This window comes from Oculina patagonica, chromosome 3 (assembly GCF_052425735.1).
Source record: "Oculina patagonica isolate OP01 chromosome 3, crgOcupat, whole genome shotgun sequence".
Classification (NCBI taxonomy): domain Eukaryota; kingdom Metazoa; phylum Cnidaria; class Anthozoa; order Scleractinia; family Oculinidae; genus Oculina; species Oculina patagonica.
The window spans coordinates 14761277-14832724 of record NC_135760.1 but is presented as its reverse complement, the minus strand read 5'-3'; the positions used below and the strand labels follow the sequence as shown (position 1 = coordinate 14832724).

At 37.7% G+C, this 71448-nt stretch overlaps 5 protein-coding genes and 1 pseudogene across 7 annotated transcripts; 3 read left to right on the top strand and 3 right to left on the bottom strand.

The window, feature by feature from the left end:
• Positions 1-10771: 10771 nt before the first annotated feature.
• Positions 10772-28253, bottom strand: LOC144646843 (uncharacterized; annotated as a pseudogene). Its single transcript, XR_013569487.1, has 3 exons — positions 28127-28253; positions 27962-28009; positions 10772-14448 (listed from the first exon to the last, which is right to left on the bottom strand). The product of XR_013569487.1 is annotated as an uncharacterized LOC144646843 (transcript).
• A 1487-nt stretch (positions 28254-29740) lies between these two features.
• Positions 29741-31352, bottom strand: LOC144646842 (uncharacterized). Its single transcript, XM_078506537.1, has 3 exons — positions 31230-31352; positions 30235-30469; positions 29741-30049 (listed from the first exon to the last, which is right to left on the bottom strand). Exons 1-2 carry the CDS (start codon positions 31293-31295, stop codon positions 30275-30277), a joined length of 261 nt encoding a protein of 86 aa, XP_078362663.1. The 5' UTR covers positions 31296-31352; the 3' UTR covers positions 29741-30049; positions 30235-30274.
• LOC144646841 (RING-type E3 ubiquitin-protein ligase PPIL2-like) lies at positions 30477-50383 on the top strand. Of its 2 annotated transcripts, XM_078506536.1 has the most exons (26): positions 30477-30494; positions 31366-31510; positions 31705-31754; positions 37193-37241; positions 37932-37994; positions 38120-38171; positions 38298-38349; positions 38465-38556; positions 39670-39759; positions 40557-40632; positions 40752-40852; positions 40979-41026; positions 41502-41577; positions 42918-42965; positions 43120-43178; positions 43554-43614; positions 43729-43757; positions 44037-44070; positions 44528-44590; positions 44791-44845; positions 45236-45292; positions 46909-46978; positions 47587-47649; positions 47880-47924; positions 48176-48279; positions 48677-50383. In XM_078506536.1, exons 2-26 carry the CDS (start codon positions 31479-31481, stop codon positions 48762-48764), a joined length of 1557 nt encoding a protein of 518 aa, XP_078362662.1. In that variant the 5' UTR covers positions 30477-30494; positions 31366-31478; the 3' UTR covers positions 48765-50383. The 2 variants fall into 2 exon arrangements, with proteins under 2 accessions (XP_078362662.1, XP_078362661.1); XM_078506535.1 differs by lacking the exon at positions 30477-30494 and having other exon boundaries at positions 31251-31510.
• Positions 50384-52891: 2508 nt separating this feature from the next.
• On the top strand, positions 52892-54694 carry LOC144645665 (uncharacterized). The gene is made up of 2 exons (XM_078505219.1): positions 52892-52941; positions 53095-54694. The coding sequence occupies exons 1-2, from the start codon at positions 52939-52941 to the stop codon at positions 53917-53919; spliced, it is 828 nt and encodes a 275-aa protein (XP_078361345.1). The 5' UTR covers positions 52892-52938; the 3' UTR covers positions 53920-54694.
• Positions 54695-55220: 526 nt separating this feature from the next.
• On the top strand, positions 55221-57700 carry LOC144646839 (uncharacterized). Its single transcript, XM_078506533.1, has one exon. It carries the CDS (start codon positions 55404-55406, stop codon positions 56502-56504), a length of 1101 nt encoding a protein of 366 aa, XP_078362659.1. The 5' UTR covers positions 55221-55403; the 3' UTR covers positions 56505-57700.
• A 135-nt stretch (positions 57701-57835) lies between these two features.
• LOC144646840 (lysophospholipase D GDPD1-like) lies at positions 57836-66845 on the bottom strand. Its single transcript, XM_078506534.1, has 11 exons — positions 66646-66845; positions 65024-65066; positions 64834-64894; positions 64302-64376; positions 63989-64034; positions 63287-63411; positions 62631-62720; positions 60909-61042; positions 60379-60429; positions 60011-60062; positions 57836-59079 (listed from the first exon to the last, which is right to left on the bottom strand). Exons 1-11 carry the CDS (start codon positions 66779-66781, stop codon positions 58894-58896), a joined length of 999 nt encoding a protein of 332 aa, XP_078362660.1. The 5' UTR covers positions 66782-66845; the 3' UTR covers positions 57836-58893.
• Between the last annotated feature and the right edge of the window lie 4603 nt (positions 66846-71448).

The following is a 71448-nucleotide window of genomic DNA, read 5'->3' as shown; positions in this document are numbered from 1 at the left end:
TCAAGATATTTTTGCGTTTTCAAGATTTTTCGCGTTTTTCAAGGGTTTTTTTCGCGTTTTTCAAGATTTTTCGCTTTTTTCAAGATTTGACACTTTTTTCAAGATTTCTCGCGTTTTTCAAGATTTTTTTGCGTTTTTCAAGATTTTTCGCGTTTTTCAAGGGTTTTTTCGCGTTTTTCAAGATTTGACACTTTTTTTAAGATTTCTCGCGTTTTTCAAGATTTTTTTCGCGTTTTTCAAGATTTTGTGCGTTTTTCAAGATTTTTCGCGTTTTTCAAGGGGTTTTCGCGTTTTTCAAGATTTCTCGCGTTTTTCAAGATTTTTTTGCGTTTTTCAAGATTTTTCGCGTTTTTCAAGGGTTTTTTCGCGTTTTTCAAGATTTGACACTTTTTTTAAGATTTCTCGCGTTTTTCAAGATTTTTTTCGCGTTTTTCAAGATTTTGTGCGTTTTTCAAGATTTTTCGCGTTTTTCAAGGGGTTTTCGCGTTTTTCAAGATTTCTCGCGTTTTTCTTTCACTTTTTTCAAGATTTCTCACGTTTTTCAAGATTTTCCGTGTTTTTAAATTTTTTTACAAATCTACAAATTTTCTTTTGACCGGACTGACTATAAAAGGCAGTGCTTAAGAGATCTTTGTCAAAGCCCGTCAAAGCCCGTAAGGTCAACATGAACAATACGTCTGATTCACAAGAGCAATCGATCCGCTTACAGATCCAACCTGTCGAACCAGATACAACTGGTTCTTTCTTTCGAAGAATTCTCCGGCCAAAAAATATTTTGAAGGGAGCTTGCTTCTGTCTCGGCAGCTACATCGTAGTAAAAACCTTTCAGTATGCTACTAATTCAAAAATACCACTAGACGACAGAGAGCGAACAGTTAAAATGGTCAGTCGAATGGTGTGTCGGCTCATTGTAGCGGTAATTAAAGAGTAAACGCGTATAACACATGTAATTATAACGCACGTCCTTCGTCCCAAAAAACCGTAATCAAAGTAGAAAGTATTTCATCACGGTAGAAAATTGATATCAAAGTAGAAAATATTTCATTACAGCAGTAAACTGACTCAAAGTAGAAAATAATTTCATCACGGCAGTGGAGAGACTGATATCAAAGTAGTACAGGAAGTCATAAACGTCATTCCTATTTTTAATATTTTGACCTGTCAAAAAACGGCACGTGACCGAGCTAAAATCGGTTTGGCCTGTCAACATCACCGGCAACTATCCAAAAATTATTTATGTAAATATTTGCTTTTTAAATTTTAAATTTTTTTAACTTATTAATATCAATCAAATCAAAGTAGAAAATATTTTATCACTGCAGTAAACTGATATCAAAGTAGAAAATCAAAAACCTTTCTGTTATTTTGAAACGTAATCTATTTCCAAATTGGCTCACTGACAAGTCAGTTAAAGGTTATCTAAGAAAGGTTAAAATCACAGAACAGGATGTGGATACTCCCACATCTGACATATCCAACTGTCATTTTTACAAACTACCATATATTGGTCATTTTATTCTTCCTACACAGGAAAGAAAATTTCATCTCTTGTTAATAAGTATTGCAAAGATTTAAATGTAAAAGTAATATTCTCTCCATTCAAACTTAGTAGTATGTTTAGTCCTAAGGATTTTATTCCCGAGTCTCTAAAATCACGTGTTGTGTACCAATTTACGTGTACGAGCTGTGGAGCTCGTTCTATCACAGGCAGACCACCCTATGTGTTCGTGGTTAATAATTGTTGACATAAGGTTACGTTGAAATCAATGGCGCATATAGAAGATATACAGAGAAACATTACGTCGCTTCGATTTACTACAAAATATAAAATTTACTCTAAATGATTTAATAAAAGTTAAGATGAAATGTTGAATGAGTCTTGTGTCATGTTTTTTTGCCGTCCCGAGCCCTTTAAGCCGTTTATTTTGCGAGATCTTCTACCGGTCGCTATTATAAAATGATCACACTCCGAATACATCGATTCGCGAAAAAACCGGAAGTTGCATGGAAGCGAGGCTAAGTGGCCCTCGCCAGTTAAAAAAATAAAGTTTACATGAGCGCGTGGGGAATTTCAAGTCGGAAAAGGCATTTCATTCACAAATTCGCCACAAATCTTGATCCTTATAAGTTCAAAAGTAAAAGAGAAGTAATTTATGGTCTAGCAAGCGACAGGTGAAATTTTAACAACTTGGCGAATGGATTTTGCTGCCGACTTCTGAGCGCTAGCTCGAATGAATATTCCTCCGCCAACGAAGGATGAATTTCAGCCGTTCGCTTGAGGTGGATAACAGTCAATTTAAGATTTTGTTGATCGATAAAATGACAACCTTATAATTCACAAGAACTTTTAAAAACAGAGTTTGCTCTGGGAGGTCCTTTGGTTTTCGATATGAACAAAAACTTTCCAGTATTGACAGAGAAACTTGTGTAAACATGTCAGTGGCAAACATGTCAAGTTTCCATAATTCTGTGAGTGATAAAATACAGCATATATTTTTGAGAATATGTGATAGGCATGAACTTTTTCAAGTTAAAATCAAATTTAATTTAACATGCATTTGTGTTGCAAGAGAAAATTACTTCAGGTTAATATCGAGAAAATAAATCCGCCTTTCGTATCCAAAAAATATTTATAAGGAACCGAAGCAGAGTTGTTTTGTTTTATATAGAACTGTTATAGACAGAGAAGCTCGCATTAACATGTCTCACAATTTTACCGTTTCTACATTCTGTTACTGTTAAAATATAAGTGGAGGTATCTAGCTGTCGCTCCAATTTGTGTGACCGAAATGCGGTAAGACATTACAATTAATCTACGGTAAATGTATACATAGATTGTTAGACGCAAATGTTGAGTTGTTGCCTGCCTGCCTTTCATCGCTCCCGCTACTACGCACAGACCATACCTTCGCTTTCTGTTAAAATTCGACTGATCCAGTTCACAAATGAAGCAATTCACGTCTGTGCAAAATGTGATTAATAAAAAACCGGCTGAATGTTTCGATTGTTGAGGGATTTTCCTGACTGAAACATGTCACAACAAACCGCATGACATGCGAGTTTCTCTGTCAAAACAAACCGCTCTATTTGTAAATATTTCTTTCGATTTGAAAGGCAGCTTTATTTAATTGATATTAAACTGACTTTCCTTGCTACTCAAAAACATATACAACTCAATTTACACCTGAAACAGTTCATTTCCATCAGAAATTCTACTAAAACACTGCTAAAAAAGCTGCCGCGCATATTTAAAAGTGACAGAATTAGAATCTTCAAAATATTTGCGAGACATCGCCTACACAAGTGCTACTTGCTCTTAGATTATCTGTTTATACCGGAATTTCAGTCGGACTGAAAACCGAAGAGCCTCCCAAAACAAAATCTGTTTTTTAAAGTTCTTGTGAATCACAAGGTGTTTTATTGATCAACAAAATCAAACATTGAGCAAAGAAGGACTAAAACTGAGGTTTTGAGAATTAAATTATTCGGTTACAGAGAAGTCAACAACAACGTCTTACCGCTAAACTGTATGTAAAAGTAAAATTTCACCTCTCGTTTGTTAGACCTTAACTGAATTTCGTCTTTTATACTTTTGAGCATATAAGGATAAAGATTTGTGGCGAATTTGTGAATGAAATGCTTTTTCCTTCTTGAAATGCCCCACGCGCTCATGTAAACTTGATATTTTTTAGCTGGCGAGGGCCACTTAGCCTCGCTTCCATGAAACTTCCGGTTTTTTCGCGAATCGGTGTATTCAGCCAAATCTTCCCCGAATTCTAAATCTTCACTCCGAATTCCAAATCTTCTCCGAATTCTAATCTTCTCCGAACTTTAAATCTTCACTCCTTATTCTAATCTCACTTTACAATGAATTCCAAATCTTCTCCGAATTCTAATCTTCTCCGAACTTTAAATCTTCACTCCGTATTCTAATCTCACTTTACAATGAATTCCAAATCTTCTCCGAATTCTAAATCTTCACTCCGAATTCAAAAAAATCTTCTCCGAATTCTAAATCTACCAAATCTTTTCCGAATTCTATAAATCTTTACTCCGAATTCAACCAAATCTTCTCCGAATTCTAAATCTACCGAATCTTTTCCAAATTCTAATCTTTAGTTTGAATCTACAAATTTTCTCCGAATTCAACGAAATCTTCTCCGAATTCTAAATCTACCAAATCTTTTCCAAATTCTAACTTTAGTTTGAATCTACAAATTTTCTTTTGGCCCGGACTGACTATAAAAGGCAGTGGCTTAAGAGATCTTTGTCAAAGCCCGTCAAAGCGCATAAGGCCAACATGAACAATACGTCTGATTCACAAGAGCAATCGATCCGCTTACAGATCCAACCTGTCGAACCAAATACAACTGGTTCTTTCTTTCGAAGAATTCTCCGGCCAAAAAATATTTTGAAGGGAGCTTGCTTCTGTCTCGGCAGCTACATCGTACTAAAAAACCTTTCAGTATGCTACTAATTCAAAAATACCACTAGACGACAGAGAGCGAACAGTTAAAATGGTCAGTCGAATGGTGTGTCGGCTCATTGTAACGGTAATTAAAGAGTAAACGCGTATAACACATGTTATAACGCACGTCCTTCGTCCCAAAAAACCGTAATCAAAGTAGAAAGTATTTCATCACGGTAGTAAATTAATATCAAAGTAGAAAATATTTCATTACAGCAGTAAACTGACTCAAAGTAGAAAATAATTTCATCACGGCAGTAGAGAGACTGATATCAAAGTAGTACAGGAAGTCATAAACGTCATTCCTATTTTTAATATTTTGACCTGTCAAAAAACGGCACGTGACCGAGCGAAAATCGGTTTGGCCGGTCAACATCACCGGCAACTATCCAAAAATTATTTATGTAAATATTTGCTTTTTAAATTTTAAATTTTTTTAACTTTTTAATATCAATCAAATCAAAGTAGAAAATATTTCATCACTGCAGTAAACTGATATCAAAGTAGAAAATCAAAAACCTTTCTGTTATTTTGAAACGTAATCAAAAAAAATATCCGAATGCAACTAAATCTTCTCCGAATTCTAAATCTACCAAATCTTTTCCGAATTCTAACCTTTAGTTTGAATCTACAAATTTTCTTTTGACCGCCGACTGACTATAAAAGGCAGTGCTTAAGAGATCTTTGTCAAAGCCCGTCAAAGCGCGTAAGGCCAACATGAACAATACGTCTGATTCACAAGAGCAATCGATCCGCTTACAGATCCAACCTGTCGATCCAAATACAACTGGTTCTTTCTTTCGAAGAATTCTCCGGCCAAAAAATATTTTGAAGGGAGCTTGCTTCTGTCTCGGCAGCTACATCGTACTAAAAACCTTTCAGTACGCTACTAATTCAAAAATACCACTAGACGACAGAGAGCGAACAGTTGAAATGGTGAGTCAAATGGCGTGTCGGCTCATTAAAACGGTAATGTAGAATGTACCATTGTAGTTATTACAAAAGGGGGACTACTTTGTAAATGCCCGTGAGGGTTTCTTTAGTCCTCCTCCCAAGTTATTATTGTAATATACTTTCTAAAATCTATTTGTATTAAAGAGTAAACGCGTATATACGCACGTCCTCCGGTCCCAAAAAACCGATATCAAGGTACAAAATTGATACTGACATAGATCTTTCTTTGTTAATCGACTACGTAGCTTAGCTGAACATCATTTGCAATGATTTGTTAATTTTTTATATAATTCCAATCTCTGATACCATCTGACTAAAATTTGATAGCGTACTTTTATAAGGGAGACTACTTTGTAAAAGCCCGCGAGGGTTTCCTTAGTCTTCCTCCCTAATGTAGATTGTAACAGACAAATATACATGCTGTATTATTCTACTATGGGAAATAAAGTCAATTACATGGAATTCAATTCAATTACTGATATCAAAGTAGAAAATCAGTAAATTACTTGTCATTACGACAGTAAACTCGGGATTTACACTTTTACGAATTTTGCAAAAAAGTGAAAACTATATAAATATACTATATAAAAAATTTTGTGCGAAAATGTCTCATCTGTAATAAAATAATTTTATACACAAAATAATTTTATATACATATAAAAAATTAAGGGCGAAGAACTACATGCCCACATCATTTATCTGAAAAATTAAGGGCGAAGAACTACATGCCCATACCATTTATCTGTAATGAAATTATTTGATACATAAAAAAATTAGGGCGAAGAACTACATGCCCATACCATTTATCTGTAATGAAATTATTTGATACACAAAAAAATTAGGGCGAAGAACTACATGCCCATACCATTTATCTGTAATGAATTTATTTTATATACATATAAAAAATTTAGGGCGAAGAACAACATGCCCATACCATTTATCTGTAATGAATTTATTTTATATACATATAAAAAATTTAGGGCGAAGAAGTACATGCCCATACCATTTATCTGCAATGAAATTAAAGAACTACATGCCCATACCATTTATCTGTAATGAAATTATTTTATATACATATAAAAAATTTAGGGCGAAGAACTACATGCCCATACCATTTATCTGTAATGAAATTATTTGATACAAAAAAAAAGGGCGAAGAACTACATCCATACCATCAAAACAGGGCGAAGAACAACATGCCCATACCATTTATCTGTAATGAATTTATTTTATATACATATAAAAAATTTAGGGCGAAGAAGTACATGCCCATACCATTTATCTGTAATGAAATTAAAGAACTACATGCCCATACCATTTATCTGTAATGAAATTATTTTATATACATATAAAAAAATTTAGGGCGAAGAACTACATGCCCATACCATTTATCTGTAATGAAATTATTTTATATACATATAAAAAATTTAGGGCGAAGAACTACATGCCCATACCATTTATCTGTAATGAAATTATTTTATATACATATAAAAAAATTAGGGCGAAGAACTACATGCCCATACCATTTATCTGTAATGAAATTATTTTATATACATATAAAAAATTTAGGGCGAAGAACTACATGCCCATACCATTTATCTGTAATGAAATTATTTTATATACATATAAAAAAATTAGGGCGAAGCCCAACATTTCTGTATGATTTTATTACATATAAAAATAGGGCATAATGCCCATATCATTATCTGTGAATTTTAAACATAAAAAATAGGGCGAGAACTACGCCCGTACATTACTGAAGGGAAACATACATTTTTTTATAATTTTAAAATAAAAAAATTAGGGCGAAGAACTACATGCCCATACCATTTATCTGTAATGAAATTATTTTATATACATATAAAAAAATTAGGGCGAAGAACTACATGCCCATACCATTTGTCTGTAATGAAATTATTTTATATACATATAAAAAATTTAGGGCAAAAAAAACTACATGCCCATATCATTTATCTGTAATGAAATTATTTTATATACATATAAAAAATTTAAGGCGAAGAACTACATGCCCATACCATTTATCTGTAATGAAATTATTTTATATACATATAAAAAATTTAAGGCGAAGAACTACATGCCCATACCATTAATCTGTAATGAAATTATTTTTATACATATAAAAAACTTAAGGCGAAGAACTACATGCCCATACCATTTATCTTTTCATCATGACAGTATTGATAACAAAGTAGAAAATATTTTATCATGGCAGTAAATTGATATCAAACAGGGGCTCCTGTATCAAAGTAATTCAGAGTAAAGATCAGAATTCAGAGTAAAGATCAGAATTCATAGTAAAGATTAGAATTCAGAGTGAAGATTAGAATTCGGAGTAAATTTGGAATTCGGAGTGAGGATTTAGCATTAGAAAAAATAAAATAAATAAAGAACTTTATTTAAGTGCCAATGTATTTTAATAGCACGACTGTGCTAATTGGGGACACTGTAAATAAATAAACAAGTATTATAAATCAAACATATAAACTTGTTCAAAATCCCAGCTAGCAGGAGGCTGACCAGTTGGCTAGTATTTACAAAGCATGGAGGAGTTGAATTTGAGACGACCAAACACAAATCCATCTAGTGGCAGGGAGGTGGATTTGAACCCGGGGCCTCCGGATTACAAGCCCAGCGCCCTAATCACTAGCCACTTCCTGAGCATCTGATGAGAATCTGTCAAAACTGCAGCTCAAATGAAGTTGAAAACGAAGAACATTTTGTACTTAAATGTAGTAGATATGATACAATTAGAAAATCTCTAATAGACGATATTGTTAGAAACTATTCTGATTTTTAATTCTTTAGATGCCAATCACAAAATTATAGTTCTTTTTAACATAGATGCCTTTCTCTGTAAAAAAAATTAGGCTTCTTTATTCAGAGACAAGAAAAGCAAGGCTGACACTACGTAGTGCCAACGGCACGACATGTGAGTCCACTGAAGTCATGCACGAGCTGTCCGTGGGTCTCTTAGCGGGTCCCGGCGCGCCGTGTCTGGCTCGTGGTTACTCCGATGGGCTCTCCCTCCCCATTGATCACGCCGCATGACTTCTCATGGTCAGTCGTTCATGTCGTTGTCTCGGGAGTGAGGGCCCACCCCACTCCAGACCCATGTACACAGTGAGTCGCGTTCGGTCCAGGACAGCGCCGCGGGGCTGCGGTCGGGGCGGCGGCTCCGGCGCGGGCCCGGGACAGACAGAGGTCAACGAGTCAGCCTCGGCTGCGGCCTCTGCGGGACGTCGCAGCTGTCGGGCATGCAGGTCTCTCGTGTCCGTGGTCTCGGGTCCCTCCCTCGTTTTTTGGCTGGCTGTCGCCTCCTCCCCTCTCCGCGTCCCTCCACTTCTTTATTCACCCTATTCATGGAACGTTTACCTTAAATGGATCGACAGCCGCAACAATTGTCAATTAGTTGATTTTTTACTTACCTCCATATATCGTTAGATGTATTTCCTATTATTATTATTGTTATTTTTTAATCTTTCCTATACTTTATCAATACCATTACCATTTGTAACTGGGAATGCAAATAAAGCTTTGTTGTTGTTGTTGTATTCGGAGTGGAGATTTGGAATTCGGAGTATCATTTGGAATTAGCACTTGTGGACGTGGTGGGCCACCGTATGTACCCAATCTCTCTTTGAATGACCATGCAATACACGGCTATAAAGTAAAGTAAAGTAAAGTAAAGTAAAGTCTGTCCGAGCCTAAGTGGCTCATAGAGCCGAAGCTTATCCCGGTTTCCGTAGCATTAAGCGACTAGGAGTATTGCTACTCCCCCCTGGATGGGATGCTAGTCCATCGCAGGGTTACCCCCCAGCAGTAAGTTCGCCGGTACCCATTTATACACCTGGGTGGAGAGAGGCACTGTGAGAGTAAAGTGTCTTGCCCGAAAACACAACGCAGCGCCCCGTCCAGGCCTCGAACCCGGGCCGTTTGACTCGGGGTCGAGCACGCTAACCATTAGGCGACCGCGTCTCCACAATACACGGCTATGAGACTGACCAATTCCCAGTATTTGCCTCTACTTCGCGCAATCTATCAGATACAACTCCCTCTCTCCCTCGGACATTAGAAAATATTGCGTCCCTAAGTGCATGCACATTTTTTCCGAGAGCAATATACAAAGTTTGTTTCCGAGAACCAAAAATAAAGGATTCTGATTTTAATCAGATATAGTTTTCTTCCGAACTAGCCCGGGACGTTTCCTGTGGCTGCACACAGGCCATTCCTCACTTGCGCGCCGAGGGAACAAATCTGGGAAACATATACCTTATTATAAACCACGCTCGAGGGCCGTACTGGGCGAATATTGGCGCGAGGTCTTGACAGTACGGATCGAGCGCAGCGAGGTCCGTACAAAAACGACCGAGGGCCAATAATCGCCCAGTACGGTCCCGAGCAAGCTTGGTTAATAAGAGATTTATTGCACAACTGGAAACTTTGTGTACAGTTTGAAATTCAGCCGTCCTTTCGACCCAACCCCCAACGGAGGGGCGCCCCTCCGTTGGGGGGTTGGGTCGAGAGTACGGCTGAATTTCAGACTACTTTGTGTAGTGAAAAATTTGCTACCCGGAAGTTGTCGTGGAAAACAATGTGCGGCAAAACTTTTACTCGCGCTAAAGGAGTTATAATTATTTCTGTGTTTAAGGTCACTTTATTTTCAAAGAAATAAAAACTCTGATAAAATCTTGCAAAAATCTTGCGCTAAATCGGGCGGGAATTAGCGCGGGATCATTCGGGACAAAACCCGGTCCGATACTTAAAAAATATCGGCCCTCGCGGGACCGGAAATAAAGTAATCTGATTGGCTGATTTAGTTATTGGTCCTCGGACCGCCTTAGTCGTGTAATAAAATATGTCACTTCCGCAACAACGTTTCCGATTTTACCAGATCTTTGAACAGCCAAAATTTACATTTGTTTCGCAGGAAACCTAAAAATAATACTCCATTTTATTAAAAATTGCTATATTAGAGCACTGACACTTTTAACGAGGTCTTTCGCTGCGGATGGCTCGGATGAAAATGGATTGCAACTTGAAAAATAACGCTTTACTTTTCAATGTTTCCGCGCGTCCTCAAAAAAATCCACATTTATAGCCGAAGTTTGATTTCTATCCAAAATTAAGGTTCTATCTTCCTTAAGATGTTCAAAGATAAGATAATGTTTGGGTTAAGTTGCCTACCACTAATTTAAAAACAGTTTTGACCGAAAATCTGCAAATCCCCGTGACTTCTGCGGATGCGTTCCTAAGATCATCCAGTACGGTCTACCTGTATACCACACTTTCAAAATTACAGCTCCGTACAATGATTAATGTCACAAAGCCTTTTTGTATTGATTACATAATTTTTAATAGCAAATTTTCATTATAAACTTATGCTATCATTTACATATAAACCTAGTTATCTTCAAACACCAACACGAAGACAAGTAACCAAGTTTTTCTTAAAAGCGACTGGATTATCCAACTGTCTCTGTTACACTTTTGAAACTGTCATTGAGCGCAAAATGTACTGTACATCTAACAGAAAACATTCCAAAATGATCAGTTATTCTCGCCTCGCTACATTATAGAACACTTGCCGCCTCGCCCACAACCCATGCATTTCACGGTCTTTTCGTCGAGTGTGTCAACGCTCCGTGAAATTTCACGCCGTTCATTCTTCATTCCTTGCTCCGACCTCAAATCGATGTCCTCAAACTCCGCTTCCTCTAGACTCACGGCTTCTTCAGCTGAAATTGTTCCTGTTTGTTTTAATGTAAAGGGTTTTTCAACAATTTTATTTTCAAACACAAGTGCGGACAGTTCAGGTTTGAATGAGGATTTAATGACGTCATCGTGAACGCTGTCACGTGACTCCATGCTCTCGTTGGATTTGCGAGTGGCGTAGAAATCTTTGCCCAGCGATGATTCAATCACAAACTTCGGTTTGTCGCTCTTCGACTTCGATTTCGCCGATTTCGAAGCTTCTTTAGGTTTCTTTTCGCTTTCAAAGGGAGCTGTTCCGTATTTGTCTTTTTTGATGTCCTTTTTGTGTTGCTCTTTGGAGGCAATGTTCTCTGATTCTTTAGGCGCTTGTTTCTCGTGCTCTTTTTCTGGTTCCGCGACAAATTCCTTCTCCGGTTCTTCTGAATCAGGACTCACAATCTTTCGCTGTCGACTGCGTGAGCGCCTGGCCTGTTGAGCATATTCACCCAGAGTATCAATTGCAGGTCCCTCGCTCTTTGTAGCCTCGCCTTTTTCTTCCGGCTCGCTTTCAACAACCTTTTTGGTCGGAATAACAATTTTTAAGTCTGGTGCATTATTCTTGCTGGGCTTTCCTTCCTCGACTTTAGCTATTTCCTTACTCTCTTCCACGCCATTTTCTTTCACTTCTTTAGAATCAACTTTTAAATCGCTGACGGCTTGTTCGGCTTTGTCCACCTTCACATCTAATTTTGAAGGCAGCTCATTATCGTTCTTGGCTGGTTTTAGCACGATGTCATCAATATTCACATTTTCTTTAATATTTCTGTTGTCATCCTTCATAAGTTTCCTTCAAAATGTGAAGATTAACGCTGTCGTCCAGCTCTGGTTGGTTTTCTTTGTTGATGTCAGGAGCGTAACTTTTCAAAACTTCGCAAATCAAATCCTCGGCTTCTTTCGAGTCCAACATGCGTAGTTCCTTCTCGTGCTCTTTCTCTTCTTGCTCAAGAATTTCTTTTTCTTGGCGCAGAAATTCCTCGTCGTCCTCGAATTCTTTAGCCGGTACTGTAACCTCAATCGGCTCATCCCGCAGAATCTGTTCCATTTTCTTCGCTTCGGAGAAAATGTACTTATCCAAGGGCGAGTCGGAAGCGAAATTGTCGCGTATAGGGGTGCTGGGCGGCGTGGCAGGTTCCTCCGGGGTATGGTTCTCTTGATCAGTGGAAGGTCGCTTCCCGCCTAGCGTTGGTATACCCGTTCTAGGCTTGGAAGCAGCTTGCTCGCCTCCGTTGGGCTTGGGAATCGCTGTTGGTCTGGGAAGCGAAGGAATTTTGCTCTTCGTTTCTACAGGCGATGAAGCCACTGGTATTCCAGTTGCTAACAGTCTCTTTCTCTGTACTTGAAATTTTCCGTGTCGAAATTTCGCCAGCATACCCGGGAATCCTGCTGGCTTGAGGTATCCCACTTGGCTTTGAAGCGACTGGTAGCGAGCTTGGCGGAGACTTGGCTGCAGTTTTAGGCTCTGGAATCCTGGACCCTCCATGAACAGGGACCTTAGATTCGGGGGCCTTATTCGGGGGCGTGGAAGGAAACGTTGGAATGCGTGACACGTTCGCGGGTGGTCCGTCTGGTTCTGAAGGTTTGGACCCTCCAGGGGTGTGTAGCTTTGACTCAGGTGTTTTTGTAGCGGCGGGCGTTGATGGAGACTTTGTGAATGACGGGATCCGGCTGACACCCATTGGGATACCAGTTCCCTGCGGGGTTGAAGACGCACTTGGGATCTTACTCTTGGTAGTATCACTTTGTTTACGAACTGCTGGAGAATGTGCTTCTCCTTCTCCATTCTGTGTCGGCTGTTCTTCGTTTATGCTGTCTTTTCGTGTCACGGACGGGATTTTAGACTTGGGAATGCCAGATTTGGAGAAGGACGGAATCTTGCTAACCGGCTTAACCGGTTCGTGTCCATTAGGCACACTTGCAGCGGTAGGATCTTTGTTTTCCTTTGCGGAGTCAGGTCTGTTTTGTGTTTGCGCTGTAGATGACGGGATCCTGCTAATCGCCTTGTCCTTCTGCGACGTGCTATCTTTACGCCCTACTGTAGGTATCTGGGATTTCTTGGCGACATCTTGACCCTTGTCGACTTTAGCTGAGACGGAATCTTACTCCTAGGAGGAGTACGTTCTTCGGTAGTGCTATTTTTCTTCGTGAGAGAAGGAATACGAGAAATGTGCGAATCTGTTTTTTCAGCGCTTGCTGGCGATCGAACAAGCGACGGAATCTTCGACATCTCGCTGCTGCTTCCTGATCGGGAACGACTGCCTTCGATTGAACTTTTTGACGGAGATTTACTCAACGGACTTAAAGTTAAGGTTCTATTGCTTGACGACCTACTTATGTCGCCTTCTACATCTTCATTACTTACAGTTGGCGAGTTAGTTCTTACTTGGCCTCTCGGCCGAACAATGTCACTTTTTTCCCGCCTTACACTTGGTGAAGCGCGGCGTTTGGTGACGTCACTGTGTTCACGTCGAAGACCAGCTGGCGATTGTGAACGCGGGCTCAATACACTATTGTCCTGCTTAAGACTAGATGAAGATATTGACCGCGCAGGACTCGGGATAGCAGAACTATTAGCCGGTGATTGCGTACGACGAGGTCTAACGATATCGCTTTTCTCACGGCGGAGGTTGCCGTTTCTCAAAGAGTCCTGGGCCGGCTGGCTTGTCTGAGAAGGCCTTGAGGAAGTAACTGTTTTTCTAGGCGCTGAAAAGCTGGCGCTTCTCCTCGGCCGAACTGTCTGTTTGTCTTGAGTGGTGTCTTGTTTAGTAGAGCCTTGATTTGACGCCCTACCAACGGGTTTTACGATGCGCGCTTTATTCGCGGCTTGCGAACTGTTTTTGACTTGAATAAACAGCGGATACCGGTTGGAAAAATCGTTTGGATCTTGCGACTGCTCAGCCAATGAACAGACGCTTTCTGGAACTGTGTCAGTAAAATCACCTCCTTCAGATCCGGGAGACAGTACCGAGGCGGAAACAGTTTTTCCGTTACAAGTTACACCGTTCAAATGTTTTTCACTCTCGCTCTCGCTGCGTTTTCTAACTTGGCTAAAATCTCCTGACTTCCGTCTTAGATTGGATCTTTTCCTGAGTGCTACATCACTGTTGCTCCTTTTGACCTTCCTGGGTTCACTAACTTTTCTGGGCGGGGCTGGTCTGAACTGCGGCTTAGTCTCTGCTGGGTATAGACCAAAGCTTGGGCTTGCACCAAAGATGGCCGAAGCGTTGCGTCCTTTGCACGATGACGGATCAGGAAGACTGCGAATGAAAAAATTAATAATTAGTTTTTGTCTGGTAAGAAACTGCTGAATTCAGTCAAGGGAACCAAGTACCAGTCGAGGGGGAAATCATCTAGTCTACGAGAATTAGCCGAGTCTGCGGATTTAATGAAACGAGTCTAAATTGACCTAGCCGCACATCCACAACTAAATTACTAACATATTGCTAACCGATGTGGCCTCCCCTTTAAGCCTGGTGGTTTCTTGGAGGTCTCCTCGCCCTACCTACCACTAGGTTTTGCTATAAACTGTCAGTTCTAAAGTGTCTAATAAATGATGATGATGACGATGATGATTATTTAAACACCGAAGTTTCAACTTGTGAGTGATATTTTCTGATTGGATAATAAGACTTGGAAATTCTCAGTACTTCAACGAAGGTTGGCAAAAAATCGGTACTTGTTTTCTCGACTGACTCAGGGAAAAAAAGTTAACGAAATAAGTAGGAACCTGAGAGGTAATCACTTTAACTTTAAACCCATTCTGACCCCAAGAAAAGCGCGGGAAAGACGCTGGAGCCAAGTCCAATTAGTGCGGGCTTTGTATCTGATTGGTTGAGAAAACAACATATTCTTATCTCTGATTGGTCAAGAGCATGTTCCACGAGTCTTTGAAGCCAGTAAAAGAGCCCCGACATCGTAAAACCAAAAACAAACGCACAGTGTTATTGATTTTTAAACTGAGACACGTCCTTCCGAATATTATCAAATTCATCAAGTTTTATGTGAAAACATGCCTATCTGAGTTCTGAAAGGGTGCTCTGTTATCATATCTATGTAATATCTGACGTGAAAGTAAAACAAATGTTCCCTGGAAGGTTTGTAGTTTTGTTTTTCGTATCAGTGGTTTTACGGTTCAAACAAATGCTGCAATGTTATGGTATGCGTTTGTACTTATAAATTATGCAATGTAACAAGAGAACTCGCAAAATCGATCAACAATAGAAAACACTCAAGCTGTCGTGATTGTTTTAAAAAACATGCCAATCCATTCTAATCCGTTCTCAAAATATTTCTAATAAATAACTTGAACATTAACAGACAATGGTAGTGTTTAATCAACTGAGGAAGTTAAATTCACTTAAGAAAATTGCTTCTTCACTAACTTTCATGGAACTTTCAGAAAGAAGACAAAGTTTTCAAAGAACTTCGCTAAAAAAAAAAAAAATAAAAAAAAAAAAAGAACTTCGCTAATTGGAGCGCCCCCAGGGATAGATTTTAATTGATTTGTGGTTGAACTGAATTGAACGCACGTGGAAAAAATACCTCAATTAAGTTAACAATGGAACCATGTTGAGTGGAGGCAAAACACGAGAACAATAGCAAACTGCGTAAACAAAGAACACGGCCGTAAAATTGGAAGGCGGAAACAATGACCCACAGAACACTCTACAATGAAAGTGTCGATCAAAGGTTCCAAAGTAACCCAACAAAAGTCCTAATCCGTGAAATCTTCGAATGAGCACGCATTTGTACATTTGCATACGCCTGTAATTTCAATTGGCTTGGAAACAAAAGCTTCGGCGGTTAAAATTGTTCCCGCCTTCAAACAAGCGCGTGTCAGGAAATTATGTACAAAAAAGAAGCCAGAACTTCGTCGTGTTTGTAAATAACCAGTGCATACAAAATTCTAAAACAATCTCTGAGCGACTTTATACCTACTGTAAAAGGCGTCAAATTTTTATGATAATTTCGACAGAAATTGTGACATCTCAATATGTCGTTTTTTTGAAGTCAAGCAAGCCGTAACTTTGACAAACAAAGTTAGTTTAACAATTGAAATCTGACAAAAGGTTTTTAGATTGAAAATCAAATTACCCTGTCTACTGTCGACGATCGACTGAAATTATATTCGCTGTGAATATATTAAATTTATCTATAATCAAAATAACTTTTTAACACGAAATACACTATACTTCTAGAATCTTCGATGATGTGTCCCATATTGATAATTTCTGGTCAAAACTTGACGAACAAAGACTTGATACAAATTTTTTTAATTTTTTTCTGCGCAACAAAGCTTAATGTGAGAGAACTGTTGTCTCTCGCACACAATAAAACATTCTAAATAGCATATTCTATGAGCGCAAAGTCGCAAAATGTAAATAGCAAATAGTAAACTCTTAAACCGCAAATTAAAGCAATGTGTTCGTGTCTCCGTAATAAAGCTTAACAATATGATTTTAAGGACTTGGGTAATTTCTTATATTGTTTAAGGAGGGGATACTGAATTTTGTCAACGCTTCCAAAATTGTTTAATAGATTTATGGGATTTATGCTTCTGTGTTTAGAAGTCTGCTGCATATGAAAATTATGTCAAGACGAACCGCTTCCATTCGCTGCGTGATATACAGTATTTTTATACATTTCATTCTCGATATTTTAAGGGATTTAAAGCTAAAAGTATCCCTTGTTTTGAAAACAAACAGATCTTGCAGAGCGACCGAGGAATACACGTGATGATTTCAAGATACCTAAATATTATGACAATTTTCAATTGTACAATGACAGATGTCGAGAAAATTGCTTTTGAGATTGAACAAGAATTGAAAACGTCAACTCGTTTCCCAGAATTCTTCAACTTCCCACTTGTCAAGGCGACGTTTTCGATTGTATATTCATCTTTGGTGTTGACTTCTTCAAATCAACAAAACTATCATAAAATAAGGTAAAAAGATAACTATGTACTGAATATGGTACATTTCGCTTTACTGGCCGGATGTCTGGCTCAAGCAGTCTTCAAACTTGACCAGCTAATGCCGTATTTTTAGCGACATGCACTGGTAAACAGCGAAGTACTTCTGAATTTTGGGATGGGAACTGTCGATATTGATTGACTTTGCTATCATCGCGCAAATGGAAAGCGTTGAAAAATATTTTCTTTACTTACGGTTGCGCCAATTTTTCCCAGAAGGAAGACATCCTCCATACAACGGTGGCGAGATCGCTCGGACAACAGTGACGGCGAAATGGTAGTGCTTTCGATCATCAAACTATCTTTTCCTCGTTCGAAGCGGTCCGTATAAGCTTTACAGGAATAGTTCCTAGACTCGTGCTAACAAAAACAATCTTTGTAGTGGCGAATTTCCCTCGCTCCGTCTCGTACCGCCGTTGCCCGCAACCAATACCCGGAAACCTCAATCCACATCAATCGGTCATAAATAAACTGTCGTCAAAGAGGCACACAAAATTTTCTAAAACCGCGCAACAAAAACTCATTTGAATTTCCTTCAATTCCACCCTTGAGGTTGACTGGCGGATTTTTCTAAAAATACGGATGACTGAAGAACGCAAATTCAAAGTGAAGCCTTATTTACATTCAGCAAGCGAACTCACTGTATGAACGCCTGACAGCATGTCCGGACCTATCACAACACATCGTGCAACAATACCAATATTTTTTGACCATTTGGGTGCGACCAACCATAGCGTTACATTATTAATGAGCGCGAAAAACTCAGGAAGCAGTCTCGATAACAACTGAGACATTTTTATAACTAATCCTTTGTTGGGGGCAATGAAAATTGTCCTTCGCTTTCACTCTTCATGTTAAAATAAATCATCGAAGGTTGTTTGCCAGTAAAATTGTTTCGTGTACAAATTATTTGAGGCTCTTAACTTAGACATCTGTCAGAAAATAATTTTGACAGGTATAAGCCTTGGTATACGCATAATCGAGAGCATCAGCTTAAGTAACGTTTTTAACCTGTTGTCTTAAAAACCTGTTTCCCCAATTTGAACTACCAATCTAGCGCAAAATTTCGCTTTCGTTGCGCTGAATTAGCTTAAAGCCTGATCTTCACAAACAGGGCATCTGCACCTAAATAATTGCCAGCCGCCCCGATTTGCATGAAGTGACATGAAAACATTCGTTACATGAGCGAAATTTGTATTTAGCTAGCTATTGAAAAGGTGAATTCGAGGAGCGACCTTTCTCTGCCTAGAGGCAGAATGCGGAAACCGTTTCGATGCAATTTTTAGTGGGTTTTCGCAGATTCACCGTGCTGCTATGTACATTGTTAATTACAGCTCGCTATTTTCACTTTAGACCCCTCTAAAGAGGCCTTTGTGCCCGCTTTAAACATTGTTTATAAGCCTATCTGGCAACCGCGGCGGATTTTGCGTCGACCATATTGAGGTTTTGTAACACACGTTTGGCGGAAATTATTTCATCTTTCGATTGCATTCTGCGAACATCAAACGATGTAAAATCGCTGAAAATCCTAAACAAAAGAAATCGTGCTAAGTACGTCAGAGAAAACACCTGATCGAAACAAACCTACAGTACTATCCTATCTTATTCGATAAATACACCAACTATTTCTCTAACTATTGTCGCATTTCCGTTACAATACAGTTGCGAAAGTGAAATTTGGACGCGTTCGAAACCTTTCAACTTAGCAGCATTTTAAATACGACTTTATATGGATGTCATCTGCCTACACACGAACATGAAGTTTAAATCGATTCTAGGTTTATTTAATGCAAAGAAAACTTAAGTTTGAATGAAGTTGAGAAGTTTATACTCGATCAAACTTTCGGTGTCAAATGAAGCGTGTTACTTACCGAACTCTTTCTACGGAATTTGCGAACAAGTTTCCAGATTTTACAGCACAAATTCGCAGTCGATCTTCTTCGCTTAGGTCAAGTCGTGAAAGACAGCGGGTTAATTGAAAACTCTCGCTGGATGCATGCTGACAAAGGAGAGATATGCAAATGAGAGGCTTGTGCGACAAATTTTACTTCTACTTGATGTGCTTCGGAAAGGACGTCATCTAACGCTCTCAACGAACCAATCAGCGACCAGCTTTCTGAAGCTTACATGACTAAAGACGTTTTTGTTTGTTTGCGTTTCGAGTGCAGGAAGTTTGCTATTGAAAGCGTTTCGCAATTTAGCACGTTTTATTCACGGTACAATATAACCCCTGATGGATTTTGGTTCTGGTTGAAAAATATCATGTTTTGGCGGGCTTTTCTGCGAAATTAGCGGCAAAAAACTTGTTTATAACACGTTTTAATTGCGTGAATTTTCTCACGGTTTCTGCAAGGTTGTTTTTCATTGCGAAAATACAACACTCATCCAAAATATTTCACTTTCTCTAGACGCCACTTGAGAATTCAAACTAAGAATAACGATCTGATAATGTTCAAATGGTTGATATTCTAAATACGACTTTGATCTGCTTGTCAATCTAACAAAAGATGTCATACAATGAAAACAATGACACACGTTTAGTTTTATTTTGCTGGCGATCAAATCTTCGATTGTGAAAATATTGGTGCTTTTTCTCAACGACTAACGAGCAAATATGAAGTAAATTTGTTCATCAAATGGAAAGATTTTCAATTGACAAAAAACAACAGGGCTATCGTCTACTAGTAATATTTCTATTTATTGTCACAATATCGTTAAATTTTTGGTTGTTTCTATATTGCATGTGCAAACAAAATGGGGTGCGCTCCACTTAATGACAAAATCCTAGTGAATCAAGGCAGAATTATCGAAACGTCAGCCAAACTGCCTAGACAACAGTGCCAGAGAAAGATAACAGGAAACATTTATGACAGGTTATTGGAGGTCTCAGGTGATTCAATTTGAAAACGCTAAAAGAGGGAAAAAATCACTTTAAAAAGCCGATTTAATATCGCTGGCGCGTGACGCCACAAGAACGCGTAATTAGCCATGAATGAATGAAATACTTTATTAAAGTGTCTAAGGTATTTAGCTTAAAAAAAAAACTAAAAAAAACTAATAGCCATGTCATTATATCGTTCTTACAATATACTACCGTTTGAGGCTACACAAAAGGCCTGGGTGAGGAGTTTCTCTAAATTTTCTCTCAGTTTGGTGCCTCAAGAAGGTGGTTAAGTGAAGTCGTTTTTGTAAGGAATAAACATTTTCGATCTTCAAAGTTTGTTGCATAACTTCTGATACTTTCATTTTCTGCTACGTGTTTTCACGCACCATATTTATTTTATTCTTTGAGGAATATTGTAATATTTTCACCTTGAAAACCGATATAAGCATCACCCTAATGAAATCTGTCTGTTGAACTTGACACTTCAAGGAGCTTACATGACAACCACATAATATTGCTGACCTGGCACCCCCAGCGGAGACTTATCGGCCAGACAATGGTCTTTAACTGTAATGATAAAATTCTGAAGAATCCCTCCTCATATTATTGGAAATAAGATCCAAAGGTCAGGACTCCCCATCCCCCCCCCCCCCCCCCCCCAATTCTACGAATTGGGAATTTATAAAAATAATAAAAATACAAAAACAAAACAAAAAACAGTAAATTTGCACGTTTGCTTCAATCTGACCAAAGATATTTTGAGCAAAAAGAAAAACAATCAGTCCCATAAGCCCCCCCTCTCCCTCCCCAAACCCCCCCCACAAAAAACACAAAAAAAAAACGGGGGAACATATAAAACCAACCTAAGAACGCGATAATAATGTTTTGGTGAGTTTCCTATCGTTTGCTTTTTTTTTTTGCTTTCAAAATTAAAGATGTCAGCAAAGTACACGAACCAAAACAAAAAAAAATAAGTCATTACAAAGTCATTTAAAAGTCCAAACATACTTATATCAGGTGACTGATGCGATCAAATCATCCATCAAATTAAGTCAAAAGTATGTCATTCTCGAACAAGTAGATTTTGTACATAAGGTAAAATTTATTCGGATTGGGAAATCTCGTGCATAGTGTTTTGCAAATCTGCAGGCTGTGATGTAATGCCTATATTTGGCCTTCAAATATTAAACCAAATGGTTTGAAACTGTATTGAACCAAACAAAAAGAGAGTGAAATGGATCAGTTACATGAAAGCTAAAATCTATTGTAAATTGTGAAAGTGTAGCAGGTTGTTTTGGTTTTGTAAATTTATATCCTACATCTTATTACACTTTCGATTTATTTACAGTAACTACAAATCTGATCCCACTTAATGTTCAATTGAAAAATAAAGAAAACCGAAGCATTGAATTAAAGAACACTCAAAACTAAGGGAAGTCTATTTATGCGAAGAAAAATAACAGAGAAACCGAAGCACGCTTAAAACATTCTGAGCGACGAAAACGCGAGTCGACACCGATAAGATCTGAATGAAATACAAATTTTGAATAATTTATATTCGCAGTTCACGAAATCAAACAAACAGTTCTTGAACATGACAATGATGATATAGAAGTATAAGCAAGCTTCTCTATAAACGAAAAGTTATAAAGAAAAGAAATCAAATCAACACTAACCTCGGTTCTCTCTCGCCGAAAAACGCCAGCATTTCAGCGCAGATGGTTCGACAAAATATAAAACTGCTGACCAAGATTTTAGCGGCAGCGCGGTCAAAATCAGGCTTTTTCCCGCTACAGAAAATCGACGCAATTCGTAAGCATAAAGCAAGCTCACCACAGATCAAGCATGAATAGGAAATAACGCATAAAGGTCGATCTTACGTAGCTATAAAAAGATTTGATCGTCTGAAAATCGATATACGCCTCTATATGTCACTCGTCACGATTATCAGCTGATGAACACATTACTACCCACGTGCTCGTCTGGTAATCGTTAAAAATTTCCAGACGATTTCTCCGTCTGCCTAGAATATTGAAATTGGCTATAAAACAATGGCGGTAAAGACTTTTTTTGCGTTTAGATATTTGAATCTTGCGTCTAAAACAGGTCGTGATCGTGACTGAGCTAAGTTGACCGCAAAGAAGGAAATCCGGTTGGAATATGATTAGGAAGGAGTTCACCGTGCCTGCAAAAACGACTTCTTTTTAATTAATTTTTGATGGAGTAATCCTTGTCGTTTGACCCTAGCCCTCGCCTTTTTGAAGGAAACACGAAAAGGGGTACCCTCGTAGGCCTCTTGGTGTATTGAGAGATGAGAAATACTTACAAGAAAAGGCACTAAAAAATCAGTGAATTCAATAGACATTAGAACTGTATTAGAGTTGCTGCGACGCATAACGAACTCTAGTGTCTTTAGTTTACTCTGCTGAATATTGTTTGATTTCGTGAAAGACTTGAAGGTGGAGTGAGAAATGCACCGTAGATCGGATTAGTCAATCACTTATTTAAGTATTCAAGACTTTGGGTGAACTGCTGAACCTTTGATAAACACTGGTCTCGATTCAGAGCGGAGGGTCTCCCAGGGGGTCCTTGTTCTCTTGTTCCCTTCCAATTTGCCTTTGTTCCCATGTTCCCACACATTTCCGAATTTTAGTCTGTTTTTCGGTTCCCGCCCTGCGCTCCCGTCCCCTTTGCCTGTTCCCTTGTTCCCCCCCCTGGTAGCCCCTTAGAGCGAAGCCTCCCGTCTCACCCTCCTTTGTTCGAAAGTTGAACAACCTGACTGAACAACAGAGGTACAGTTTGAAAACAAAAACTAAAAATTACAGCCACGTGCGCAATTTGGATTATTTTAAGCTCTTTATAGAGATCTGCACCCATAACTATCTTATGAGAAGTATTTGAGAGGGATTTGCGCGGGGGTTGATCGGCTTTAGAAAAATCCTATTTACAATTACAAACAACAAGGTTAAACCAAAAACTTCGGTAACGTCCGCTGTATTTTTTACGCTTAAGGGACCCTTTTTTTTTTTTGTGGGGGGGGGGGATTTATTTTTTTTTTTTTTTTTTTTTTTTTTTTTTTTTTTTTTCTTTTTTTTTTTTTTTTTTTTTTTTTTTTTTTTTTTTTTTTTATATTTTTTTTATACAAACATTATTTTTTTTTTTTTTTCCCCCCCCCAAAAAATTTTTTTATTTTTTTTTCCCCCCCCCCCCCCCCCAAAAAAAAAAAAACCCCTTATAAATTTTTTTAAGATTTATTAACTGTATAACCAATGGCGATGTACGAATAGCTCGGACAGCTCAGAAAAAAGGCGCTGAATCAAGGCTACAGTGTAGCCTTTACAAATCAAATAAAGGCTTCCGAGGTCTTATTCTGCGTGCCCTGGTTATTACCAAGAGAATATGAAGAAACGTCGGACAAATCAGCAAATTAAAAACAAGATACCGAGGCTTGATTTCTTTGATAAATCTTTTGATAAGAAGCAACTCCCTTTTTAAGTGCTACTACGATCAAATACGACACTTTGGGCTTGTTTTTCGTGCTTCCTGATTGTTTTCTTTCCCCGTGAGGTTTTTGCCTTGATGACGTCATTTTCTCCCTATTCGCCCAGCCTTGGAGGGTTGTCTGGCGGCCGTTTCTCTGGATTGTTTTCACGACTTCTGATGTTCGTTGGATTGTTGGCGGTGAGTGAGTCTAATTGTTTCGACAATGTAAAAATATGAAGATCAAAATTGATCATAGTAGCACTTTAAAGCCAGTTCAGGTGTTGCTTACATCAGCCGTGATCTCTTCAGATAGTTCTCTGAATGTCGGAATAACACCTTTGCCTCTAAAACAGACCCACTTAAATCTTGATGTTTGCCAGAGATTCAATAAAATCCTCGCCAGGGCAGACAAAAACCCGCCACCTAACAACTAGAAGTCGCGGAGTCTTGTGGTATCCATATTTTTATTAAAATTCACTTGATCCCATCTCCTTGCTGATGCTAAACGAAATAAGGGACTGGAAACTAGGCTGTCACCGCAGTGCAACCTACACTTAACCTACACACGGCATGATATCTACTTTTTTAAGTTTTTTTTAAAGGAAAACAACTATAGTCAAAAAGGAAGCTGGAGTATTTTTCCAGATATATTTTGCGTTTATTTTTTGACCAGGCAACACTGCTAAATGCCGCAGTGTTTCCCCGTCGTTTGGCTACGTATTTATTGACAAACAAAACCAGAAGTTTATAATCTTGAATTATGAACTTCTGACAAAACCAGAGCCTATGCTCCTGACAAAACTTATCAGTTTAAGGTTCCTCGCAGTTTTCTGTAACTGACAAAACCAGGAGCCATAATAATTTTCTGTAACTGAGGTCCGAAGATACAAAAAGTAAGTCTACATGACAGTCTTCTAAGTTGGTACATGGTTTCGCTGATAATAATTAATACTGTATTATTAATAATCTGTCTGGCAGTTTCGTCATTGACCAGCATTGGTTTAATATACCACTGAGAGCGGCTTAGATCAGAACTACGCTCATTTTCATTGGCCTACCGACAATACCTCTATGTTTTAATAGTTTTACAAACTACTAGAGAACACATGCTACGGAATGTAGCGAAAATAGTAAGTCTTTTTTTCTCGACACAAGTGCCGACCAGTTTGGCATTTTGGCATTCAGCTGCCATTATCCGCAGATCGGTAAAACCACTTATAGATACAGTAAGTAGTGGTAGCAGCTTGTCTTTATAATGCAAAACATTTGTCAGTCTCCAAGCATGAAAACACTTTGTTCCCATGGAAGCTGATGAAACTGATAAATCAATTTCAGTGTGAGTTTACTGTCTTCAGTCTCCATTTGCCTGCATTATCGATCCTTTATCCTTTCTAGTGTAATTTTTCGAGTGGTATCACTACTAAACTTTTAACAAGTCTCTAGGGGTTTCTTAAGATCCAAAAAGAAATTTGTAAATTGCTTATTGCTACTGAAATGAGTTGCCCATTGTCCGGTTATAGACCTTTCAATATGCCGGTCACAAAACATGTAACAATGTCGCTTTTTTCATTTGCGGTAACTCAAATTTTCAGTATCCCCAAAATCGACGCTAGTTCCGACGCCATCCACGAGACGTCAAACGTACTCCTTATATTAACGCGAAGTTGAAAGAGACATCATTGTTAGCCGTAGGAAATGAAATAAATTGAACCTTTGTATTCGCCGATAGCTATTACAATAAAATAAAAAATTTCACCTGCCATGAAATAATTAAAAGGCAAGATCGGGTTGCACTGTCGGAGTGTCAGTCTCGGCTGAATCCCTTGCATAGCTTATTTGTCACTGAAGTATTTTCTTAAACGCATTTCATTAGGGAATTGAAACTCAGTATGTAAAGCGGATGTACCTGTTTTAAGAGTTTTTGATGAAGTCACTAAGGAAACGTAATAAAAAGCATGAAATGGAAATTAAAAAGCATTAGCGATTGAACTGTCTCGATCGAGACTTCTGTTAAAGTTTTCGCCTTAAAAAGGTATTCTGTTTAAAAAACGTAGGGGGTATTACTTTGCCGAAGAATAAAAAATTCATTTTTTTTTTCATGTAAGTTCACTGATTTTCAGAGAGCAATCGATGACTTGAGCGTTAATTGAAACTTTTCTACTAATTCATTCATTATTCATGTTCAAATGTAACGATCCCGAAATTTCTTTTGGTGCTTAGCAACAAAACATTTGATTTCAGTTGCTGCACGAATTTCACTCGATCGAGCTCAAAATTACGCGAAAGAGTCAAAACATTTTGTTCACATAATGCAAGCAACTTGTTCTTTCGAAGCAAACCATCGGAAAACGAACAAAGGCTTCAATTTAAAAATAAAGGCATAGATGTTCCGGCTGATTCTAAGATTCTAATTTCACGTAATTTCTTCCGGACGTGACTAATAGGAAAACATAAGACAAAGGAAAGCGTTAAAGAACTCTTAACGTATATAATACTGTTTCGTTTGATCGCACGAAATCTCTACGAAGAGTTTTCTGGACCCCTTGTGGTAATAAACTTCATCATTTCATAGAAAAAGTTTAGGACCATCTCATGCAGACCGCAATGCAAAACTTTTACCAAAAGGTCTAGCAGTGTTGAAATTGTTATAAATATAAACAAAAACTCCAACTTTGATTGTTTTTCGGTTCAGACCAGTCCGAGTCAACTGGAACCTGGTTTTCTGTACGCCAGTAGTTTAACTATAAGACAACTTTTGAGTTAAAAAGTTTTGTTGGGTGAATATGTTTTAGCTAGTCACATAGTTTCATCTCAATTCAAACGCCCGGCTTTCGAAATCTGTTATTCTGCAATTTTCCACTGAATTGTTGATAGCTCAATTTAAAATCGTATTGTATTTGAAATGTACCCCTTTTAGCGCTGACTAAAAAACGAAGCATACACAATTTCAGTGCCAAGACATGAACTCTATAAGGCCTTTTCTTTATTGTAATTTCCTCGTTGAGTAACCTTGTCGTATAAGTACTCAGAAATGTAAGTATTCTGCGAAGGTTGTTAAAAATAATAAAAATGTCATGATTTGTTCCTAGCTGGGAGGGGCTGTTACCAATTATCTTGTACTCATAGATTTCCCAACCGGTTAATTTTGCTGCTTAGCACTTCTTACTAAAGGTTCTAATATTATTTAGATAATTTTCATAAGTTTTAAAGATTACCTTTTTTAGCTAGCATAGGGCTGCAGTGCTGCTAAAAGATCTATGGTCGGCGACACATTCATTGATGAATTGCTCAGATTGATCGATCATACGCCTTAGGTTTGTTTGTACAGATGCCTAGAATATTGGAATTTGAAACAAACTTCAGAAAGTCTCAGTTACAAAATGACAATTTCGTCACAGAAATCAGAGTTTACTGGCTCCGATCAAGTAAATATATGTAAAGGAATAAGTTGTAGTTTAAAAACATCAGTGAAAAACAAATACATTCAAAGGAAACTAACAAAACAGGTTTCTCGACGAGTTCACCTTTGAAAAAGCATCACGTAATCTTTATTGAGGTGGGAATTCTATAAAACTCATGCAGAGCGAATTTAAGGATCTTACATCGCAAACTTACAATGTTTTTTTCCGGTACAATCATATATTGTGAAAATACAGTACAAAAATATTTTTTTCCCTATCAACATTTTTTTCAAAATAACTGAGAAAAAAATCGCCAATAAATTTACAGTAAACGAGCTTCAAAATCGCTAAGCAACATATAACATACGTAACTACTTGAAATATATTGAGAAATGGACTACTACATCATGTTGCAGTGTTTTGGCAACCGAAGAGATATAAGTTCCATAATTATCAGAAAAATCTTCCCCGAAATATAAAGACCACAGAATGATGGAACGATAAAAACAAATAACATACGATTACTACAATAGACGCTGGGGCGAAAAAAATACTACAAAAAAGTTTGATAAGCGATTTTTCAGCACAATATGGTCCTCAAGCATAGAGGATTTAGCTTAAAAGCGGCTTGTATGATGTTCATTGTACTAAGAACAGATAAAAGCTCGTCGAATAATGCACTAAAAATATGGTTTCAATGATTGTCTATATGTTGGTCGTTGAAAGCTTTTCAAATCGAGGGCGCAAATATACGCCAAGCACTCTTCATCGAGTAAAGACATTTTGTATTGTTTTAAAAACCATTCTGGAATGGTAAATTTTTCATAAATACCGTTGCAAAGAGCGAAGGACGTGATTCTTAAAATTTAAATGCTTCACATGCAACACCTGCCATTTCGAATTCGTCATTCCCGCGAAAAAAAAATATTCCAAATACACGCCCAGCTTAAACTAAGGCTAAGTTTTGAATAAGTTTGTTGTTATTGCTAGATATTATGGAAAAAATTGTGTAAATCTTCAATTGTACTTACAAAGACGGGTCTTTGTGGCCAGTCGAGTCTCGAGGCAAATCCAAAATCCTGCGAACGTGAGATAATATGAAATGAGAACAGCGCGACTTGAATCAAACAATGTGACACTCCCATCAACCAATGATGATTTTGCATTCGAATCAAGCCAATAAACCTCGTGTTTACCTCTGGCGTTCTCTAAGCCGTAAGCTTTCCATACTGTTCTGGTAACTTCGAGAGAGATCACCGATCTTAGCCCGTTTTTTGTGAACACGTTCGTTTTTTACGAAGCGAAAATTCTGATGTTTCTCCGGTCATGTTTGACAGCGGCGAAAAAAAAATCAATAATATACTTAGATGATTTTCGGCAGACAAACCCGATGATCGAAACAGGTGAACACCGACAAAATTTATGCCAAATGACTCTTAGCGTCCGCTCAATTTACAACATCTCTCTGATATGATTGGGCAGATAGTGGAAACATTAGTGCTTTATTATATTTAAATCACAAATCTAATGAAGAAATATGCGTCAGTTCGCGTCTGTTTTCAAATCGCGGCTTCATTTTAAGAGTACGCGAGTACATGTTGTCATTAATCATGTTAATTGTAGAAAAATTGTGATATATTTTCTTTCTTCAGGCAAAAGTTTTCAAAGGCTATCCCTTTTTAAGATTTATTGTTCAAAATTGTGGCCTTCGATTAAAAGCCAGTCACAAGTTTAAAATATCAATTCTAATTCCCAATCGAAATATATTTCTCCTAATGGTCGATTGTACGGAGAATTTCCTTGTACACCAGACAATATCTCCTAGTCGATTATTCTCTTTATTCTTATCAACTGTCTTCTTGACAATGTATTGATTTGTTGAGAGCAAAAAGAGGTTGATCACTCCGGGGAATCAAAGGTTAAAGATCAATGTTAATCCGATCCGCATTGCCCGATTTTCATCCGGTCAGCACTAAGGACGCAGACTCTGGCGTTCGTTGTCATGACAATCATTTTTTCGCAGATTAGATGATCATGAAGTAAAGATGTCATTGTATTCAGTTTTGAAAATATATACAAATAACATCTGCTTGCAAATTAAGTCGGTTTTCGATTAAAGAAAGGAAAGGAAATACTTTTAAATTTGGCGTAAACCAAATGTCGACTTGTGGTCTCGTGGACCAACAAACCGCCTGAATATTCTCACTCTTGTGACGTCATACTGCTGGCGCATGTAGTGGGAGGAACCTTGTGATCGGGAGTCATTTTTCTGTGCTCCTATTCAGCGCGCCCGTGTGACCACTTTTATTTCCATCTCTCTATCCAATCAGGTCCTGCAGCTTCCACGCTTTTGAGGATTAATCTCGAGAATGTGAGTGGTCACCCTTTGGGCCGCTGTAACTCTATCTTTGACTTACATCTGTACGTCACGAGTGTAGAAAAATAGATTTAGCGCAGATTATAAGGGGCCTAGCCTCCTTCGTAGACGTTCTTTGGGCACTTCACGTGTTTTAAGCCCAAAAGAGCGTCTGCAAAGGAGGCTATAAGGGGCCCAACAGGGAAGCGGCTTGTGAACAAACTCGGTGGCACATGAAGAAGGGTGGGTGGGAATAGAGAAAGGCTGAACACAGAAAAACAAAAGACAGTGAAAAGACGTTTGCTTGTGCATGTTCAATGCGACACATGCTGCTTTAGGTATCTGAAAGCCATTAACTGTATATCTACCTCTGTTTTTGGCACTGGAGTGAAAAAATTACATTGGTGGGCTTCAATAAAATATAATGACATTATATCTCAAATGATTACCCACAAACTGTAATTTCTATTTGCTTTATTATTCCTACATTTTTCGTGATTTCTGATTTTACAGTCAATGCCAAAATAATTTTTTATAACAAATCTTCTAAAAAATCACTACATCAACTATACTTGTTCACTAAATGCCATTCTTCAAAAAATTTCTAAGTTGAATAACACAATAAGTTACACGATGTATTTTACAACACACAGTTGTTAAATAGTTTGAATTCGCAATGTTCCATTTCTACCATAACTGACCATACCATGACAATACAACATACTTCAGCACTTTGTCTTAGTTTCACAACACAACACCATCCACAGGTAGCCCAAGCTCCGTTTGGAGCGGTCGGTGTTAATTGGTGTTGCCCTCTGTCTGTGTCTCCCCTCCCTCCGGTCGGGGTGCTCTCCCCTCCTTCCGCGGAGCGACTCCCTCGCACCACTCTAGTCTGTTTCGTTGCATTCGCTCCTCCCCATTTCTCATGTCAGGCCCTCCTCACCATCCCCTTCCAGTTGCATAAATCCAAACTACTTCTTGATAGTCTTCATGTTGCCTTCTGTTTCTCCCACTGTGCGGGTTTCATTGTTTTCATAGTTAATGCATGAATAGTCTTGAGTTCTTCAACCAAACAGTCATTCACCATTCTGTGCTGGGCTAACAGTGGTTTTCCTTCAAATCTGTCAGAAACAATAACTACTGAGAACTTTCCTCCACAGCCATCTGACAGGTCAACCACCTCCTATTTTGATTAGAAAAAAGTTGTGGTGAGTCAAAAGTTAATTAAATTTGATAAATAAATTACGGATGCAAAGTTGTGGTCCCGAAGGTTTCCGTTATATATAGTGGGGACTCGACTGTACATAATATGTTGGTCATCTGACCCGGGGGGGGGGGGACTCCCATATGAGAGTGACGGGGATGCTCGTCGTCTCGCTTAGGGGTATACATTTCGAACTTTGGGTCTCGCTTAGGGTGTTCTGGGGAAAATGCAAGAAAATAACAATATTTTTAGCCATCAGGGTCTCATTTAGGGTTGCACACGATGAAATATACAAATATAAGTTCTTTTTCTCAGAATTTTGGTATCTTTTAGGGGTCTAAAATAGCTTGAGCCACGCCCAGATTGGTCTCTTTTAGGGGTTCTTTTCAAAGTTTCCGACGAGCATCCCCGTCCCTTTAATATGGGAGTCCCCCCCCCTGAGGTCATCTGAATGTCATCTGATGTGACCTACTAGTCATTTGAATGTGAAATTTTGGAATATTCTTACAAACGTATTTATCAAGACCTACAGATCTGAGTAGAAAACTGTGAAACATACAGATATGAATCTTGACTGTCTTCTACTTCGAGCATGTCAATGTGAATGATGCCAGCATGTTCACAGGATAACAACATGCACGCATGCCATATTTTTCAATATCTTAAAAATCCAGATCGGCAAATGACATTTATGTGTGTATATTGTACAAACTTAGGATAACATATATGCTGCTCTTACCAAATGAATGGGGTTGAACTCCTTTTGAAGTTTTTCTTGGAGAAATTCACTGGTAATTCCACTCATGGCGATGGCTTCCTTTTCGATAACCGAAGAGAAGAACCTGGGCTCTAATCAAGTGTGATTTTCATTTTAGCATAAGTGACGTGATTTCTGCTACATGCCTGTCCGCTGGTAACTTGTACTGGGGTCAACTAAATGTTCTGGAACTGGTAATTTTATGAAACTCGCCAGGGAAAGATCGTAGAAATGGGAAAGAAACAGCACCAGAAAGACAAATTGTAAGCTTAATGCCTTGAATAGGTATTTTTACTCTTGTTAGTTTAAAATGTTAAGTAATTTGTGTATCGACCGTCCGTCGTTTCAACAATGAAGTTGAGAGAATATAAAGCTGTCAGAATACAAATATTTACAAATTTGGAAGTAAAAGGTTCTTGTATTATTTCTTTTCACTTTTTCGTGGTTTGCCTTAAAGATATTTGACGAACAAGGAGTGGAGAGATGAATGGGGTGGAAAGAAAGCTGGTAAGTGTACTGTTTATATTTGGCCACAGGTAGCCAAAAGAAGAAATCAGAAAGTATGAACACTGATGAGTATAACTATATCAAATGTGTAGCATGATATCGTCCAAACAAACAGCTACTCTAATATTCTGGGGCCTGGGGTAAAGGCGGTAAGTGGTGAAGGGTATCTCCTCCTACTTTACGACTTCCCTGGTTACACAGCAGACAGAACAAAGTTATGCTTTAAACAGCATCAAGTATTTGACAGGGTCGGCCAGGGTTTTTAGGTATAGGTATTTAGGTATACAGTGGGATTTTAAATACAGCAGGGCTTGAGACTAACGGTAGCCAACTAGCCAAAGGCTACTAAAATTTAGGTTTTGGCTACCAGGTTTAGCATTCCTACTAGCCATTTGGTTAGTGAAAAACTCGGAAAAGTCAACTGTTCTTTATAGAAATCAATATACCTGGCTAGTGAAAAATTACTTTTGGCTAGTAGAATCTGACATGTCACTAGCCAGTAAACCAGTGAGTTAAAAAGTTAGTCTCAAGCCCTGACTCAGGGTCTAAAAATAACTGAGGAGAATGTGCTGCCTTTGTAATTACATCTGCAAATGGTTAAACATTCTACTCTTCTCGGATAAGGACGATAAACCGTAGGCCCCGTCTCTTGCATCTTCAGTGTTATAATCAGCAGGGGACGTTAAAGAACCCACACACTCATCGCAAAGAGTAGGGCATGAAGTTCCTGGTGATGTGGTCTATTCTATTCCATGGGTTGGGTGGTGGGGTGAGATCATATACATGGGCCATAGGCGCCTTATATGCTGATGTCCGGTTTCATCCCATAGATTCGAATTGTGAAGCGCATTGATCACGAGCTTTGTAAATGCGCTATATAAGCACCCATATCATATCATCATCATCATCATCATCATCATTTATTATTCAAGATGTAATGAAAGGTAGCATCCCCCAACATTTTGGTGTTTTCAGATCCACCATGAACCAACAATTCAATGTGGTTATAATACCTGCAATGGTTACATGCCCAAAGTCAGTAGGCCAAGAACGGAATAAGGAAAAAGAAAAACATATTTTAAAGCCATTAATGACTGGACCACACTACCAAGTGCTTTAAAGAAACTGATACCAAAAACTATTTTTAAATACAAACTGAAACAGTTTTTATTAAATCATTTTTAACCTTAGTTAGTAGTATTTTAATTCTTGTTCTAGTTTTTGTGTTTTGCTGCAGCCGCAATGGCTGCAAGCAAAACACATTGAGAGCTGAAGTTTGTGCCGTAAGTGCCGTAAGGTGTAAGTGCCGTAACAGAGGAGAAATCTGAACTACCGATGTCAATCAAATCCATGAACAAACAAAATCGAAACCAATGAACCGTAGCGCTGATCGCATTCGAAGTTACGGGCCAAAGTATTCGAACGCAAACCACGTTGGACACGTTGGAAAACAGAAAACCGATTTAAAAGTATATCGCATTGGGAAAGAAAACAAACTGTGGCGCGACCACTCCAGTTTTATGAGAAAATTATTCTGCAGTTTTCATCATTTACGAAAAGAGCGAAGACTTGGAACCTCGCCGAAGGTCATAAATATTTTCTCCAAAGGACCGGTTAGTGCACAGTTTGTAAACTTTCGCTTTGAAAATAAACTTACCCTCACCTTGTCTACACTGTCTACAGCATACTAGTACTGTATTAACTCTGAACTTCATATTTTAAAATAAAATGTATGAACGTGTAACTTGTCACGCAAAGACAGCTGGAAAGGAATATACCATGCTGGTAGGCTGCACCGCTAATTGTAGCTGTATTCGAGCTATATAAAAGACAGCTAGAAACGAATTAATACTAGTAACATCACAATGGGAAAGAAACTTATTCAGTGGTGCACACCGTCGAAAACAAAGAAATATTAAAGGAAGTTCTCATTCACCAGATTCACTGCATCAGATGCAACATTCGTCAGTTCGTGTTTAAATGCGTGGCGACCAGTTTGTTTACTAGTTATTAAAAAATAATACGGTCTTCATTTAATAAACAGTTCATCCTTAAATTTCAGCTTTTCTACGACTGACAGGTAGGTACTATAGTATAAGCCCCGCTAAAATAGCTGGAAAGGGAAAGTTTTTTGAAAAATGAATTTTTGACTGCCAGACGCGCTGGCGCCACATGTTTATTTTGTGAAGATTAATTAAACGCCGTGAAAAATAGAATTTGATGTCCAGCGAGCCACTGCATCTTCGGCTACGCAGTCCTCAGTGAATCCTCCAACTTCACAAATTTCTAAAACTTTAAGAAAACGAACTTTCGCAGAATCAAAAATTGGTCCTTATCGATCTTCCGATCTTGTTGTGAAGACACTGAAATTCGACGAGTGTTCATGCGTGAAGGGATGACTGACGAATGATAATAATTATTTGTAAACTTTCGCTTTCAAAATGAACTTTGCGTTGGGACTCTGTAAAGTGCGGATACGGACGGCGGATGCGGACGGCGGACGGCGGACGACGGACGGCGGATGGCAAAAAAAAAATTCAAAAAATAAAATAAAAAAATAAAAAATAATTAAAATTCTTTTTTCTCAAAGGGTTCTTCTGATTGGTTCACAGCACGGGCAAGGTTCTCCTATCTCTTCCCACAGGCCACGGTAACGCTTTCGTGAGTTTCATTTCGCGGCGAGACGAACGAACCCATGACAGTTTTGCTCTCCAAAATCGATGTAGTTGCTCACAAACCGATTTTTGAAAGGGAAAATAAGCAGTGGAATTGAAGGCCTTGAAGTTCTCCAAAAGGCGAGTATTCATTCTCCATATTGACAAAGTGAAGTTATACCGTTTTATGACCATGGTTTGTCAATCGTTGTTTGTGTATTCGCACTGATTTCACGCCATTGCGGTTAACTGCAAGTCGGCGCTTTACAGACTCGATTTATCCTTTCAAACGCCTTGCTTCTCTGCTACTTTTCTCCAAACTCGAATACTACTTATCGCCATTCAAGAAAATGAGATGCTTTATTTAAAAACAGTCAAATTAATTCTCGGAATATTGTGCCTTGTGCAGGCGACTGAAGTACATAAGCTTATTTCAGCTTCATTCAAGTTTCCCTTTGCAAACTATTTATCAAAACAAAATACTGTGGAAATCAACATTGACGTTTTTGACTCGTTAAATACAAATCCCAGCCTGCAAATAAATATATATACTACCATTTTCATTTTTGGAGCGACCGTGAAAGGCAAACTTTTTTTTGCGTTTTCTCACGTGTAAAACATTCAAGTGACCCACACGCTAATATAAACTTTATATTTTTTTCTGTGAATTTTTCCGGCAGTGAATCAGTCAATTAAAAAATTGACCCCAACCTCGGCCGTTTTACCGACACCCACGTTGAATGGTTTACTTGTAAAACGCGACAGTTTGTCTAGACAAACTTGAATGTTTTACACGTGAGAAAAGGCAATGGCGTGAAATCAGTGCGAATACACAAACAACGATTGACAAACCACGGTCATAAAACTATAACTTCACTTTGTCAATATGGAGAATGAATACTCGCCTTTTGGAGAACTTCAAGGCCTTCAATTCCACTGCTTATTTTCCCTTTCAAAAATCGGTTTGTGAGCAACTACATCGATTTTGGAGAGCAAAACTGTCATGGGTTCGTTCGTCTCGCCGCGAAATGAAACTCACGAAAGCGTTACCGTGGCCTGTGGGAAGAGATAGGAGAACCTTGCCCGTGCTGTGAACCAATCAGAAGAACCCTTTGAGAAAAAAGAATTTTAATTATTTTTTATTTTTTTATTTTTTTGAATTTTATTTTATTTATTGAATTTTTTTTTTGCCATCCGCCATCCGCCGTCCGCCGTCCGCATCCGCCGTCCGTATCCGCACTTTACAGAGTCCCCTTTGCGTTACGTTCAACGCCGTCTTTCTGTTGTTGTACGCCGGTGCGCGTGCGATTATTTATAATTTCTGAATTTTGCATATTTAACTCAGGGTGACACAACAAGTTTGTTAAGAGTTAGTTGTTCCAGTGTTTAATTTGGGTGAAAGTGGTTAAAGAACCACTGTCTTGTCACTAATAAATATATCACATTGAGTTCTTATAAGGTCAATAGATTCTGTCTTTTTCGTTGTTGTTAAAACGCTACCATTGTGACAATGATTCCAAATACAACTAACCGTAACCAGTGAGATAACGCCACTAAAAGAATCACATTGAGTTCATTGAGATTTTTTTATAATGTTAAGAGTTACTGTTTTTTATCAAAGAGACAATCATGTCAGACATTACGTTAACTTACTAGTAATTAAATTATGTTTGCTGTCTTTGATTTCAACATAACATTGATCAGTAAAATTATCAGGATTGAATTAACACAAAGTGACTACAATATAGTGCAATTATTAACCTGCACACAAGTGACAGACAATAAAAGACGTTGGATTTCAATCTCGACTCACTTGTCTTTCATCAACATGTTCCCTAAGACTTTGCTCTAGCAGCAAAACACATGGACCCATTGGGGCCCTATTTTTAATCTTAGTTAGTGTACTGCATAGGTTTTGTCCTTTTATTGTATTTTAGATTTTAATGTATTTTAAGGTTTAACATTTTACTTTCTCAGAGGACACTCCTGAAAACCACCCCTAGGTGATTGGAGACCTCCTCTTAAAATATTATGTATTATTATTATTATTATTAAACTATTATTGTTAGAGTGATTTCAGTAAACCCGTGAAATAGTTATTAAACTTTTAGATACTATTACACACAAATTCTATTGTTTTCTTTTGTTTCCTTTTGACTATTACGCACAAACTGGTAGATATTGTTTCACGGGTTAAATGAAATCACTCTTACTATTATTATTATTGTTATTATTGTTGTTATAAATATTTCAGTAAATAAATGTAAACAGTTGAAGCTCTCCTTGCAATCACTCTCACGAGCAACCAGCTCTAGCTACTAATTTAAAGCTCTCATAAGCAACTGCAACCACCTTTAGAAATAAACAAATGTTTTTTTCATTGTATTTAATCTTTCATAAGTGACTTTGATTCTGATTTGAATTAGTGAGCACTTAAAAAAAGTATACAATACTTGACCACATTTGCCATAATATACCTAACATTGCGTAATAATGTCCACTGATAAACATTTCGGATTAAAAGTTCAAGATGATTTACGGCTGGAGAAAGAGTGTTACCCCATACTGAGGTAGAAAGCTTTCTTTTGTTTTATAGTGTGGTCACTTATGGGAGATCATTCTTGAAAACGACAAGCTCTACATGTAGTTACGACCACCTTTTTTAAATTTTCTGACGTGGTTACTTACAAGAGCTTTGACTGTAGTATGTAATCTATGTAACCTAAGGCTAGATTACATGTAAGGTCTCAACCTAATATTATTTTTCACTGTTTTAACTTTAAGATGTTCCTGCGAAAGCAAGCTTCAGAAGATTACCATTTTATTGTTGCAGGTTTGTTTTCAAACTTCCAAACTTTTAATTGACATACAACTTTGTTCTTGGAAATGATATACATTGTGAGGTATTTGGACCGTGGTTTTCAAATGTCAAAACCTGATACGCTCAAATTTGCGAAAGTTGTTCCCCCACGTTACTATCATTTTCTGTTTCTTTTCCAGAATAAAAAATTAACTAATTTTGCTTTGATGAAAAGCTTTTAGATTCTGTTCTGGGCAACCCGAGTAGGCTGACTTCACCGTTCTTTCCAAAAACGCGAGAATTTCGTTTAGTATTACATGTACAGCAACTTGAAGTGCTGTTGTGTTCCTGTAGCTGCTGTTCAAGGAAACGAATACATCACACTCACAGGCTTGACATATTAACTCAAGGGTAAATCACTTTAATAATGATATTAGAGGTGAGAAAACACAGAAAAAAAAGTGATGTCGTCTTTGCTTATGGATAGAATCTCAAACAGTAAGTTAACGTTGTGTTTAAAATACAATTTTAAGCCAGATGGCAACGACTTTCCTGTAAATCAAGCTAGGCGGCCCGCCAGACCTTAAATACCTAGGGAGAACACTGTGTAATTCATATTGCATTTCTCTGCCTAAAAAGGAAGTGGCAAGTTTTCAAGTTTTGTAATTTGTCTAATGATTCTTTTTCCAATCCTTAATTTTATTTTTTTGTTTTGTTTTACAGCCTTTCTATGCAGCCATTTGAACATCCACTCTGCACCAAAGATGGTGTCATATTTGATTTGCTGTAAGTTACTCCATCTCTTTGACTTTTTTTCCATGCTGATGAGAAAGAACTGGCAGTGTAAATGACTATTTTTTTACTGTTTTTTTATTAGCAGTTGAGTGTTTATACTTTTCTCCCATTTACAGAAACATTGTTCCTTATCTCAAGAAGTATGGCAAAAATCCAGTCACAGGAGAGGTATGTAAATAAATGAATGAGCAAACAAACAAAAAAACAAAGAATGAAATATATACATAAATACACATAGCAGGAAAATAGTAAATAACACAAAAATGTAATAAATAGTTGTACTCTTTTTGATAGCCTCTGCAGGCCAAAGAGCTTGTAAAGCTGAATTTTCACAAGAATGCTGAGGGTAAGTCAACTAATTGATGTACAGTATGTTAATATAAAATTTTGGGTATACTGATTAAAGAAAGTACTAAAGATTACAGGTCGGCATTATTGTTGCCAATTTATCTCTTTTACAGACCAATTCCACTGCCCTGTAACCTTCAAAGTCTTCAATAATAACTCACACATTGTGGCTGTTAAAACAACTGGAAATGTCTTCGCTTATGATGTAAGTCATGAATTTGTTTAGTTCCTGAGCCGGGTTGTTTGAAAGGCGATTAACGCTAACCCAGGATTAAAAGATGATCGAGGTTTTAATTTCTCTTGTCAAGAAGGGTTTTCCATAGCTAATGTTTTGTGAAGTTTGAGATTGGTCCACGTCAAAACTGGGGGAGAGATAATATAAACAGAAAGCCTCAAAGAAATGTTAAAAAATTGGAACCAAATTTCACGCTAATCCTGGATTAGCTTAATCGTGCTTTGAACAACCGGGCCCTGGCCAGTAATGTATAGTTAATATATAATTTAGTAAATCAAGAAGAAGAACAAAAGAATGATCAAGGATTTTTTATGAGAAGATTGTTATAATATTTAATTAATATTAGACTCCATTTTGTCTCACTGCTGAGTCACTAGGGACTTTAAGATACCTGGACGGCTGACCTTGAGGACGGCTGACCGGAAGTAATTTTTCGCGTGTAGCCTATATTGCGCATCATGCTCGCTCCACGCACATTGCCGTCCAGCTCCGTCCAGCTGTTGTCGAGGACGTGAGAAGTAGAGTTTTGCCGTCCACCAGTGAACGCGAGTGCTTTTTGTATAATTACGTTTAAAAGTCTTATTCTCTTTTAATTCTGTTACTTTGTTAGGTGGTCCTTTATGGTATTCTTAGTTTGGTAGTGATAAAAAGTTAAGAAGTCAAGTTTTATTTGTGGTTGCGAATATATTTGCTGTGCTTTGCATAAACGCTGATGGAGAAGCCACGTGCGTGAAATTATGAACTTTCTTGCTTGTGTTTCTACAAAAATTTCACTTGGAATTTGTACCCTGTGAATGAAAATAGTGCTTTCTGGTCCCAGACTTTGGGCTAGAAGCGCCAAATGTTTTTCTTCGCATGTTTTGGGCTAATGAATTATTGATCCACTAACGAAGCCGTCCTCCGTTCACACACGCCGGCTCTTAACGTTGGAAGTTCCCACCAAGAACGTCGACATCGGCCCAGTGCTCCTCGCGAAATTCTACCGTCCTCAAAGTCAGCCGTCCAGGTATCTTAAAGTCCCTACTATGTAACGCTGTCTCTAAAAAATATTTTCAGTGAAGAGGTTTTTTTTTCTGATTTCAGGCAGTGGAACAGTTAAACTTAAAAGCAAAGAACTTCAAAGATCTCCTCACAGATGAACCATTTACACGAAAAGACATAATAACTATACAGGTATGTGACTTGTTGAATAAATCATGTATCTTATTAGACATTTTAATTAGTGTGTAGTATTGCTGTATATTTTTACGAGTCTTACAACTGTCACTGACGAGTGAACTAGAAATGTACAGCGGTTTTGTTAACTGGTCTTGTGGAGTACAAGTATTGTTAAAGCCGGTCTTGTGGAGTACAAATAATTAATATTGTGAGATATCATGCTTGTAATGTATGTTATTTGTACTCCACGATGACGAAGCAGAGTTGGATAATGAATGAATGATAAAATTAATGATATATAGCGCATTTACAAAGGTCAATGCGCTTCACAATTAGAATTATGGGATGAGACCGGACATCAGCATATCAGGCAACTTGGGCAGCCGCTATCCCTCTATGTGTATGATCTCTCCCCACCACCCAACCCAGAGAAACATGTGGATAGAACAGACCACAACACCAGGAACTTTGTGCCCTACTCTTTACAATTAGTGTGTGGGTTTTTTAACGTCCCCTGCTGACCATATACACTGAAGATGCAGAAGAGGGGGGCTACGTCCTTATCGAGAAGACTAGAATGTCTAACCATTTGCAGGTGTTGTTACAAAGGCAGCACGTAAGTGTCAGTTTAAAGTAATAAATACAAGTCATAATGATTTAAATGAAATACTTATTGGTTAACTTTTAACTTGTTATAAATTAATAAGTACAATTTTGTTGGGTTGTTAACTTTATAGATGTTGGTCTGACAAGAGTTTTACATGCTTTGTTTGATTTTTTTTTTTTTTTAATTTTGATGTGTCTCCTAACAGGATCCAACAAGCCTTGACAAGTTCAACCTGGCTAATTTCCATCATCTGAAGAACAACTTAAAAGTAGTTAATGAAGGTCAGTGTGCAATGCAAAATAACATAAATATATAGTTAATGTAATAATGTAAAACTTGTGTCCGATGGCCCTCCAGCCTGTGTCACTTACCGATTACTATAACTGTACTTTTTCTTTAGAGGAAGAGAAAGCGAAGAAAGATCCAAAGTACTATTTGAACCGAGCCAATAAGGACACACTTGGCATTCTAAGTGAGCTGGAAAAAACTTACAAAGAACCTGTAAGTTTCTCTTATGTTGTTAATCGTTGTGCCTTTTGCATCTGTTTGTAGTTCTAGATTGATTTTTTTATTGGCTTGTGATCATAATATTAAAGACTGAAATATGTTGATGTAATTGTTTTGAAGGAGAAGAAAAATGCAGAGAAAACTGAGTCACTCACAGAGAGGAATGCTGTAAGTTTCCTGCACAATGTCCATTGTAGGTTACTCCTGTTTTGCAGTTTTGCCACGTACGCTTTAATTTACAACTTAAAGTGCCTTTGAAGGTTTTTTTTACATAATTACAAAGTTCACTGTTTGAAATGCACAACTCCAAAGTTTTAGAACTCTATGTTAAATATTGGCGATTTTATAAGGGTTGAAAGTTGCACTTTTTTGCCCTCAAAAGTGGCATTTGAATTGTGCGGCCAAAATACCATGTGACATCAAGATGTGGTGTCACAGTGTATGCAAAGGTTCGAGCAAAATATGGCCAACATAGGAATGGTGAGTGTGAAGGGGAACGATTTTGCGTTGCTGGTGCACCAATTAACTGACCTAGCCTAAACATATTATCATAAAGTATTGCAAACAATGCACCAATTTTAATCTGAGCTGGTTTTTATGTTGTTAAAATTAATTACATAATTTTTGTTGTCCATTTGCGTAGGCTCATTATTCCACTGGTGCTGTAGCTAGTTCATTTACATCAACGGCTCAAGTACCTGTCACTCAACAGGAAGCAGGTAAATGTACATCATTCATTAAAGTGCACCTAACCCCCGAAACAATACTTTCAAAATTGTTCGTTTTTAAGTTATGAAGGTTTATTTTTCCAATATGTTAATGAGTATGACGTCTACCCAGGCTTTTAAGCATACTTGTTTTGCTTATATCATTGTTTACTCGCCATTACCAGACACTAAATTTACAATAAAAATTGTGGAAATTGCGAGTATTATAATAATACTTTTTAAATACTGCTTGTGTGAACCAGTCAAAATCTGTATATTGAATGAAGACTGGGTAGACGTCATACTCATTAACATATTGGAAAAATAAACCTTCAAAAATAAACCTTAAAAATAAACCTTAAAAACGCAACATTGAGATGAAGAAATATTTAACCATTCAACTCTCTAACTCATGTACAATCAATTTTGAAAGTATTGTTTCGGGGGTTAGGTGCACTTTAACTCATCAGACTGTTATCAGATGGTCTGTTATTCTACTCAGCAATCTGATTGGCAATTTAATCAGTCACCTGCTCATTATTTCTCTCAGTTTATTCATAACCAATTGATTTGCCTTTTTTATACTCAACAACTTGAGTAACAGACTGACATTTAAAAAATGCATTATCCACTTGTTTTTTGATTTATTTTTAAATATTCTATCATTCATTCCTATGCCTTCATTCATTTGTACATTTGTCTGTCAATCTGTCAGTCCTTGAGTGCATCTATAGGTCAGTCGTTCCATCAGTCTGTCTGTCCATCCATTGATTAGCTGGTTGATTTTACATTTGTGCAGCCATCCAGGGCTGTCAGTAAGGGCGGGGGGCTGGGGATTTCCCCCGGCTACAACGACTTTGAGCCCTGGCTACTTTGATACAAAACCAAAACATTAGAAAGCGAAAAATACATCAATTATAAGAATTGTCACGAGTTATTTTCACTCATTCCCAGTCTTCCTCGTCGAGTTATTTTCACTCATTCCCAGACTTCCCTAGTCACAAGTCAGGCCGTTTCAAATCCCGAAATAAACGATAACTTTCAAAAACTTGTCAGAGTCTTGTCGAATTCTGTAGAGAAAGAGAAAGTAGTAGGTTACAGTGGTGAAAAAAATTGCAAAAACCAATACAGATTGGGAACAATTTTGTTGTTTCCTAAACCCCACTCCCCCCTCAACAGCCAACACTAGAAGAATCTTTTTCCCCGGCTACATTTTTCATTTCCCCACCTACTTGAAAAATTAGTGACAGCCCTGGCCATCTAACTCATGCATTTAGTAGCTTATGACTTGATTACAGTGTTATAGCTTAAGCTTTTGTTTTATCAATCAATATTATTGATTTTTGTTTCAGCTATTGTTGATCAGGATACAGTAAGATACAGAGAAGTTAAAAAGAAAGGTATACAGCTACTGTATTCTAAAAATAAAACTATAATGTATTTTGCTCTTTATTCTGAATAAATTTGATCCATATTATGATATGATAAGAAACAAATTAAACATACTGCCTTATGACTTCTAATACTCACTATTATTTGTATTTTCTATTTAAGGTTATGTGAGACTGCAAACAAGTCATGGTGACTTAAACTTGGAACTCCATTGTGAAATGGTGAGCAAATCCAAATAATTACATATTTTGGAGACTTTTTACACGATAGGGTTACAATAACTTTAGAGGTTTCTACACAGGCGAAATTATGGAAGTCTTTAATAATAAAATCAATGTTTCAATTCAAACCACAATGTTTTATAAGTTAAGTTTTTATATTTGTAAAGATTAAGTAAAACATGGCGAATGGTGAAATTTTGTTGACGTTGGTGTAAGGGGGGGGGCCCCCCTTTTTTTATTTTTCAAATTTTTCAAAAAGGGGCCGGCTGTTTGTTCTGGCTCAGAGATTCTAATAATGATAAACTTTAGGCAAAAGCTTAAAATAAATTTACAAAAATTGAAGATCTGCCAGCATTTTCATTTTTCATTTTTCAGGTAACAAAAACTTGTGAGAATTTTATAAAGCTCTGTAGCACTGGCTATTACGACAACACAAGTAAGTGAATTATAAAATACTGTATATCTCATTTGTTGTTTCTGAATTGTTTTTGGTAACATTACTTAGCCTAGTGTGGCATGTAACTAATATAAATTTTGATTTGCTTGTTAGTTTTTCACAGATCAATCAGAAATTTTATGGTGAGTATTAAGACTGCTACACAACTTAACTTATAAAATGTGAAGCATGGTTGAAGTAAAAGTAGAAGTTGGGTCTGTGAGAGAAGAACATTCATAGCTAAAAGAAGCAAATAAAGCAATTCATCAGCATACTTGTGAATCAGAATCTTTTGGGTATGTGGGATGTAAATTTGTTGAATGAATGAGTCACGTTTTCTCAATTTTTTTATTCCATTTAAACTCACTACTTAGCTAGGGAAATATTTATATTCTTAATTACTTGGTGTATTTTTGTTTCAGATTCAAGGAGGGGATCCTACTGGTACTGGGCAAGGTAAATGTCTAATGCAGGTTTTTCTATTTTCCTAATGTGTAGTAAAAGTAAATTTCTTTGTTGTTTCAATTTAGCTGATATAATGCTATTTTAACCAGAATAAACAAATTTTAAGGTTGTCAGTAAATTTGCGAAAATGATACATGAAGAAATTATTGTTGTTATATAACCCCTAAATTGGTCATAGTTTTCGTCCTTGGAAAGGTTGGAGTTAGGGGCAAGCATGACAGATCAATAGCTGGAATATCGCTTTTCCTACCCCTAAAAGGATTTTAAATTCTGCCTCCCCCCTCAGGAGTAGGGAAGAAAATGCCCATTGGTTCTGACCATCAAAGCGAGAAGGAAAAACGACAAAGATGAATTGATCAAACGGGAGTAGAGGTATATAGCAAGAGAATGTTACGTGATAAAGAATCTCATGTAGTATAACATGTTTTTTTCTTGTATTTTTTTGCAGGAGGTGAATCTGCCTGGGGCGAGCCATTTAAGGACCAGTTTAAACCGAATCTTATCCATCAAGGTAGGAAGGATAAGAACATTTTTTTTTGATAAATAGCATCTCCACCCTACACCAAAGCCTTTATTTTACTTAACAAAACATTTCTCTTCAAATGATGCATTTCTCTGCTTCATAGCTATTAATTTTGACTAACATGAATTTATTGTCGGTTTGTCCTCCCACACTTCGACGTTTTGATACTCATTTGTCTTTGTTTTCAGGTAGAGGAATTCTAAGTATGGCAAATTCAGGAGCAAATACAAATAAATCGCAATTGTGAGTATTGTGTTCTTCGATCAAAGAAAAAAGATTGAGACTGAAATTTTCAATGGGATATGGCATGGCTAAACCTCAGCTAGAGATGAGTTAGTGCCCGCCTATTGGAGTTGTTGGTACAAACCAAATACAAACGAACGTAACACTAATTTTTTCAGTGAGCTTTTCCAAAATAAGATTTTTTATGGTCACAAGGGTGTCCAGTGGTGTCCGCCTACGGATGATTTGACTGTGCATGGAAACGGGTCTACTTCGTCTTGTGTTTTATCGAGGTGGGCTGTAGGGTATGCAGGATCAGGTCTGCCCTACTTCCTAACCCCCACTCCTCCCTCCCCACTTTATATTTAAGTGATTTCCCACCATTCATGTCGCCTTTTTTTTACCTTGTAGCTTTATAACGTATCGTTCTTGTCGCCATTTGGATGAAAAGCATTCGGTATTTGGCAGGTAACAATCTGTAGGATTTTATAACTGTATTCGAGTTTCATTATCCAGTAAGACTGTAAGTAAAGCTTGGTAAAATGTTACTTCCTTATGTATTATGCACGTATCAATGCGGGCATAGGCCGGGCATTTAAGCTTAGCTGAGACTTTCTGATCAAATGCACAACCCCAGGGCATGTGTGGATGTTCAAAAGAGTCACTTAACTTCAATAAAATGTTGTAAGAAAGGCCATTAAAACGGTCAAAAGTCCCCACCACGGGCAAACAATTGCTGTCAAATCCCCCGCCTATTCCCGGCCTCCCCCCCCCCCCCCCAGCGGCTTAAATGTATCTATTGAGTAATTTTCCAACTACAGTGGAACCTCGATTTAACGAACCTCTATATAACGAAGCCTCGGTATAACGAACGATTTTCTACAGCCCGGCCAAACTTACAGTAAAATGTATGGAACAGAACCTCGATATAACGAAATACTCGTTATAACGAACACAATCCGGAAGCCCAAACATAAAATGTACCCCGATATAACGAATTTTAGTTACCACGCGACAAAAGATGGATGTAGAAGCGACCAATAAGGATGAAAATACTTTAATCCTAACAGAAAAACAACTTCAAAGATGTTTGTCCATACCTATGTGGATATTATACATTAAAGCACAAAGGTTATTTTTGACAGTCGTTCAGATCATTAAATGCTGGGTAGTGCAGCGTCACAGCGTGAAAAACAATTATTAACTATACCTCGATATAACGAACATCTTGGTTGTTTTTCTGCAAATTCGTTATATCGAGGTTTTCGATATAACGAACCCTCGATATAACGAACAAATTTCGCCAGTCCCTTTGCACTTCGCTAAATCGAGGTTTCACTGTACTGTAATACTAATCAATCACTATTTCCCTCCCTCCACATCTTCTGACAAATGTTACGAGTATTATTGAATAAATTTGTTGAATTTCCACTTGACAATGTTACCATGAAGGTGTCGAAACGTTAGCTATTAATTTTGAACACTACGTCATTACTCGTTTTATTTTGCATGAAACTATTTGACACACAACTAGAATACATTATCTTATGTACTTTTTGTTCCTTACTTGACAACGATACCATGACGGTGTCGAAACGTTAGCTATTTAATTTCCAGTACTAAGTTATTTAGGTAAATATAAAAGAAGAAGCGTAACCCTTTTATAAGGGCTAAGCAAAAAAGTAATCAGAATTCGTTTCATATATAGCTTAAAAGACATATTCAAGACCGTTGGTGTTATAAACGTTTACAGTGTTCACTAAAGTTGTTGAGGTTTTAGAGCGGTTTTCACTTGAGTGTCGAAAGTAAATTGCGTTTGCTTTGATTTTGCATTACTACGCTCAGTGATTGGCTTAAAAATCTCGCGCCACTTTCTCAGCCAATCAGGAGTAAAACCAAAACCAATCGTGACTCGCTCGCGCACGTTTTTCCGCGCTTCGTGCCAGCTACATGTATTTGCTTCGAGTTTTGATTGGTTCACTGGATTGTCTGGGTCCTTTGTGATTGGCCAGAGTAATTACTTTGGTTTTGGTTTTACGATACTCAATTGAAAACTGCTCTATCATTGTCATTTGTTTCGTCAGGTTAGTTGGTGGACATGAAACACTTAACGCTATGGAGAGAGTCGAAACTGACGAAAAAGATCGACCAAAGGTTAGTTTTTATAAACTGTCACACCAGGTTCACTTTGTAAGGCGTAATTCAAGGTACACATCCATTTGAGTTAAACATGGGTAAAACTGTGAGGCAAATCAGGGTAATTTAGCTTTACATTTACAGCAAGGCGCCCAAAAGTGTGACCACTTTTAATTTATTCACATTCTTTCGTGCAGATTTAATCCAATCAAAAGCCGTGGATAGCTTGCAGTTGACTTCTGATTGGATTAAATCTGCACGAAAGAATGTGAATAAATTAAAAGTGGTCACACTTTTGGGCGCCTTGCTGTAAGAGACTCGTGTTCGACACAGAATTCTCTTATAACTTGCAGAAACCCCTTCTCCCTCCCTGGCATCGAATGTCCTGAATTTTATGATGAATCATCTATTTGATGTATACTACCTTTTACCTATTACCTTATAGGAATTTTCATGTGCTTTTTTTTGGATTGAGTTAATTTTCATGTTTTTTTGGATTGAGTTAATTTTCATGTGTTTTTTTTTTTGGATTGAGTTAATTTTCATGTTTTTTTTTGGATTGAGTTAATTATTGCATCAACAAGCAGAGCTTATATTTCCTTAAGTTATTAACTCTCTCTTTTTAGGAAACGATAAAGTTGATCAAGGCTGTGGTGTTTGTGAATCCTTTTGAAGAAGTCGACGCTGTTGTAAGTTGACTTTAACCAATCCTAAGGGTGATCGACTTGTAATTTTTCCAAAATGTTATGCAAAGAGTTAACATCCCCTTCTGTCTCTCTTTCCACTTCATTTCTGTTTGTTAAGTTGCTTTCCGGTACATGTACAGTAAGGTTTTCTGTTTTTTAGCAAGGCTACTTTAATGTTTATTTTATAATCAACTGGATTGAGTTAATTATTGTCTTAACAATTGTGTTTTCAGCTTAAAGAAGAACGCGAGAAAAGGGAAGAAGAAGAAAAGCGACAGGTAATGCACTAAATCATCTTCGTTCGTGTTACTAGTCTTCGGTTGTCTTCGTAAGAACACGTTAAGTGTACGATTTTATTTGTCCAATCAGAAAACAGCACGAGTACTCACGAGCCCTCCGAATGTTGGTACGTCATCATGGCACGCTATGCTGCTTAACAACATATCTGACCAACACCGCGGGCTCAGTCAATTCTCAGACGTTTTCGGAGGTTACAGTTCACCTGAAGTGTTCTTTTCCTTGTGTTTAGGAGGAAGCCGCCCGGAAGAAAAAAGCAGCTGCTACACCAGTAGAAGCACCAAAGGTTTATCGCTCAGGAGTTGGGAAATACATCCCACAGAAACCAGCCTCAAGGTATCACGGAACGTTTCTCCAAACTATGCCATTCCTAATATTTAATAAATGATCAGCATCTTACTTCCTCTTTCAAAAGCAATATACATTGTCAAGCGACAGCCTTCGTACACTACTAAATTCTCATTCTTTTTTTTTTTTTTTTTTGCAAATATTGGGGGTAAAGGGGATAAAATAGGGGGGGGTTTTTTTTTCCCCCCCCATGGCTCCCCTAAAGTGCTCACGAGACCAGCGCAGTTGTAAGCTCTAAGAGCTCTTGTTTTGAAATGCGCGAATCACTTTTTTTTGCTTCGGTTATTTTTGTTTTGACCAAGATTGTTTTTTTTTTTTTGAGTATGTCATTCAGTTTTTGACAAGTTTTTCTTTCCAATCAGTTTTCTTGTTTATTGTTTCCCAGGGATGCTGATACCGCTGACCTCACACCGCAGCCAACCAAAAAGAAAATCAAGACTTCTGGTGGATTTAAAGATTTCAGCTCATGGTGACATACGAAAGGGGCTTAGAATGACAGGGACTTTCCGACGATTGATGAAGCGAGACATCTTTTTAATTTAATTTTCCCTTCGAGCTCATCTGGAAAATTGTTGATAACAACTGGCTCAGCCTAATTTGTGGGTGGGATTTAAAGGCGGAGTTACGGAGAAGAGACTCACGAAGATAGGACCCATTATTAAGATCAAACTTACAGCAATAAGGCCTGAACGTTGGAGAAGTTTTCAATATCGCCGCAGTCCGGGAATATAAAGCGGGATTGCAAATCACATCCGGTCACAGTTTGAAGAAAATCGGCGAAACAAAGAGAGAAGAACCTGGCTACAGGAACAGAGTGTGACTAACAATTAAAATTCGTGCGCTCTTGAAAATTCACACCGTAACATATAGTACATTTAACCCTTGTGTCTGCTACAGAGGCCGAAAGCACAGCGCCAAGATTTGAAACGCTGTTTCTGGCAAATCTTGTATCCAAGTTCATAATGTCCATTCATAAGTTCGGACATGCACTAAAAAATTGTTTAAAACTGCCGGGAGGTGTAACTGCGCGAGTCTGAAAAAATATTTGTATTGTACATATTATCAACGTGAAAACAATTTTTAACTGTAATATTTTTTAAAATTCTTCAATGCGTGCCTAGTTGGTATTACAAATCGAAAAAACCCCAAACAACAAATTGTAACTAAGTTTTGTTTGAAAACAAACTTTTGTGTATCAGTTCCACTTTATTTTCTTCTTTTTTTTTAACTATTTATGGTAATATTCGTGAAAATAATTGTTCAAAAGTGTGTCCCATAAATCCCCTTGACTTTTTATAGACAGTTGTTCATTGCATGCTTTAGACAGACGCACTAAGCGCACGCATTTTATCCTGTAGTCAAAAGTCCTTCCTAACATGCGCCGCGGTTGAACCCGCGACGAACGCGATTTACTCGCGGGCTTCGGGAGAATGGAGAAGATGAAGCGAATCACACGAACAGCTTTTTTGGGCGCATCACAATAGGTTGTACACACAAAGCTCTAATGCAAATGCTATCTGTAAATTACATTTTTTTTTTTTTTAAAAAAAGAAATAAAAAAGAATTTATTTTCTTTATAAAAAAGAAATAAAAAACGCAACTTTAACGTAGTGGTTTATTCTGTGCAGCGCTTGCTCAAGAAAAACAAACAAATTTTGCCTCTACATATTTCGTGACCAAGCGGCGAACATCAAATGTCACGTTCACAAGGGCCACAATATGCAAATTTAGTGTAATGTGAATTAATGTCATGACTTGTGTTGAAATTGTTTCTATACAATAATCGACATGAAATGTCATGCTTTATATTGTAATTTATCACTACGCTTAAGATGGACAGTAACAACAAAACTGTATAGAGGAAAATGTACTTAAAAGACAATGGGCTAGAAAACGTTTTTACACGAAAAACGAAATAACGGAAAATAAACTGAGTTTATAAATAACTCAGCAAATACAGCGACGATCGAACCTGTAACTGATATAATGTCCTTTAAATATTAGAATATATTGTAAAAAATATGATTTGAGAATGCAATTCAATGTTTTGTTCGATCGTCTACCAAAATAAAACTGTGGTTAGTGTTGCGTGCAAAAAGCTATTTTCTTTAGTGGGCACGCTTCTCGAATCACGCCGAAAATCACGCAACGGTAACAACACGAATGACACGAACTCAAACACGAATAATGTCCGCAGCTCTTTTTGTACGAAGAAATTTCTTATTTTATTTTTTTCCTGCTTATTCTTGATAATAAGAAAAGTAAGCGTATTCGTAGAATGTTAAATGCATATACTATAAATTCAGATGAAAGTTTCAGCGATTGCGTGGCTTGGAAGAGTAAGTTTCGTGAGAAACCTGTCATTTCAACCAGCTCTAAAAGAGTTTTCTTTTTTATGCAAATATAATCAGTTTACTTTAAGTACTTGGTACCGCGCAAGAATAAGAATTCTTGATCGCCACGCCAACTAGTCAACCTTGTCCGTCTCCTGCGATTCAACTTCACTGAGAAGCAAGGAAATGGCACAAAAATTGACGGTATAATATGCACATTTAACTTGTTACTTTCTATTAGTTTAACACCAGAAAATAAGTATTGATGTAAGTGAAATAATTCGTTAGTTCGCTAAACGAATTCACATTTTACTACAATTGTTTATATTCCGGTTTAGTTTCGTTTCTAGTGGTACAGTCGGCACTGGAGTTAATTTTTTAAAAACCCAGTGACTCGCAGTATATTTGGTTTTCGATTCTGAAGCTAGTGCCAGGATATTTCCATAACGATTTTACGCAGTCGAACAGGAATATTCAGTCGAATCCCGCGTTTTTGAACCTTCAAGGGAAATGAAAATTGGCTCGAGAAATCGGGGGTTCGCCGAGAAATTGGGGGTAGAAATTGCAGCACTTGACTGACGAAGCAAACTGATCCAAGGGGGACGCCTTTTGGTTTGAGAAATCGGGATTCTACAGTATATTTACTAAAGTTGGCTCGCTTTCGTCAGCTATCCCATTTCATAATTATCAGCATTAATGAAATCGATACCATCAAGAGATCGGGTTCTAGTCCATCAATGAATTTGCTTTTTTAGATCGATCGTTGTGAAGGGAGCCTGTGTTCCGCTCAGTTCCGGGATCTTGTAAAATTGACCAAAGCGTTAGCAATCGACGCAGCGTTTGATCTTTGTAATATTAAACTGTCTCAGCCCCTTACAGGCCGACAGAACTCAGAGCTATCTGGCTTAAGAACTATCAAGGAATTTATTTTAATTTCTAAAACCAGGAAAAAAACGAACACTTGCCACCGAAAAATGAATAAAAATTATCGAGCAGAAAATAGGAATAATTTTTGTCGTGAATAAAGTATTCCGTTTCAACCCCGAAACCGTGAAAACGACAAAAACTGAAGAACGCATACAATACTCGGCGCGTGGCTATTGACACAACTCCGTTCTACCAGAACCCCTTATGAGTTTCTGGTTCTACAAAAGAGAATGAAAGCTGACTGAAAATACAGTGAAAATTAACAGTCTTATGACTTATATCACACCCTTTAGAACCTATATATTCTAAACGCTTTGTTTTATATAAAGGACAGGTGTAAATAATATATAAACAGCTCATTTGACAGTCGTAGAAGTTGAAAACTATATTTCCGACTAAATCCTTAATTTCGTTGAAAAAATGTCCTTAACATAATTTTACAACTGGTCATAATAATTAAAAGCAGGCTAGGACGAACACGAGGAATTAAAGAGATAAAAGTTCTCCATACAAATTTTAGTTGCCAACAGGGTCGTTGGCAGGTTAAGTGCTAAAATTTCTTTCAGATTTCTATCTAAAACCACACGGAGAAGTTAAAGTAAACTAAATTAACTTACGAAGGATTGAACTAAAAGTAGACGACGGTGTTTTTGCTAAAAAGACTAAACAGCCAAAATTAAAACTCGTGAGTGTTTTAATGACAATACCACCTTAATGAGTTCCTGGAAAACAAGCAGCTAATACCATTCATAACAAATGACCTGCACCGGTCTTTGAACCAGTCAATGTTAGATTATCTTTAGATAAAAAAAATTATCTTCTTGGTGCATACACGATCCATACACAGTCTTCAATTTTCGACTCGTATCATCCGGTTTTAGCGACCTTCTTTTTATCGAAAACTATCGGAAATGGCAGTCATTTTACGCTTGGATAGATACTGGTATAAGGATAAAAGCTTCTATTTTAAAATTATAACTAACCGGTGATGAAAATGATTAGATTAATTAAACTGAATCCAACTACTGACGTTCATTTCCGTATCGACCGTTTTGTGCAAGAGACGAGGTTCAGTAAAAGTCCATTTATTAAACTATTGCGGAAGAGAGCATTTAGCTTTTCTTATTATGATCACCGGTAATGGGTTGTATTCGTGGAACTTAATAAATAGTAAAAAGTGGTTAACTAATGGAAAACTTCATTTCCGAAAATTTAAATTAACAAATTCAATATTAGCTAAAAGTTAACAGATGTATATGGCCTTTTATAAGTAATCTTCGCAACTCATCGAGTCGTCATTTTGGCGTAAATTTAAATCGCCTTCTTAGAGGGGTCTTCTAAACATAAGGGTGATAAACATTGGCATTGCACAGGATCAACACGTAATATGGTAAATAATAACTAATGTTTATTAAACTTAACTCGAGATGCGTAAATCTTCCATAATTGCACCTCGTTCCCGGGTCTCTCTCTGACCGCTCCAAAAGCCATAATTTTTTTTTTTTTGTTCTTAATCAAAGTTTTTTCATGACATTTTTTGTAGTTACCGACCATAATTTCTCTCAATGTTGGAGGTCATTTCTTCACCACTCGCCTATCAACGCTTCTGAAAGACGAAGATTCCATGTTAGCCGCCATGTTCAGTGGGCGACACAAGCTTGAAACCGACAGTGAAGGAAGATATTTCATTGACCGTGACGGAACATACTTTGGCTATATCCTGAACTACTTGCGTGACGCGTCACTACTTCCAAGCGCCAGCGTTGCGTTACATGTGTACCGCGAGGCACAGTATTTCCGGTTAGAGGACCTTATTCGTCAGCTCGAACGTTATCCTTCTGTTATTCCACATGTTGTAATAGAAGAACAAAAGAGAGATTTCACAGAACGGTATCACCACTGGAAACAAGTTCTACTAGAAACTGCACAACAAAAATATCGTCAATTTGTAAAATTCGCCATTGGCCGTGAATGCGTTCTTACAGTGACCCGATACGCTTCCAAAAAAGATTACATGCTCAGTGAAGGCGTCTGCAAAAGCTACAACTCATTTTGCGAAGATATAGAAAGCTACCAAGCCCATCAAATCTTCTGCGTAGATGAAACAGGGGAAAGATTACAGTATTTTATCGGTTCAGAGCTCCCATTGGTCGATTTTATCATCCCAGATGAAGATATACCGGACTGTCGGATGTTTACGTCATTGGCAGAAAAAGACCTGCGCCTGGAAGGATTTTGTGTCAGCGGAAGTTTGTCGCATGCGTGGAAATGCTTACGATGTGATGCGACAGGATTTCTGCACCAAATGGCCTTAAGATGGGTTCTTCCTTGCCCAAATATGGCCAGCGAATCACGACCAACGCAATGAACCAATCACAACTCGAAGCTAAGACGTGTAGCCAGTGTCAAGAGTGGAAAAACACGCATTCTTCTGATTGGCTAAAAAACAGCGTGTCAATCATTGATTGGAACATGTTATAAAACACTTGTTCTTGACCAACTTTTAATGTCGGCAACGCAGAACGAAAGCAAATAAGCTGTCAAAAGCAAGAAAACCGCTCTCAAGAAAACCAATCAGACCAGGCAATTGACAGAAAAAGATAGAACATCCTAGAACATTCTCTTTTGACATTTATCTGCAAGAGCTTCAGGCAATTCCAAATTAATAAGCATTTTTTAATCAAAGTATGTATATTAGTTTGTAAACATGCAATGCTCCACAAATAAGCTATTAAGATGTTTGCATTTTTTTAAAGCAACTTTCAAGCAGCTACGCTTACATAACGGGTGAAATCAAAAGCGACATAGGGAACGCTAAGAAACAGAAGATTTTACAGAGCCACTTTGTTTCATGATAGTTGAAGTACTCATGGTCCTCACCTCTGTTGCGTAGATTAGTACTTTAAAGTCTGTGGGCCGGAGCAATTGGAAAAGTGGTACCAGTGGCTCGAAAATTTGTGACCCATCCCTTCCTTCTGACTCAAAACTGACTGACCCACCACTGATAGGGGGTTGAAAATTACATGACCCACCCCCAATCATTTCTTTATCATCTGTAAGGGGTAAGAGGTTTTTGATTTAACATCAGCTTTAAAGTGTAGTTCCCTACATATACACCACCCTAATTCTCCCTGATGGACACTCCCGTTTCTTAGCACACCAAAGAAGGATGAATTTATCACTTCTTATACCAGTCTTTTGTAAGTTTTCCACATATTTGTGTGTAAAAGTCCATGGGAAAATTGAGATACAAACATATGCGAAAACTGAAACAGTACGTAACTTTAATTCAAACAATTACATTGTAAAATAAAATGATGATGATGATGATGATGAAAATCAATTTTATTAATAAAACATTCGATTTTAACTCGTCAGGATTTAAATGCTTCTGATATTTGTTTCGTTTCCGTGGTTTCCATACAAACCCTTGTAAACTGCATCTTCTTAGGGTTCGGCGCCTAATATCAGCTTGGGTATCCTGTGATTCAATTACCTTTATGCCGGTTTCACGATTACGTCATTGAAAATGCTAGCGGCGTGCTCAAACTTGCCCGATTGGAACTACGAACCAAATAATTTACTAGCTAGGGTGGGGAGAGTTAAAGGTGCCAGTAACGCGATTCAATCCAATAAAACTTACAACAGTGAATGAGAAAAACAGTGAATTATAATAACACATGTTACCAATCATTGATGAAAATACGGTTTCTTCTAAACTTGCTGAACAGAAATATAAACCATTCTTATTTTCACCCCTCCCTCCCCCTCCCTAGTACAACGTTTTTTCCCGCGCTCGCTGCAATATAAACCGGAAGTGAAACTCAAACTTGTTCTGCAACGGACAACAACATGGCGAGCGGACCGAGCGAATATTCAAGACAAAAACTTGTTATTTTTGCAAGTGAATTAGCCAGCGCTGTTGGACGGCATAGATATCAATCAAAGGAAGAAACATTTCAGCGAGTTTGGCTTCGAACACATCCACAATCATTCTGCTTTGCTCATGCTTTGCAGTTCAAAAATGAAATTCGTTCGATGTTGACAAAAAGCGAGGAATTAACAATTCAGTTTCCATCGTTGAAAGAAGAAGCCGACATCGTCGATTTTGCTGCCGTGCTAAAAAAAGTAATTTGCGACAACTCGCTCAGAAAAGTTTACTGGCGAATTCTGAATTTCTTGAAAGTGGAGCTGTTTAAAAACAACAAAGAAGAACAAGTTCTGGTGTCAGCAAAAGTCGTCGAACAGGTTGCAGCCAAGGTGAAGACACTTTGTCAGAACGAAGAAAAACCTGTGGAAACGGTCGTGAAAGAACTTTGTGACAAAGCAGGAATCGAAAAGAAAGAAGTTGTCAAAGCAGTAGAGTCCAAAATTACGAAAGATCGTGGAACACAATTAGAAGGCAAAGCTGTGCAAGATTTTGGTAAAGCCAAAGGGATTGAGATCGAACGTCCCATCACACCCGAGCTCTTCTACAAAGATATGGAATACAACGGAGTGAAGTGGCGAGTATGCGGTAAAGTGGATGCGGAGACAGAAGATAGCGTGATTGAAGTAAAGAATCGAAGGAATCGCTTTATGTGCCCTGAATATGATTACATTCAGCTTCAAACCTATCTGTTTATCCGCAATAAATCCAAGGGTGTCTTACTGGAGAGACTGAAAGGTGCAAACAAAGAATCGTGTTTTGATTTTGATGAAGAGCTTTGGGAAGAAGTAACGATCGACCTTGCTGAGTTCGTTTCAGAACTGTTGGACGCCATGACGATGAGTAAACAGGCGCTGTACGGCCATTCTTCACCAAGAAAGCGAGCGCATGAAAAGGTGGCTCAGGATAAAGAACAAGTTAGTTGCCAGGCAACAGATGAGCAGCCAGTCAAGAAGACTGCAGTAGAAGAAGAAGCAGACAAAGCTGCAACAGATATTATTGAGGCACAAGAAACTACAGAGTAACCTTATCAGATTGTTGATCTGGTGAACTTTACTCGTGTAAATAACTTGCAAAGTTATAATATATTTGTACAGCTGAGCATCCCAACCATAGCGAAAACCAGCCGCCCCCCTCCCCGGCTTCCAATGCATCCTTACCCAATACTCCAAGAGACAAGATCTTGCTGCTTAGGGGTGCAGAAGGATAGCAGGTATACCGGTAGCTTTAGGGTACACTCTGAAAGGTCGTGTAAGGCTCATTATTTGGTTAGGTTTAATTTTTTGTGGAGTGATGGGGAGCAAGGAGTACTTGGTGTGGATATAAGTAAATCTAGAAATATTCCAGTCGTGAATAGTTAACTTGATGTTAACATACAAATTCAAATTTGACAATAAGAATTAATATTGTAAATTGTTTTGGTACTTCCACGAGGATTTGTCCCAAAATACAATAATGTTATGCCAATGGCATGCACTGTTTAATAACAACTGGGAAGTCTCTTGAACTTGACCTTAGAACATTCAATGATCCAAAATTGACCTTTGACTTTAATGTGAAAAATTACAAACCTTTCCAAACAGGTTTATTTAATCAGTGAATTTCTCCTGAAGAGGGAGTCATTTAAGCCTGGTTTTCACTAGCGCCGCAAGCACAAGCGCAATCACGCATAAAGGACAAATTTTGATCCTTGTGTTTTGTGCTTGTGGCAAGCACAAGCATCAAATTGCAATGCACTTGTGCTTTTGCTTGAGTCTAAGTCGTTTTCACGGTGAAATAAGAGCTGCTATCATTGCGCTTGTGCTTGCGTCGCTAGTGAAAACCAGACTTTACTCCTTGAACTCCAGTGTAGAAAATGTGCGAGGTTGACAGTTACTCAACATACATGTGGCTAATAGACTAGGGGCAGGTCCTCTTTCACTTACATTTTCAAGCAAGAAATTTGATGTAAATATTTATCTTACATCTAGAGATGAATATAGAAATACTAACTATTGTATAATATTGAAATTAGGGGAGCATTTTGGCCACAGTTGTTCAAAGGGTGGATAACACCATCCACCAGACAAATCACTATCCAGTGGATAGTGCAGAAGGTTTTGTATGACAGTTATCCACTGGACAGCTATTTATGCGGTGGAGTGTTATCCACCCTTTAAACAACTGGGCCCTGGGGTACAACATTATTTCTTAGTGTTTGTGAATTGTGGTACCTACCCGTATTATTTATTAGAAACGAATGAATCTTTTCGCCTCACTATGGACCCAAATTACAAATATGACAGCTATTTAATATTTACAAATGATACAACTATTTACAATAGAACTTATTCAACTAAGTAATCAAAAAATACAATGAAATCAAACTTTTTTTATTGCTAGAAATAGAATGCACTGCTAATATATGTTGATAATTATATAGTATTAAATAATATTATAAGTTATTGAATTGTAATCTACTTGACACATATTATGTATTTGCAATCAATAAAAAACTCAATTAAAAAACAGCATGATTTTTTGCGGAGTCAAACCAACAAAACCATCATCCAACAATAGCTAGATGAAATAGAAAAATAAAATTAATTAATATAATTTGTCACTTCTAGATTGATAGGTCCATTGTTTATCAAGGGTACACATTCTAATATTGATTTTCAAGATTTTGACACACCATAATGGAAAAGGGGAAATAATATTATAAACTCAGATATCTGTTAAATATTAAATACAATCACTATGTGAAGCATGATGCATCTTGTAGAACACAGTCACACATTGTATTAAATCAATATGATAATCCTTTTTCAATCTAAAAATTATCAGTCTAAACATGCTCTATTTAGTGACTGAAAAGCAGAGCAAGGTTGTGGGGAATGAATGAAAATGCCTGGGCCAGGTTGTTAAAGGCATGATTAAGTTAATCTAGAATTAGCTTTCCAGTGAGGTTTTCTTTTTATAGTTTCTGTCCTCCAGTTTTGAGATTAACTAATCTCAAACTCCAAAAACAATTAGCAATTGAATTTAAATCCTGGGTTAGTGTTAATCAGCCTTCAAAATACCTGGCCCTGGATTAACTTGGCTGTCTAAACACTTTCATCTTTATTCATGCCTGTTGTCCCAATTTTTAAGCATGTTTAAGTTCTGTCAAATTTTAAAGCATGTTTTAACATAGACGAATGAACACACAAAGCTGAATGTGCCCCGCATTACTTATTGCATCAGTGCACATTTTTGAAGATTTTCAAACACAAAGCTATAATACTAATAACAATTCACAATTTTCACATTTGTTTTTTCTTCTTTAACATAACAATCAGAAATACTTAATATTAAATATTTGCACTTGGAACTAAAAACGTATCATGTTTCTCTAATCAGTTTGTTTTCAGAAGGAACAGACAGATCAATCTGTTATTCTTTTTTAATCAGCTCACTCCTTTCACTTCCACTGGCAGTCTGTGCAGGCTGATGAGGGATATTGCTGCTATCAAGATAATTCTTGAGTTTTGTAGGAAAGTCTGTCATGACGCCAGCAACCTTGAGCTTGTTAAAGGCAAAGTCAAACTCACTTTCATCATTAAGCACCCAAAGATAAGTCTGTGGATCACGGAACAAAGTAAAATCACATATTAGATATACAATAAAAAATCTCTGCCAAGTGAATATATGTTGTAAGGAAGAAATAAGGTGGTTGCAGAATGCTTTTTGCAACAGAATTTGACTCAATTTGAACTACTGATTAGTGATCGGTCACAACACTATGAGTGGCAGGTGCGGTGGGCTAATGGATAGCATTCTGGTCTCAAAATCGAGTGATCTGGGTTTGAACCCTAAGACACTTAACTCGAGGTTACAGTGCCTCTCGTCACCCAGCTGTATAAACTGACCTTAACTGGCATTGGCTACTGTGCTGGAACTATTTATACTGGTACTACTTATATGGATTTTTTTTAAAATTATTATTGCAATTAGCCATGTTCAAAACGAGCAGGGGACTGGGTACGAATATTCAATATCGATTGCACTGAAAAACTGGGCCTGTCATCTGAAAGAGCATCCAAAAATTAGTAACTCAACCAAATTTGAGAGTTATTGGTTTAAACGCAAAGGCATGGAACTCTTTTAAAAATCGTTAAAATAAGATTGTGGATTATGGATTGGAGGGACAGCTGTCCCTCCAATCCATACTACGCTCTCTTATTTTAGCAATTTCTAAAAGTGAACCATACCTATGCGTTTAAACCAATAACTCTCAAATTTGGTTGAGTTACTAATTTTTGGATGCTCTTTCAGATGACAGGCCCAGTTTTTCAGTGCAATCGATATTGAATATTCGTACCCAGTCCCCTGCTCGTTTTGAACATGGCTAATTACAAATTACATTGCTTATATGGACTTGCATCCCATCTGGGGGGGGGGGGAGTAGAAATACTGCTAGTCACTTATGCTACAGAAACTGGGATAAACTCCGTTAGTTATGGGCCACTTGGCTCGACACAGAGATGTTCATGGTTTCAACAGTAAGTACCTGAATTCCTCTCTTATCCAAATGATTGAACAGTATTGGGCTGATTAAAAACCTGTATGAAAGATATGAGAGAAATCAAAATTACAATGTTTTTATGATCCACTGCCATTATTGCCATCCACTGCAAAGAAATGCAAGTGAATCACATTGAACTCAAGTTTTAATAAACACTTGTAATATTAATAAACGTGCAAAAGCCACACAAAATATTATACAGAGAGAAAATGAGCATGGATGCCCTGACCGGAAATCAAATTAAAGAATGAATGGTCTTGTTTCACATGATTTTATGGAGTGAGAACATGCCTCAATTTCTTTAATTTCTTTTTGAAATAATGTGCTTACAAGTATGAATCATAATAACTCACCAGTCAACTACATGACAGAAGAATTTCATTGTTCGAGACACTTCAAAACGCCTGAAAAGGAAAAGGGGATAACTTCAGTTTAACATTCATTCAATTTGTATTTCATTTCACATACAAGTCAGCAAGTCATGGTATATTTCTGTATTGAGAAATTTGAGCATTGAAACAAACCAGTGTTGTATCTTATTCGAGATGCAGTACATTGCAGAAAAAACCTTTTATTTTAACATAAATATCTGTTTTAGAATAAAAATCTCACTTCCCCATACTTACCACCCCCTCCCCCGAAAAAATTATAAGGCCTTATATAATAAATGTTGTTATATTGTTATATAATGTAAATTTTTTCACTCTTCCTCTCCTCCCCTATTCTTCATATCCTTTGCATTATCTTATATTAAAATATTGTCTACTCTTTGTTAGCACGTTAACCCATCACTCCTGAAATGGTATAGAAAGATCCCTTACCTGTGGATCAGGTTCACCTAGTCAATTATTGAAAGTAGTTTTTCAATATGGTGACAGCCTACCTTATCATTGTCACTGGCAACATGATTTCTAGGAATGACTCCTTAATGGGAATGAATGGCAGTAGACCAGAATAAAACAGCAATATAAGCATGGCACCACGCGTCATTGAAAACATAATTGGGATTTCTGGATCCTACGAGATAGTAAAGCAAAGCAAGAATTTAAAAACCCTTATTATAGGAAATTAATGATGCATGTTATTAACACGAATTTCAAAACTTTGTGTTAATTTTTTGGCACCTTAATTTACGTTATTGTTAATTTAAAGGGGCTATGTCACGCAATTTTAGGCAATTTCGGCACTTACCAACTGGTCATAGAATAAACGGAAATATCACAATAACGGCTTAAAACTGTAAAAGAACTCAAAAGAAACACAGAAAGGCCTAAAAAGGGCACGGATGGGCAAAATTCGCGAAGATTAAAATGGATTGCGTTCGGGTAAACTTGAAAAACGTCGGCCCAACATTTTTCAAGTTTATCTCAATTTGTATGAAAGTGTCATTTATGTACAATGCTCGAAAATGATCCTTGTTTGTTTTGTGGCTGTGATTTTGCCAATTAAAGACTTTTGCTCTGCCAATTTGAAGTTTAGAGCTCTTAAATAATGAAAATAAATAAAATTACCAAAAATACCGTGACATAGCCCCATTAAATCACACTATTTTACATCATTGTAATTTAAGATACCTTCATTTCTAACAAAGTTGCATGCAGTCTACCTTTCCGTCAAAGTCAGTTAAAATGATTTTAGTATTGTAAAGTTTGTTATCTCCAAGGCTAAACAGACAAAATGGCTTACTTCTACTTTCTTGTGCTAAAATTAATATCCATCACATTTCTGTTCTTCCCATTTACCGCTATTCTGCTGTTGGACGTTTTTTTTTTTTTGTCTAGTGAAAAGTGCAGGTTGCTGTAGAAATTATTATGCATAAAGCATCAATTTCGCATTAATCAAATGCATGTTAACATAACTTTTCGAAAATTTGCGTTAATTAATTTTTACAACACATAGATTTTGTTCGGGTTGTTATAATGCTTCGTTATATTTCTATAATAAGGAATGTTAATTATGACATGTCAGTTTCAACCTTTTTAACTTAGTCCAGTGAGACAATAAAGCCATACAACCTCCAATCCAGGCTCTCTTACAAGGGAGGAAAAGGAAAGGGAGCCTGGGATAAAGGTTGAAAGCCATAGTGCTAAGATTTTTCAAAAAAAAATTACACAGTCATTTGACCACTTAAAAAACTGACAAAAAATTATAGCAGATTTAAACCTGAGCATTAATGTTTCATTTCTGCTCTCCTCATGATTTGACTCCTTAATAAATTATTTATGTATGTCTGGATTTATCAAAACCAGGTCAAGGAAATTTTCACCGTTTTAAGTGCAAATCGCTGTAAACTCGTTTTTTTTTTTTCTTCTCCAAACTCGACGATATAAAAACTAAAGGGAATGTCAGTCTTTTTTTCTCGTCTCCTTTCTCTTCTCTACCTTTCGGCACTGTCTTTCTTTTTTTTCCCCCTTTCTTGTTGCGTTTTAAGACAATTCGCGCAGTAACGCACATGTTCTATAGAATACTGACGTCACTTTTCTCTGACCCGGTTTTGATAAATTTAGACATATGTAAGTTTAAAGGTTGCACGGAGATGCTAGCAGATCATTTTAAGGAATCAGGCAGACGTTAATTGGTAACAGTTAACTTAACAGTTTGATACCTTTTTGTAACACTTTTCAGTAACTTCTTTTGAAAAGTTTCCCCACACAGTTAAATCCTTTCTATTGTACTTGCAAATTAATTCATGTGTCTAGCAAGAGAGAAAGAAAACAAAACACGCCCATCATACATGTATATTAATTAAATCCTATAACGTAACTTATTGCTTGGTTCATTGATCAAATGTCAACTAAATGTAGGGTGCTTTAAATATAAGGCCAATAAAAAAACTTTTAATAACTTTTTTAGAACGATGTTCTATCCAAATATTTAAAAAATCGCTGAAATCAAGTAGGATATAAAAAACTTACTGGTACAATAGATAAAAAATAAAATAAAAGTTAATTAACTAGTAACTACATCAGAACCAGGTTATACTAAAGCTGATTAATGCTAACCTAGTACTAAAAGTTGATTGCGGGTTTAATTTCTCTTGTATAAAAGTGTTTAGATTGCTTAGAAATGTTTTTGTAGAGTTTGAGATTAGTCGATATCAAAACTGAAATTATTAGCAGCAAACCTTACAGAAAAATTAAAAAAAAAAACTAAAATCAAAAATATTATTTGCGCTCATATTGGAATAGTTTAATCATGCTTTGAACAGCCTGGCCCAAAAAAGAAACTGTTAAAAATACTACAAATAACAATGCCACTCACCTTGTTGACAAGCTCATCAGAGTTTGTTTTAATGTCTACATTTATTGGAATATTTGGAAATGCTTCAAAAACAGTTTCTAGCAATGGAATATGACAATCATCATTCTTCATATCACATGTTAGTCCTGTTGGATTAAAAAACACATTTTACAAATCAATGCATTATTTTATTGTATCCTGTTTTTGTAATCTCTTTGTGTGTCAAATAAACTAAAATAAAATAAATAAATAAAATGTAGACCAATAATAACAGAGACAGACTTGGCACAAATTTATATAATTTTAATAATTGGATTTACACTTATGTTTAGAGCAATTTTCAATGAGTGTCGTAAAACCAAAACCAATGTAAGGTTAATTTTCCAAGAAAATTCTTACCCAGAAATTAAAAAAAAACTTAGTTTCTGGCCAAAAAAATTGGGGGTTGACTTATACACGGGTAAATACGGTACTTCGGCTCATCACAAAAGACACAGACAATCCAGTGAACCAATCAAAACTCGAAGTAAATACATGTAACTGGCACGAAGTGCGGGAAAACGTGCGTGGTTTTGGTTTTAGTTCTGATTGGCTGAGAAAGTGGCGCGAGATTTTAAAGCCAATCACTGAGCGTAGTAATTCAAAACCAAAGCAAACACAATTTACTTTCGACACTCAAGTGAAAACCGCTCTAAGATTTAAAAAAAAATTGAATACAAATACCTGGTTGAAACTGCACTCTAAGTGTTTTCATTAAAGGTGGCAAATCCTGAAAAATAGTAAATTAACTCTAGTTATATATTTGAAGTTATAAATAAGTTTCAGTTGGGAGTGTTCTCTGGCAAATATTTTGTTAAAAAGTACAAGCTTTCGGCTGCTAAACTACAGCCTTTAACAAATGATAAAAAATGGCGCAAATGTTGTAACAGTTATGATTAATCAACACACTACTGCTTAAGATTTATGTACTTACTAAATAATGTTATGGATCCAAGATAAACGCATTATGAGATTGTGCATAAATAACATGGCATACCTTGTAATTTAAATCAGAAATATGCCAGTCTGTGTCCGTCACACGGGAAAGGTCGTCATCATGACACACAACAACCTGTGTGCATACGGTGTGAAAAAAATTATATTATGATTACTTAATAACTGAACAGGAGGACTAGAAGAGGAAATCTCTGGCTCATAAGGCAACAACATCAATCACATGACTGCACGAGCCAAAGGTTTTCTTGAGCTCAGCCAGTATGCAGGTTTTAAATTAATAAAACAACACTTGCCCTTGTAGAGTAAATGGTTTGAACCAAGGAGTATCAGTGGGTCATATAGTGTAATTGTCCGCGTGAGAGTAGTTCTGAGAAAAACTGTTGTTGGTGACTGACGTTTCGACAACCTGAGTGGAAGTCATCTTCAGAGTCAAGTGAAAAGTTGTTGTCAGTCAATGATGTTATAAAGCTGGTTCGTTGGAGTTGATCACCAACAAAAGTTCTTCTTAGAACTACTCTCACCTGGACAATCATACTATACGACCTACTCGCCCCTATATGGCTTGTTTGTACCTGTTTGTCAGCTGTCAAACGGACATCTAATTCGAGCATTTCTGTTCCCATCTTTAACGCACTAAGAAAGAAATATTAATAAATTTATATAAAATAATATTATACCAGTTTTTACACCAATGACACATTTGATATAGTTTAGGAGAAAAAAAGAAAGTTAAGGTGTATAAGTTATATAAATATCCCTTACTGATGATAAGCTGTCATTGTGTTTTCTAAATTTTCTGCAGCCCCTGGAATAAACAGACAAAAGAAAGAAAGTCAGAATTAATTTTTTTATACAGTAGTCTTGCATGGTTTTAATTTGAACCTGCAAGATCCTTCTCAGTAGCTGGTGTGAGTTGCATGCCTGCCAGCTCTGTCCAGATATAGACTATTAAATGGCTTCTTCATATGAGCCCAGTTAACTGTGGTGGCCTGGTGGCCCGAGAACTTGGCAACAGGACTGGAATTTCTCCCATATGAGTGTGTGATTTGTTGGGATTAGCTGAAAATGATTGGGTTTAAAAATCATCCAATCCATAGCCTGCAGAACAGGCGGTTTATTTTGCGGGTCGAAGCGCGAAGTGCGAGTTTTTATTTTGCGGGTCGCGTGGGGGCGAGCGCGAAGCGCAAAGGAAAAATAAACCGCCTGTAGACACACCATTGTTTATGCTCTTCCAACTGTTCGCCTGGCGAACGGTTTTCAGCGATTGGCTGCTTTAAGCCACATGATGTTAAATGTGTGAAAAAACAAAAAGGCCATCGAAGCGTCCGCTTCCGCCCTCAATGTGTTTCCGGTTCCGTGTGTTAAAGATTTTGAAAAAGGAGAAACACAAGACGCGCATCGAAGCATTATTAGAAAAGAAGGTTGTTTTGAGTCTGCTGCCGACAGGCCTCGGTTAAAACTTGATTTTATATCAGCTCTTTCCGAGAATCCTCGTGTTAGCGAACAGTAATTTCAATCATCAACATTTGAATCATGTGTTGCCAACGTAACACAAACAACAGAGGAGGTAAACAATAAAACCTAATCATCTAGCTCAAGAGACAAAGCGCTCGATCAATCTAATGCAAGAATCTATGACACAGAATGTCTCTCTAAAACAACTTTAAGCTTTCTCGAAGTAAAGCTACAACAGCCTTTGGCGAAGCCGGACAAAGATAAATGTGTCATCCGTGATAAGATCACATCTTGCAACAATTTATTATCAGCCAGGCTCGGCATCAATTAGTAATCTGCATTTTCACAGCCGGTATATTTGTCAGACCTTGTACTTCCAGAGCGAAAATTTAAAGCCGTAAGGATATCTTACTAATGGAAATGAAACAAAACTAACTGAGCTAGCGAAACATGTGGCAAATTACAGATTTAGAGGTGTCAAACGAGACGACCAACTGTTTTCGCAGTACTGATACTTGAGATCTGTTTTCGCGCTAATAAATTTAAGCGTTCAGTGATTGGTCCTTTCTCAGTCTTTCATGTCAATCAAAAAAGAGGGCGGTAGAGCATGAACAATGGTCTGGCTACAGGCGGTTTATTTTTCCCTCGTGCTCCGCGCTCGTGGGGTCGCGCTTTGCGCGATCTCGCAATAACCCCGCAAAAAATAAACCGCCTGTTCTGCAGGCTATCCAATCCAGTACATTCTGCTGCAGATCTGATTGACATGCAAGATCACGTATTTTTAAAGTAAAGTTTGCCTGTTTATTTTAAAATTACATTATTTATGATCCCCAATTCCAACAACTCATTATATTAACTTGATCTATTAATCTAGAGCTGATCTTACGTTAGCCGGCTGGTGAGTTGCTTGCTGACATTTCGAAACTTACCGCCTCTGTGACTGATATGCCGGCAACGAAACTTCTGCTTCTTCTTCTTATGCACGAGCCATGGAAAGTTTAAAAGAACCACAGAAGTTATAATGTAAGTCCCGACTATTGGTAAAGCTATTGCCCAGCCCAACATCTCGGATCTCCGAATTTCAAATGTCCAAATTTTACAGCTGTCCTTACGCAAGTTCCTGCAACTACAACCTCGAGGCTTTGTAACCGCGCGATCGAAAGTCATAATGACAGCGCAGTTTCCTGTGATTCTGGGTGTCCTGTGGCACGATTTAGATTTTACCCGAGTTTGTGCTCTTTCAGTCTTTCAGGGCTCGAAATTCGCAAAATGCGAATGGTTTTTGGATTTTGCAAACCAAAAAATAACTCCAAAAGCATGAAACTGCGAGTAAAGAATTTACCATTTCGATTATGAATGAAAAACAGATAGGCTGTTTCCGGATTTTTTAATTTTTTTAATTTAAAATTTGTATAAGAAAGAAGAAAGAAATCGTCTGGGACCAGGGTAAAAAACAGGAGGAATTCCAGGTAAAGTTAATAGGGAGTTAAGATAGAGATAATTCCAGAAAAGATCGTGAGAAAGAGCCGATATCGACATTAGGGGGAAGTAAGTGATCTCGAGAACCATGCATGCACCAGCAATGGATCTGCGTACTTGGTATTGCTGCTTACTGAATGCTCAACAAAGTTTTGAATTTCGATTCGATTTTTAAACGGTTTTAAGCTAAACGGAAGTCAGGGGGTTTACCAGAAATGATTTTCTTAACCCAGCAAATAAATCTATTTGAGCCTTTCCCTTTCCCAAAAACTCTTTAGTGCTTCCGCAGAAGCTTCTTTGGCATTCGCAAACCGAATACTGGCAGGGGCGATTATTATACGGATAAAGCGTGAGGAAACTGGTGAGAGGAAAAGAGCAATCTCTTTTGCGGGGAACGATTGATTTGATTGGCTAGATCAAGTTCCCTTTGTTCAAATCTAGCCAGTCAAATCATGTGTACCCAGAGCCACCTTTTCCTCGTGCAAACGAGGGTAAGAGGGACTACAATTTTCTATACAAATACTTTCAGTTTTATTTCTGAGCAACGGAAAGTACACATGCGAAGGCAAAATCATCCACTAGTCAAGTACAGTCGAAGCTCTCTTAACGGACACTCTCGTAAGCGGGCAGCTCTACTTACGGCCGCCTTGTTGGAAACCCCGTTTTAACTCCCATACAAACTCTGTACTTTTACATTCTCGTAAGCGGACATTCCCGTAAGCGGCCGCGGACACTTTCAGAGATTTTCTATACTGTTTCTTTGTTTTTAAGCTCCCGTAAGCGGACAACCCAAAGAAAATCCTATTGACAACCTCTTCATCTTATTTTTGTCAATGAACTTCACATCGCCATTCGTCACAATGATTTTACAGTGATTACAGTACCATATTTCAGTGCCTGTTTTGTCGTCATCCACGTCCGTCCGGTTATTGTTAGCTGGGCAAGCTCCCTTAAGCGGCCATTTTTCCCCCACCCATCTAGTGGCCGCTTACGAGAACCTAAGCGGCCAGCTCCAGTTACGGACAATTTTTCCGCGTCCCGAGGGTGTCCGCTTACGAGAGCTTCGACTGTATACAAATTGTTTTCTATTACATGCAGCCTCACCTGCCTGCTTGGCAATATATTGCAGAAATTGGATTGTCAACTTTTTTTTTAATTTTCAAAAGGCAATATATTATGCATATTTTGTTGCTCCATTCCTCTAAAACACAACCTTTTCACTTCAGAGCGGGAGGGAAAAGCGCCCTGTGGACGAGGTTGCTCTAAAACAGCTTTTTGCTGTCGGCACAACAAGTAATCTACACACAAAGGAGCCCGTCATTGTTTTCCTAATTGCACCTTATTAATTGCAATTAAAGTGAATTAGCCGGAAAACATTCGCTAACGTAACTAACGTAATTAACACTCACTGACGTAAATCAAACCCTTAGACCATACCACAGTTGGTCACTTAACTCGCTAGAGTTTCGTCGTTGAAGATGAAAGCGCGACGAGAAACGCCATCCATTCTGGAGCTGTGCCACAAATTCAAAAACAAAAATGAAGAGTTGATGTTGAACCTAAATAATGGTTCAGAAGGGAGTCCATGTTACAGAAAAGTAACACGAACATGTATCAAAGTACACGAGGAGGAAGAACGAACAAGCGTTGTCCAAAGTGGCAAGAACCTGTCATGGCACTCGCGCCAATCTCGTCCAACTAAAGCCTATGAATCGGGAGCATCGCAGGGAATGAAGGAAGGGCGCTTTCGCTATGTTGAGAAGAGAAACGAGCCGCGATTTTCCAGTGTTAAAACTCCGGACCGGTCGGAGTTTTACGACAGCGATGGTACCGATACCGATAGTTCTTCGGACGAGGAGTACACTACTCAAGCAGGCCCGTTCCAGGCGCAAAATGGGTTTATGAAAACAAGTAATGTTCCAGCCGCCAGACTGTACAGACCAGGATACGATGTAATGAGCCAGCCAAAGAGAGATGAAAGACGAATGTACGGGACACAGGTGCCTCAAGAACAGAAAAACAATCGATATTCACAACGAGTAGTTGGTAAACATTGTCAAGGCTATTGTCAAAATCAAGCAAACACTCGCGGCTATCAAGCGCCGAATAAAGCGGACGGACAAAGCTGTCCGCGCTATCCGCATAACCATGCAGATTCTTTGGAATATTCACACAAACAAGCCAGCACTCCGGGCTATTCACAATACCAACATCAAAACAGAAAAGAAAAGCGAGTCAGCTATCAAAACACCACTGAGACGTACGTATACCTGCAACGAAATGAGGCAAGTTCGCGACAAGGGAGCCGAAACGAATGCGCCAAAAGAGAAACAAAGTTACCACCAATACAGCAATGTAACAACGGAGCTAGAAACCCAGAGGCGCTCCCTGCCCTTCCCCGCCAGTTAATAAGAAGTCGGGAAAGAAGTGAAAATCATCAAAATTGCAAAGCGTTACCAACTGGGCGCCGGACTGGCCGACAAGAGGTATGTGAACAAAGAAACCAGCTTGGACAAAGACGAACTGGGGTATGCCAAGTAACAGATGGCGCTCAAGACCAGCGAAGGTTTGTCCGAGTCCTCGGCAAACGTTTTTAGAACTAAAATCAGGACGAAAACTTAATACGCACTGTAAAAAATGTGGCTGCCTTGTTTTGTGCTTAGGGAAATGGTCAAAACTATTGTATTCAGACAGGACCCACCGGTCTGCAAAAAGACAGGTGGTCTCTTCATGTACCCCCCCCCCCCTCCCCACCTTAAAAGATGGTTTCTTGTTTAATTGTTTAGCCCCCACTCTATCAGGAGTAGAAACTAAGAAAAAGATTCAAATCTCCTTTTGCCATTTCTCTTGCAATGCAAGCTTCATGCACACCAAATATGACGGTCTCAACTTGAATTTTAAGGCCAATCAATTTTGTCCATTTGGCTAATCAGACAGGTGGTGTCTTGCTAAAGAGAAAATAAAGTCTATGTATGTATGTAAAGTCTATGTGTCTATGTATGTAAGCATAGCCCCCTACCCCTACACAAGGTGGGTCCTCGTCGAGTACACTTGTTATGACCACTTCCCTTAAATGCCCACCGTTTCAGCGTATAAATGTTTGCTTTAACATGTTCAGCTTAAGGATGGTTCTAACTCGATAGAAACGCTAATCAGATTGACATAATTGTGAGTTTTTGATCGATTTTGTCGGTTGCATCACTCTCGTGGTAAAGCTAAAGCTTCCTAAATTGGCCGCAGCTTCAAGGCGCGCACGATCAGATCACGTGCAAGGTCCGATACGCCTGCTCACAACTAAATGAAAACTAGTGAGTTTCTGTATGCTTTGCATACCCGGCGGTTTATGTAATTATTATAATATAAATTTGTGACCAAAAATTCGATTAAGTATATTATGTATATACCTAGCTATAAAAAGGTAAATTCTACGTTGAGCCTAGTGATCCATACGTATACAGGCCGGAGCTTATCCCGGTTTCTGTAGCATGAAGCGACTAGGAGTATTTCTACTCCCCCTGGATGAGATGCTAGTCCATCGCGGGCTTACCCCCAGCTTAAGTTCGCCGGTACCCATTTCTATACCTGGGTGGAGAGAAGCACTATGAGAGTAAAGTGTCTTGCCCAAGAACACAATACAATGACCCGAACCAGGGCTCGAACCCGGACCGCTCGATCTAGTTATAGCAAACCTTTTCAGTGTCAATTCGGAGCCCACAATTGCGCACCACTTCATATAATTCCGTAAGTTTTGGAGAATTTGGTGGTCACAAAGCCAAGGAAACACGTAGTCTAGCTTTTCATTTTTGCCTCTTCGGTTAGATGAGGATATTGCAATATGAAATGAGTTGCTTTTAATTATAAATCTGTTTTAACGTATTGCATGATTAACAGTAAACGAAAATTAAGGAGAGTTGAGAAGTCTATATTTTGGCATGAGTCGTTTATAGTTCAAATCTCTAACACTGTTACTCTTATCCTGTAATGTAAATATTTGTAATGTCTGCAGTAATTTCTTTATTTTAGCACGGCCGCTTTCTTGGAATCCAAGTCTATGTAAGTAAAAAGAATTTGTGTTGAAATAAAGAGATTTTATGGGAGTTGAGATTTTGTGTTGAAATCTGTCTGTCTGTCTGTCCGTCCGTCTGTCTCTTACTCTCTCTTAGGTACTCTCTTTTATACCATGCCATAGAAAATACAGCCAATCAGAAATGACAGGAAAGCCGTTGTATATTCGACGGTATTCAACCCAACTT

Bases quoted from the DNA above. Each gene is read 5' to 3' on its own strand.
- LOC144646840 (XM_078506534.1), bottom strand. From the start codon at position 66,781: ATGTTGGGCTGGGCAATAGCTTTACCAATAGTCGGGACTTACATTATA. The intron at 64,895-65,023 runs GTAAGGGATATT...TTTCTTTCTTAG, and splicing joins ACAATGACAGCTTATCATCA to TGCGTTAAAGATGGGAACAG. The intron at 61,043-62,630 runs GTATCAAACTGT...ACTATCTCGTAG, and splicing joins CTGAAAAGTGTTACAAAAAG to GATCCAGAAATCCCAATTAT.
- LOC144646841 (XM_078506536.1), top strand. From the start codon at position 31,479: ATGGGAAAGAAACAGCACCAGAAAGACAAATT. The intron at 40,853-40,978 runs GTAAGTTTCTCT...ATTGTTTTGAAG, and splicing joins AAAAAACTTACAAAGAACCT to GAGAAGAAAAATGCAGAGAA. The intron at 45,293-46,908 runs GTAACAATCTGT...TTGTTTCGTCAG, and splicing joins AAGCATTCGGTATTTGGCAG to GTTAGTTGGTGGACATGAAA.
- LOC144646842 (XM_078506537.1), bottom strand. From the start codon at position 31,295: ATGAGTGGAATTACCAGTGAATTTCTCCAAGAAAAACTTCAAAAGGAG. The intron at 30,470-31,229 runs GTAAGAGCAGCA...TAATCAAAATAG, and splicing joins AGTTCAACCCCATTCATTTG to GAGGTGGTTGACCTGTCAGA.
- LOC144646839 (XM_078506533.1), top strand. From the start codon at position 55,404: ATGGCGAGCGGACCGAGCGAATATTCAAGACAAAAACTTGTTATTTTT.